The 72,089-nt window shown below is 41.1% G+C and overlaps 1 protein-coding gene across 1 annotated transcript; it reads left to right on the top strand.

Annotated features, from left to right (window-relative positions):
- Positions 1-51,954: 51,954 nt before the first annotated feature.
- On the top strand, positions 51,955-71,765 carry SLC34A2 (solute carrier family 34 member 2). Its single transcript, XM_065405317.1, has 12 exons — positions 51,955-52,060; positions 52,170-52,304; positions 52,913-53,041; positions 54,394-54,537; positions 55,194-55,305; positions 57,691-57,886; positions 58,535-58,630; positions 62,099-62,219; positions 62,921-63,088; positions 64,397-64,513; positions 64,598-64,722; positions 71,184-71,765. The coding sequence occupies exons 1-12, from the start codon at positions 51,955-51,957 to the stop codon at positions 71,763-71,765; spliced, it is 2,031 nt and encodes a 676-aa protein (XP_065261389.1).
- The last annotated feature ends 324 nt before the right edge of the window (positions 71,766-72,089 follow it).

Raw genomic sequence — 72,089 nt, 5'->3', positions numbered from 1 at the left:
TGAAATTTTCTTGTATATTTCCTGCCTCACTGCCTTTCTCCTGCATCAAGCACTGACAAGCATTTCCCCTGCAATGATTTCTCCTGGTCAGCAGGGCCTAATATGGTATGGGCACAGAAGGCAGGGGAGACTGTCTTTCCTCCTCTGCATGTCAATTCTGTCCCCTGCTGATGTCCCGCCAATGTCTGTCAAGACACGAAGAGCACAGAGGAGGTAGAAAAAGGAGGCAGAAAGAGGCGACAGCAGCTGGCCACAGGGTCTTGTCTGCAAGGAGGTGAGAATGGGAAGACCGACTGAACAAGGAACAGGTTGGGATGGGGCACAAGGGGCGACAGGCACAATGGATGAGGATGCTCCAGGATCCCCCAAATAATCCCTTTAGGCTCCAGGTTCCCATTGCACCTCAGGCTCACTCTCTCCTCTTGACCCCTTGCGCTCCCAGGTACCCCAGGTTCTCCCAATCCCACAGACATCTCTCCAGGTTGGAAAGAGGCAGGACTCTATTCCTTGCGGCAAGGGAGGCCAGGATACACGCCTGCCTCTCCCCACACCTGTCCCACTGCTTGGGAGCAACTTGTGAGGGGATAATCAGTGACTTTCTTTAACTGGTGAGAAACATCACACATAGAGCCATGGAACTAAATGTGCTGGGGGAAGAAATAAGTTCCTTTTACTGTTGGCTTTGTCAGGTTGGCAAACTGGATTAAACTGATTGTGCTGAATAGTATTTATACATGTTAATATTTTATTAATGGTTGGTACAACATATATGGATGTTGCCTGTTGCACACATGAAGGTGGGACCTGTTATAATTTGCTCTGATAAATGCAGGTGTGTCGGTGAAAAGTTTGAAGACTTACTGCATCATGGAACACAAGGGCTGCAATTGTACCAGTTTGCTGTATAAAAATGTGGTGAAGGGCACCCTTTAAAAATATTTGTCTTGCTCTTCCCCTGTTGCTCACTTATGGGGCAATTGAGCACAGTTTGGCTCTAAGTACTGTATAATTTTGAATTTCCTATCAATCTTCCAAAATGATATACAGTTTTCTTTACAGATTCCACAAGCTTTTACTTTGCAGATTCATAAACAATTTGTGTAAAGAAGAACAAAAATATTTAAAAAAATGAACATAGAGCTTAGTTGGGTTGACAATTGAGGATTTACTGAAGTCCTTTATTTATCCACTGAAGACAGAGACCATGGGCAGAGGCCGTACACATTTCCCAACACTACCTACTGCCAGTGTGCATCATCCCTGTTCTGGAGAGACTGTCCTGTAGGCTTAGAGATAATTCAACTTTCCAGTGTCTTCCTGGTGACGCTACCTTCAGGGATGGCAAATAGTTCCCAGTGTGAATGGGGTTCATGTGTTTTGAACACTTGTTCTTTCAGAAATGAAAAGAGATTATCAACCAATGGATAACTGAGCAGGTGTCCAGTGGTCCCAGTTTTCAATCATTACTGACTGGGTCGTGAATGTAAATATGTGACTGAGATGAATTAAAATTTTATCTAACATGGAAAAAAGTTGGTAGTATGAGAAGCTTACCAGAGGCAGTAGGTAATACAAAGAAAACATAGGACAATTCATATTTATCTAGTGTTTATGGGTCACCTTTAGAATGGTTAACACATTTTTCTTCCATTTTACGGATATGTCATATCTCATATCTCTGTAAACTTAATTCTATTTACATTTTAAAAATCCATTTCATTTTAACTCATTCTGTTCGTAATCATTCCAGACTCAGTACAGGAAAAAAACAAAATGTCAGAATAGAATCCTCTCTCACTTTTGTGCATAGATTCTCTTACAACTGTCAGGTCTGAAATAAAACGCTTGGTAGAATGATTTATTCTGGACTAAAATCTTTTTTTTTCTCCTTTACAGACTCTTCGGTTAACAGTTGTGGCTTGAAGTACTCTGCATTGGTGACTTGCCTAATATCTAATATTATTTAATTTTCATTACACCAAAGGAAATATTCTAAATCCAGTGGCTGGAAGCTGAAGTTGGACATAAATAAGGCACACTTTAACAGTGAAGGTAAGTAACCATTGGGACAATGTATCTAAGATGTGGTGGATTCTTCACCCCTTGAAGTTTTTAAATCAAGACTTGACTCTTTCTAAAAGGTAAAGCATAGAGGACAGTGGGCACTGGTTTGGAAATCAAAGGAGCTAGGTTCTTTTCCCCAGCTCTGCCAATGCCTCTCTCTGTGCACAAGTCACTTAAACTCTCTCTGCCTTATTTTTCCCATCTGTTAGATAGAAATAATAATGTTTGTGATAGATGTGGCAATTTCCTGCAAAATAGCCTTGACAAAACTTAAGTTTGAGTACCTTTGGATTACATTATATTAAATGCAAAGGTTATATATTATTATGAGCCTGGATGATCAATGGACCATATTGAATAATGTGGCAGACAAGAATGGTCTTTTGGACAATATGTGTGAAGAGGATTTCCTGGGAAATATTTAGGGAGAAGTTAATGAACATTCCTTCTTCTCTTCCCCCAGTTATGCAAAAAACCCAGCCTTTTGAAGCTCTGGCCTGAGAGGCCATTGTCTGCTGATTACCTGTTCCTGGAATCTGAAAATCAAAGGCCCAAGTTATATAAAGAAACAGGCTGATCTGCCCAGTCTGTATGCTTGTTCTGAGCTAAGCCTGTTGTGAACTTGTAACCACAGAAACACCTATTGTTGGGGTTTGAAGGACTGACTCTTAGCAGAGCCCCCACTGGAGTTGAGGGGGTGATCTCTGGTAGGGTTATTAGTATGTGTGTAGGTTTTTATTAATTCCTTATGTTTTCTCTGTAATACTTTCACTTTAAGAATAAATGTGGTTGCTTAGAAAGAGCTGTGTGGTAACATAACTATGGGCAATTATGCTGTTTATAGCCTCTGGAGAGAGAGTAAAGTGCAGATGCAGGTCTGTTCAGGCAGTCTGGCTTACTGGGAATAATACAGTGTAGACAGGGTCCAGGGAACTGTATTGTACCGGAAAAAACCCATTCATGAGGGAAAGATGTGGGTCTCTGCCCAGGAGAGGTGATGGCTGAGGAGCCAGGTGCTTAGAGTGGGTGTCCCTCAGGGACCAAGAAGGAGGGAATATAGGCGCAGTTGCCTGAACTGTAACAATGTTTACCATCTTTGTAAGTGATTTGAGATCCATGGATAGAAAGTAGTTTATAAGTACTAAGTAATTAATTTGTGCCAGATTATGATAACCTTATTCACACCGAATAATATCTTACACCGCAAGTAGTTCCAATGAAGTCAATGGGACTACTTGTTGAGAAAGTTTCCACTCAGCGTGAGTAAGGATATCACAATCCAGGCCTACATTTATTCATCTCTGTCACAATGCATCAATTTGAACCTGGATTGATGTCAGGCAAAGGCACAATTACATTTTTTAAATATGGGTGTCCAGACTTGGGCACCTAAATCCATATTTAGGCACCTAAATAAGACTTAATTTTCAGACATGGTGAGTACCCACAGATAAATTCAAGTTGGATGCCTGCAGTTCTGAAAACAATCAAGCAACCTACTTTAGGCACCCAAGTTTGAAAAGACAGTTTGTGTGAAGTTTTTTATCAGGAAGCTGTTTGCTTTCTTTCCCTGAGGTGTTAGATGGAAAGTTACTCCCGTTTAGTTGTAATTGTAAAGAGTTCAATTCTCCTCTCAGTTATCCAGGCAAAGTCAAGGGAGATGCACCTCTGTTAGAGGGGAGAAACAGATTTATGATCTGTGACCTGGGGATTAGGATTCCTGCATGCTAATATTCCAGGCCCTGCCACAGATTAACTATGTGACCTAGTATCAGAGGGGTAGCCGTGTTAGTCTGAATCTGTAAAAAGCAACAGAGGGTCCTGTGGCACCTTTAAGACTAACAGAAGTATTGGAGCATAAGCTTCCGTGGGTGAATGCCCACTTCATCAGACGCAAGGGTCTGTGTGACCTAGGTCAATCATAATATTTATCTACCTCACAGGTGTGTTATGACTCTTCATTATTTTACCTAGGCGTAGATCTTCTTATTGGCATTGTACTTAACACTATTGAGTATTACCACACATCTATTGGATTGGATCATTTTTTTCCAGTGTGCTCTGTCTTCTATATGTCTTTCTTTTAGAATATAAACATTTGGGGAAAAGATTGCCTTTATTTTATTTATTGTTGTACAGAGATAAGAACATAGTTGGTGTTAAAAATAGTAAATAATAGTAATGATTATTAGATTAAGGTCTACACTGGGGGGGGATTGAGCTAAGTTACGCAACTTCAGCTGCATGAATAATGTAGCTGATGTCAACGTACTTAGACCTACTCACTGTGGTGTCCTCTCTGTGGTGAGTCAACTGCTGCCGTTCCCCCGTTGACTCTGCCTGCGCCTCTCGCGGTGATGGAGTACAGGAGTCGACGGGAGAGTGCTCGGGGGTCGATTTATCACGTCTAGACTAGATGCGGTAAATCGATCCCTGCTGGATCGATCGCTGCCCGCCGATTTGGCGGGTAGTGCAGACATACCCTAAGAGGTAACTTGGGACCTGAGAGATTTGGATATATAGTTCTTAAGGTTTGCAAGTTACTTAACCATTTGTATTTTCCATTGTTTATTTTTATTTTGTAATAAAATGAACCCTGTATAGATTTCCACCGTAGGTGACTTCTTTTGAATTCCCCAAAACTCTGAAAGACTGTTTTATGATTCAGTGTAAACTGAAAACAAATAAAATAAAGGGAAACACTAGGTGTATTCATTGCTCACAAGGGGTCTATTTAGCAGAATGTTGCAACTTTTGATGCTGGAAATAATCTAGCTTTCTGTCAACAGATGATATCATAAAACATCTGAGTCTCTTTAACCCCATCTGCGGTTCATCTACTCCCCAGCTTGAGATCAGTTCGCCCCTCACAGGCTGAAAACTATAACAAAAATAATAAAATTCAAGTTCGAGATGTAAAATAAAAATGTAGTCCTGACTGACCTTATTCAGACTCTTACCCCATTATGTTGTAGAAAGACCATTTGGTACTGCATTGCTTTTGTCTGATTTATATATTTATTGCTAATACTAACTTCTGTAGCACCTACTGCTATGGCAGCTAGGAGCCTTAATTACGCAGGACAAAATCTAAATAAGAGCAAAACAAAAACTCTTAGTAAAAAACAAATGGATAAAGAACCCGTCTTAACTCATGTCCTGACACTCATTATACTTGGGTTTGATGGAAGGTATTACCTGAGTGTTGCAAAGTTATTCTATGGGACAGAGGAGGTTGGTCAGAATCATGGAAAAGGAAAGGGGTGATCCACAGAACTCTTGTTCAGGAATGAACACTTGATGCATTACTTTGAACGGAGGGGTGTATTAATTACAGACTAACGTGGGCTGAAAAGTAGACAAGAACATTTGTTTTCTCCACAGCTTTGGTTGGTGCAAAGCCAAGCTATTCAGACAGAACTGTCGATCCCTTGCTGCAGATTGTTGGTGTTAGGAGGGAGAAAGGAAAGGAATATAGAATACAGATGGAGGGATTCTAGATCCCAGTTACAAACATCAACCTTGCCCCAGAGTTCAAGCCTATCTCCATGGAAAACCACACGACTAAAAGCCTACTGAAAACCATGGCGGAAAGCCTCCTGTTGCAGACAAGCTGTATGACTGCCAGGTACAATTCCTGCATCCTTAATCAACCTCTGTCACTAGAGGAGGTCTTAGGCTATGGGGGGAAGGAGTACTGCCTTTGGCTATCCTTGGGAAGAAGCTGATGGGGCCTATTTGCAGTGTTGTGTCTCTCTTTTAGAATGTAAGCCCTTTGGTGATGGGATTGTCTTTATCTTGTTTACTGTACAAAGAAAGAAAATTGTTGGTGCTAAAGAAATAAATATTTATAAGATTAATGAATACTAATGATAGGTCTATGCTTGTGGTGGTGTATAGTGTACATACACTGAATACCAAGATAACTTGGGTATAAATAGCAGGGTAGATGGTGAGGCACAGCTTAGGCAAGTGGAATAAAGACATGCCATAACCTTTGGGTGTATACCCTGCATGGCTCTCTGCATGCCCAAGCAGTACCTCCCATGTCTATGCTGCTCTTTTTAGTAACGTTGGTCCTGCTGTCTCATCAAAAGACTCTGGCTGTAAGGGCACACAGGTCTCAAACCCAGGCTCATGGGTTCCTAGGAAGCCCTTACAACTGGCTGCCACTAGGCAGCTCACCTAGAACCTCTAGAAGTGAGGAGCTAGCAGAACTCTGACCTCCCTCCCTGAGGCACTGCCCATGAGGATCCTGTCTGGGGGACAATGATCAGTCCCTCTGGTTGGCCTGACCATACTATTTAAGCCAGAAGGAGGCACAGGAAGTTGTCTGAACTGAGAGACTTCCTGATTGGCTGCTGAACTGGACCTGACTGTTGTTGATCTCTGTCTCTGACCCCTGGCTTGGTTCCTGGATGCTGATTCTGGCTCTGACCATTATGCCTGACTGCCCCTGCTATGATCACTAGTTCAGACTGCTCACACCCTAGTCCTGACATTGGCAAAGGGGAAGCAGCAGGGAAAGGCTCCAGCAGCTCCCTCTGCCAGAGCCTTCCTCATAGTCTTCCTCCTGCTAGAGCCTTTCATTGCAGCCTGTAGCTACACACCACAGTGTGGACGCAGCCTGCCTTTCACTGCAACATGTAGCTACACGCTGCCGCCAGTATAGACAAGGACTAAGTAGTAGTCTGGGACTTGGGAACTTTGAACATGTAGCTCTTCAAGTGTATGTGTTACTTCTGTTTATATTTGCTAGCACAGGAGTGCTCATGGTAGTAGAGTTAAACACATGCGTAAGTATTTGCAGGATTGGAGCCGTAGGAGCCTAGGCCTCATTGAAAGTCACTGGGATTTAGGTGTAATTTAGGCATTAAGTGCTTAAGAATGTTAATCTGAATCTTGTGATTCTCCTTAGTTCCATATCCTGCTTGCTTTACTGACAGGAGTAATTCCAATGAAGTCAGTGGGCCTACTTACGTGAGTCAGGTGAGCAGGACTTGGCATCTAGTATTACACAGTCTGACCTAAATTAAAGAATTCCTGGTCACTTCTTAATATCACAATGCTAGACACATTATTGACACTTGCATATCTTTTCACATTTGTAGATACAATATCTGTCCTTAATGTTTATGCTGAATTCTTTGAATTTTGCAATAGCTATGTATGGCCCATGCATGGCATTTCTTTGGGTAGGTCCACACTACCCGCCTGATTCGGCGGGTAGAGATCGATCTTCTGGGATCGATTTATCGCGTCTCATCTGGACACGATAAATCGATCCCAGAAGCGCTCCTCCATCGACTGCGGAACTCCTGCTCGCCGAGAGGAGGAAGCGCTGTCGACGGGGGAGCTTGCCTGCGCCGCGTGGACCCACAGTAAGTAAACTTAGTTCGATCTAGGAAACGTCGACTTCAGCTACGCTATTCTCGTAGCTGAAGTTGCGTTTCCTAGATCGATCCCCCGCCCCAGTGTGGACCAGCCCTTTGTGTAATCACTGTCAACACCTCCAACTCATAATAACAACCATGACAAGATTTGATTGCACTGTTTGTTTATTTCAATGGACCGTATAAAGTATAAGTTCAACATACATATGACCCAGTATAAATAATATTGATGATGTTGTATGCAGTGTAGGTGAAGCTGTGTTGGTCCCAGGATATTAGAGAGACAAGGTGGGTGAAGTAATATTTTTATTGGATCAACTTCTCTTGGTGAGAGAGACAAATTTTCAAACCACACAGAGCTCTTCTTCTGGTCTGGGAAATGTACTCAGAGTATCAGAGCTAAATGCACAATGAAACAGATTGTTTAGCATAATATTCTAAGGGACCATTCAAGGTAGAGTGGCCTGTTAATAACGCTGCAGTCCAGATTGTTGTAATAAGTCATAAGACACTGGATTCAAAATGCCTGGACTCTAGGACCCTGTTAGCTAGGAGGGTCTCAGAGCCTGGGCTGCAGCCCAAGCCCAAATCCAAATATCTACACTACAATTAAACAGCCCCTTAGCCTGAGCCTGAGTCAGCTGGCATGGGCGAGCCAGAGGTATCTAATTGGAGTGTAGACATACCCACAGAGTACTAGTTACAAATGTGACAAACTGAAGGTAAAATAAGGATGACATATCTGCCATGGATGGAGTTTACCCACTACCAGGCTGCTGCTAATTCATCCCAGCTAGAGATGACTGGTCCCTTATGCTCATAAAAATATTTCTGAAGAGCAGTTGTTTGCCTTTGGAATGGATCAGGTTGCACCAGATGGCATGTATTTTTAAAAAAAAATCTGAAGGAAACTTACCCCTAAATCTCTCTACAAGGTCACTTCAAATTATACAAGATGAAACCAGTAACATGTTCATTAAAGTCATGAACAGATGTGTACCCCTGTGTCCAGCCCTTTCAGAGGATTATGATAAATTGTGTTTAAAGTATGCCTTGTTGAGGTATTGTTTGAAAACTCATAATTTGCTGATCACTACTGTCCTGGTAAAATGTGTGGCAACATTGTATGTGAAATTAGAAGATTCTTCTGTATTGTATTACTAAGACATGTTCCAAGTCTGGGGAGCAGCCACAAACCAATTCCCCAGAGACAAAAGGCATGCTGATACCTCAGCCAGGTGTCAACAAAATCAAATGGACCATCACAAGAGGTGTGAGGATACTTAACATGGGGAAATAGATTCAATATATGTAATGACCCAGCCATTCCCGGTCTCTATTCAAGCCTAAGTTAATGGTATCTAGTTTGCATATTAATTCAAGTTCAGCAGTTTCTTATTGAGTCTGTTTTTGAAGCTTTTCTGTTGCAAAATTGCCACCTTGTACACCATGTACATTGGCCAAACTGGACAGTCTCTACGCAAAAGAATAAATGGACACAAATCTGACATCAGGAATCATAACATTCAAAAACCAGTAGGGGAACACTTCAACCTCCCTGGTCACTCAGTAACAGACTTAAAGTGGCAATTGACACCTCTTGTCAACTGTCTGAAATGGGCCATCTTGATTATCACTACAAATGTTTTTTTTCTCCTGCTGATAATTGCTCATCTTAATTAATTAGCCTCTTAGAGTTGATATGGCTACTTCCACCTTTTCATGTTCTGTATGTGTATATATATATCCTTACTATATGTTCCATTCTATGCATCTGAAGAAGTGGGCTGTAGCCCATGAAAGCTTATGCTCCAATAAATTTGTTAGTCTCTAAGGTGCCACAAGTACTCCTGTTCTTTTTGCGGATACAGACTAACACGGCTGCTACTCTGAAACCCATCACTACTGAGAATCCGTAGAAGCAATGTTTGAGGAAAATGAAAGAAATTTAAAACTGGTTTTGTAATTTTTTTTTATCAGATTGTTGGTGTAGTCCTATCTGATGCATGTTTTCTCCAGGTGTTTTTTTCCTCCTTCTGTATGCATACTACACATTTTACCCTTCTCTGTTATTACTTTAACTTTTAAAAATAGGTTTGTTCTTCATTTATCATGACTTTTCTGTTTGAGTATAAACATTGTTGACTTTCTAAGCTCCCGGCATGTCTTTCCTTAAGTCATTAGGTTACAATGTTAGTTTGCCAGCCCTTACCCACATCCTCAGTCCTTTTTGTATGCAATGCGGTGTCAAGTGCTTTCAATGTGTCAAGTAAATGAGCAGACTGTAGTTTCTTATAAATTGATACATTCTATTCCAGACCTGAAGAAGAGCTCTGTATGGCTTAAAAGCTTGTCTCTTTCATCAACAGAAACTGGTGCAGTAAAAGATATTACCTCACCCACCTTGTCTTTCGAATATCCTGGGACCAACATGGCTACACCAACACTACAAACAACATTCATAGGTACAATTTCCTGAATGTCCAGTGAATGTGAAGTGAGAATTCTTAATCTGATTAGCAATTGCATTCATTGCAATTTCCTCCATAATCCTTCTTCTAATGCGAAAGAACAACTACATGATGCATGCTACCACTTACGGCACCTTGTAATATTATAATGCAACAAGACAATGAATTCTACCATGCCCTTTGTCTTCCCAGGCTTTTATGTAAGCTTTTAGAAAATTTGGTTTTTAAAAGATACATGCAATTAAAACGAAAAACAAACAAACAAATGAAAAAACCCTGATGGTGGCTCTAAAGCTGAATTTGCTTTTCTCACATAAGAGCTTTTTGCATTCTGTATTTCACAAATACATATAAAACAGTATTGATCTGCCGTATAACCGCTTGAAGGCTCTGGAGTTATACTAGGCATGTGTTTGGTGGGCCCATAAATCATAAGTCCATTCCAATGTTCTCCACAAAAATGTGGTTTCACTGGAAAGTCAGCAGGGCTCTCTCATTGTTCTAGAACAGGGGTTGGCAACATTCGGCACACGGTTCGCCAGGGTAAGCACCCTAGCGGGCCAGGCCAGTTTATTTACCTGCTGACGCGGCAGGTTCGGCTGATCGCGGCCCCCAGTCGCCGCGGTTCGCCGTCCCGGGCCAATGGGGGCGGCGGGAAGTGGCGCGGGCCGAGGGATGTGCTGGCCGCGGCTTCCCGCCGCCCCCATTGGCCTGGGACGGCGAACTGCGGCGAACCTGCCGCGTCAGCAGGTAAATAAACTGGCCCGGCCCGCTAGGGTGCTTACCCTGGCGAGCCGCGTGCCGAACATTGTATCTGAGCCTCTAGCTATTATCTTTGGAAAATCATGGGAGACGGGAGAGATTCCAGAAGACTGGAAAAGGGCAAATATAGTGCCCATCTATAAAAAGGGAAATAAAAACAACCCAGGAAACTACAGACCAGTTAGTTTAACTTCTGTGCCAGGGAAGATAATGGAGCAAGTAATTAAGGAAATCATCTGCAAACACTTGGAAGGTGGTAAGGTGATAGGGAACAGCCAGCATGGATTTGTAAAGAACAAATCATGTCAAACCAATCTGATAGCTTTCTTCGATAGGATAACGAGTCTTGTGGATAAGGGAGAAGCTGTGGATGTGGTATACCTAGACTTTAGTAAGGCATTTGATACGGTCTTGCATGACATTCTTATCGATAAACTAGGCAAATACAATTTAGATGGGGCTACTATAAGGTGGGTGCATAACTGGCTGGATAACTGTACTCAGAGAGTTGTTATTAATGGTTCCCAATCCTGCTGGAAAGGCATAATAAGTGGGGTTCCGCAGGGGTCTGTTTTGGGACCGGCTCTGTTCAATATCTTCATTAACGACTTAGATTTTGGCATAGAAAGTACGCTTATTAAGTTTGCGGATGATACCAAACTGGGAGGGATTGCAACTGCTTTGGAGGACAGGGTCATAATTCAAAATGATTTGGACAAATTAGAGAAATGGTCTGAGTTAAACAGGATGAAGTTTAACAAAGACAAATGCAAATTGCTCCACTTAGGAAGGAAAAATCAGTTTCACACATACAGAATGGGAAGAGACTGTCTAGGAAGGAGTACGGCAGAAAGGGATCTAGGGGTTATAGTGGACCACAAGCTAAATATGAGTGAACAGTGTGATGCTGTTGCAAAAAAAGCAAACATGATTCTGGGATGTATTAACAGGTGTGTTGTGAGCAAGACACGAGAAGTCATTCTTCCGCTCTACTCTGCTCTGGTTAGGCCTCAGCTGGAGAATTGTGTCCAGTTCTGGGCACCGCATTTCAAGAAAGATGTGGAGAAATTGGAGAGGGTCCAGAGAAGAGCAACAAGAATGATTAAAGGTCTTGAGAACATGACCTATGAAGGAAGGCTGAAAGAATTGGGTTTGTTTAGTTTGGAAAAGAGAAGACTGAGAGGGGACATGATAGCAGTTTTCAGGTATCTAAAAGGGTGTCATAAGGAGGAGGGAGAAAACTTGTTCACCTTAGCCTCTAAGGCTAGAACAAGAAGCAATGGGCTTAAACTGCAGCAAGGGAGGTCTAGGTTGGACATTAGGAAAAAGTTCCTAACTGTCAGGGTGGTTAAACACTGGAATAAATTGCCTAGGGAGGTTGTGGAATCTCCATCTCTGGAGATATTTAAGAGTAGGTTAGATAAATGTCTATCAGGGATGGTCTAGACAGTATTTGGTCCTGCCATGCGGGCAGGGGACTGGACTCGATGACCTCTCGAGGTCCCTTCCAGTCCTAGAATCTATGAATCTATTAATGTCTTTACCCACAGATCCTAACACTGACTACATGACAGTTCTTAAAGTGTGCTGCTACTCAAGCCACAATATCCAAGGATTTCCAGTAACACAGTATTTTCTTACCTCTCACCCACCCTTTGCTGTATAAGAGCAGCAGTTAAAATAACTCAATATCTCAGCTCTAATAGAACAGTGAAAGCTCTGCTATGTTTTGCTATCTATTCACTGTGGGCTGGTCTGCACACACATTTGTACTGAAATAGCTTTATTGGTTTTAATTCACTCCTTGTGTTACTTTGGTTTGGTACAAGTCTGTGAGGACACTTTATTTCAGAACAAGTCTATTTTATCTACTTAAAAAAAGAGGCACTTATTTTGAAAGAAGAGTGTCAATATAGATTTCTATTGAAATAACACAAGATATTAATTTAAACTTTTTTTTAGTTATTTTGGTGCAAGTCTGTGTGTGGACAAAGCTTTAAATGTAATGACATTAGAGGGGAAGCTTGGGGACATTGTGCCTGATTCGCCCCGTACCTGCTACACTGGTGTAAATAAGAAGTAACTCCATTGAGTTAACACCAGTGTAAAGTTAGCTTAGGTGGGAGAAGGATCAGGCACTTGGTGTTTGTGATCATTACATTTAGGCATGTGGCTTTTTAAAATGTATTCAGATGTGCTAAATCTGTGACCTGGGTGTGACCTGTAACCAGAATGTTAATGCAGCATCTAAGAGCCATTGAAGTGCCCTCTAAGGGTATGTCTACACAGGGACAGAAGACCCACAGTGAGGCCGTGGCTGTCCCAGATCAGCTGACTCAGACTCATGGAGCTCAGGCTTTAATAGGAAGAATACTTACCTACTTCAGGGAAGACTAGTTAATATTTGCAGCACTTTGAACATTAAAGTGCTATGTAAGTATTGTTAGTACTAAACCAAGTAAAATTTATCCTGGAACTGCATAAAACAGAGCTTCCCAGCCATGAGGCTATATCTTTCAAGTAGTTTGCAGGGAAAATGCATATCTTATGTTTATATAGCATTTCCATCCTGAAGGAACACATAGTTTTGTAACATGCTGAAGATGTTTGGTTGGCAGATGTACGGTCATTTTGTAATTGTGTGTAAAGAGCAGTCACACATCGGAGGGCAAGTTAAGTTTGTCTGGGTTACTATAAAAATGAATTTCCATATTTTACAACTTTTTTTTTTCCGGATTTCAGATGCTTATGATTTTTAAAAATACTTTTTCCAACAAAGACTTTATTATGGTGATAAATTAACATCCTTAATTCCTGTTTAAACAAAGGTTTTCTCTCTGGGAACTTCATTTGGTTTGGGACTCTTTTAAAAAATAAAAATAAAAAAATAAAAGAGTACCTCAATGTTAATTTGATTTATATTATTGACAGGGAAGCTCCCAGGTGGCCAGCCTATAGCTTTGAAACTTCACACTAGCTTTCTGGAGTTTGCCACCCTGGAATTTATTTAACCAGACATAAACTAAGTAAATTGCACCACACACCCTTCCCATGTAGTCACAGCCTTGTCTGGATTGAATCCATTGGGCTGTGTCCTCATTACTAATGCATGTGCAGTCACTGCTGCTAAAAGTACTTTCTTTTGTCTGGGGCTAGGCAGGAAGCTGGACCTCACAATGTTAGAAAAATGATCTGGCCCCAAGTGATCCATACTTCTGTAACCCCCACGATAGACTGCTGCAATTCATTATAATTTAGGAATAAGCATACAGACTTTAAAGAAATGTAATGTGAATGCAGCAGTCCATCTCCTCATCAATAATAGCTGCTGAGATCACATCACTCCAGATACTCTGGTACACTGCCTACTACTGATATACTTGCTCAAATTCATAGTCTCAGTTATAATCTAAAAGGCCCTCCATGACACTGACCAAGCGTCTCTTCCCACAATGCTGATCTACCACAGTTACAGTCCTCAGGAACTATGAAACTGTCAACTCTGTCAAGGGTGAAACTTACAAGAGCGTGAGACAGCGTTCTTGAAAGCTGGCCTGAGGCTAAGAAACTCACTGTGATGAAATAAAATACCTACAAATATCAGTACCTTCATCCATTTAATCTTCCCACAGACATATCATAATCATTCAGTGGTCCAAAATCTAACAGGAGATGGCCTGTTTGGTTGCAAGATTTTTTTTTTTATGGTCCTCAAGCATTAGACTGATGAGCACAGAATAAAAATCTGCACAGAGAGATGGGAGGAAAAAAATGTATAGTTGGAGCAAAGCAGAGACACAGGTCTCCAATTCTTCACCTCCCCAGGTCCCTCTTCTTAGGCAACAGGGTAAGAAGTGCTCAATGACAACTGAGTGGCAATATCTTCTCTTTGATACTCTTCTGAAAAACCTGGAGCAAGTCAGGCCCAAGAAGGGTTCAAGAGACCTTATAAAAAAAGAATAGGCAAACCATCAATACCAGGTGCCTTCCATGGAGCAAAACTATTTAAGGCAGAAGTCAATTCTGAATGTCAGGTCCTGTTCAAGTTTATCCACATCCAATGCTGAAATCCTAGGAAGATCCTCAAGGAGTTGCCAAGTCTCAGATGGACACACAGGCTCTGCGGCATACCGATCTGAGAAGAAATTCACAGCAAAGTTCCTAATCCCCACAGGATCTGAAAGCACATGGCCCGACGATGTCTTGAAGCGGCCAGTCATCCTTTCTGCATGTTTCTTTTCCAGGCTGAAGAAAAACTGAGAAGGTGCATCCATTTGAGAAGGGAGCCAATTTCAGGGCCTAACCAGTGCACCCTGAACTTTGCTATTCAATGAGTCTCTCAAGAGCTGTTTTTTACATTTCAAGCTCTCATGTGAACCAGCATCATTATTGCCATGAAAGATTCTTTCAGGTTCTACAATCCCCAACACTAACTCCTCCATACTTGGCAAAGGCCCAGGGATGTAAACATGTAATATTAAACTTTACCCACTTCCCATCTTTGCCTCAAGGAGGGGAAAACATCGATTGAGGCAACCCAAACGCCCTAAAAATAATTGAGAGAGTCCCAAAAGCGAGTATCTTGTAAAAGGCAAGTGTTAAAATGCCAATATGGATGACTGTTGTGAATAGAAGGAAGAAACAACACAAATAAGTCCAAACCATGATCTGAAATCCCAGTAGGGTAAAAACATAAAAACGGGCCAAACAAGCCATAGAGAAAGAGCTGGCACAAGCACTCAGCCAGGCATACTGCTGCACATAAGGGTGAAAATGTCGTCTTAAATCAGTCAGGGCAGAAGCCTGTAAAAAATTTGTAACTCACTGAGCAGACAGTGGATGTGGCTCCAAATGATTCCTATCCAATCTCTTATTAAGTTTACAATTAAAATCGCCCCAAAAATTAAAATATCACCTGTCAAACAATTTGTCAAAAGAGCACCCCAACCTCTGAACCCTCCTCAAAAAACAACCGGTCCTCAAACCCCCTACACCCTGTCTTTTCCTACAGTAGGAGCATAGACATTAAATCAAAAAGAGATGATATTGCTTGAGCCATCAATAAATCGCCTGGAACAACTTCATGTACAACCACCGAATCGAATCAGGCTTCACCCTATCCCCGCCCCCAAATTGGAACACCTGGGTTTGCAATGGAACCATGACTCATAAAAATCTTTCTTCACCAATCAGCAAGCCTATCGGTTTGGTTGCCTGCATCTTGTGTGCGGCTCTTGCAAAATGTAATGTCTACCTCAGGGGCCGGCAACGTTCGGCACGCGGCTCGCCAGAGTAAGCACCCTAGCGGGCCGGGCCAGTTTATTTAGCTGCTGACGCAGCAGGTTCAGTCGATCGCGGCCCCCACTCGCCGCGGTTCGCCGTCCCGGGCCAATGGGGGCGGCGGGAAGCGGCGCGGGCCGAGGGATGTGCTGGCCCCCATTGGCCCGGGACGGCGAACCGCGGCGAGTGGGGGCCGCGATCGGCCGAACCTGCCGCGTCAGCAGGTAAATAAACTGGCCCGGCCCGCTAGGGTGCTTACCCTGGCGAGCCGCGTGCTGAACGTTGCCGACCCCTGGTCTACCTTTTTCTGGAACAGGTACTCAAAAAGAGCCGTACGTTTTTTAATGTTCCTGCACCCATTCACATTCAGAGAACCATATATAAAATTATCCATCAGACCAGTACTCATCAGGAAAAATAAGAAAAAGAGAGACACACAAAACCCACCAAAAACCTCAAACAAAAACACCACATTCCCCTACATCCATTAAACCCCAACATTGCCATTGGCCACAGACACAAACTTTGGTCATCAGATTTCCCCCCCCAATCTGTACCACTTCTGTTTGTCAAACTCAGACACAGAGACATATTGCATAGTATACTAAGCAGATAACAAAAACAGATTAAGATCAGGAAACCCATCTGCCACCTCTACTCCACGTTTTCCGTTAGTCTCATCTGGAAGCCTACCAATAGCATCCGGGGTATATCCCCCCTCAGTGAGTTCAGGATCCAAAAGAATCTGCGAGTTCGTCATACCCCATACACTCAGACTCAGAGTCACTGTTGACCTTGAGAGGGGAGAGAGAGAGAGAGACAAGAGAGAGACCAGAGGTAGGGGGCTGTAGTGACCAAGGAGGCAAAACTAATACTTGAAAATTCTCTATGTCCCCAACCAAAGAACCACCCTCAGCAGCATCCTCAACAGTGTGCTTCCCTACGGCTCTGACCAAACTGGTCTGCTTTACAGCACCCTCAGAAACTGGAGCACCCTCTTGTCAGAGTTTATGCTCTTTTCTATTTTCTTCCAACTTCAACGGCCATTTTTTACTTTGCAGCTGTCACAGGGTATTTACTCTCTGTGGGTGGTGCCTCCTCCTGGCTGTGCTGGGGATTAGCTCTCATCCAGGTCCAATGCCTCCCCTTGTGGTCTCTCCCCATTGTCGTCTTTTTCGCTCTGCGGCCCCTCTCTCACTCTAGGAGCTGCAGCTTCCTCTTTGTGACTTGACCCTTTGGCCAGATTCCTATGTGATTTTCCCCTCCTGGGGTATAGAGTCTCACTGGACCCACTGTATGGGCAATGCCAGTCAATCAGTGGCTGGTAGGGGATCCCAGGCCCAGCACAGGAACCCTACAACACGCAGCTAAGGTCTCTCAGTCACCAATCTTGCTGTTCTCTTCCTAGGCTACTGCCTACCCACCACCCACAGGCTTTCTTCTTCACCATTCTCTCTTCTGGGTATGCCCTTCCTCAGAGCCAGGCTCCTACTCTCTCCCTGTGTTCCCTCCTCCTGTCTCTAAAGTAGAGGGTGGCTACAGACTTTGTCACTGCAGCCATTTCTGTTGCCAGCTTCCTGGTGAACACTCCTTCACAGGGGCTTTGCCAAAAAGTCAGAATCCTCAGCTAAGGCCACAGTTTCTATAGCAACAGGCTCAGCTTCCATTTTGCAATCAGGCGCAGGCCATGAGACCACTGAGTCAGGAGCCACAGAACCAGTAATACCATCTCTCCCAGGTTGTAAAGGGGGCACTGACCCCCCAGAACCAACATCCCCAGAGACAGCTGGAACCTGTTGAGACACAGTCTCTGTCACAGCCACCCCACCTTGTGCTTTACTCTCAAACCCCCACATTCCCAGGCACTGGGTCACCAAGCAGTCTTCTTAGGGCACTGATTAACCAAATGTTTCAGACTACCACAACAAAAACAGGTGCTGGCCTCAGAGGCAACAAACTCAACATAATCAAACACCCCAATCCTATACTTCAGGTAAACTTAAAACTTTGGAAGCATTGTTTAATAGCATATAAACTTCCCTATGAAAGGGCAAGACATGCCAAACCTCTAGAATCCTCCTAATAGGGCTGGTGATCTTACCATAACTCACCAGGTCTCTAGTCAGTTGCCCATTTTCTAAAAAAGGAGGAACATTAGTGATAGTGACTTTAACAGCAGGTTAAAGTTGCGAGGGGCCCTATAGGGACAAAAATACCCTGCACAAAATAGCCTCAACCACCGGCTTAACAAGGCTAATGAGGCAACAAACACAACAGCCTTGCTCATGCAGGAGGCATACCTCACATTCATAAACCCAATTTCCTTCCCCAAAACTGGAACACACTCCTCCGCAGAGGCAGTCTGGAGGCAAAACCTGCAGCCCATGGCTGCAGGTTAAACCCTCACAATCCACAATAAATGGAGGTCGCTGTCATCTTGGCCAGCCCCAAGGGCAGGCAGACAGACTGCTAAAAAAGTAAAATCCTGAAATTGAACCCATAACAACCACGAAAGTAAACAAACATACAATAAACCTCAAACTCCATTTCCCCAACAGAAAGAAACACAGAGAACAGCAAAACACACCCACTCTCAGTCTCACTCCCCCAGTCATCTGAGAGAGAGAGAGCAAGCAAGAGAGAGATCTACCCCAGAATGGGGGGGGGGGGGAGGAGATTGATATGTACCCACCCTAGAAGGCAGTGGGGTTAGTAAGAGGCAAGAGCTCAGGTGTTAAGATACTCACCTGGGATGTACGGTTACAAAGTAGCAGCCGTGTTAGTCTGTATCCGCAAAAAGAACAGGAGTACTTGTGGCATCTTAGGCTAGGTCTACACTACAGCGGGGGTCCGACCTAAGATACGCAACTTCAGCTACGTGAATACCGTAGCTGAAGTTGCGTATTTTAGGTCGGCTTACCTAGCGGTGAGGACGCGGGAAAGTCGACCGCTGCCGCGCTGCCGCCGACTCCGCTGCCGCCTCCTGCCGAGGTGGATTTCCGGAGTCGACGGCAGAGCGATCAGGGATCGATTTTACCGCGTCTTCACTAGACGCGGTAAGCCGATCCCCGATAAACCGATTGCTACCCGCCGGATCGGCGGGTAGTGAAGACAAAGCCTTAGAGACTAACAAATTTATTTCAGCATAAGCTTTCGTGGGCTACAGCTCACTTCTTCAGATGCATAGAGTGGACTCAAGTTCAAATCCCTTGTTTGAATCATGCAGAGTGCCCTAATCACTGGGCTGTTTCGTTTTTTTTTTTTCTGTCTCTCATTTTGACCAGAAATTCTACTCTGGACCCGAGAAACCCTCCCAATACCTTTCTGCAAAAAGTTTTGTTTTTGATGATTCAACATTTTCCGATAAAAGTGTTTCCTAGTTAACTTCCCAAGCAGCTCCTATAACATCTTCTTTAAACATTTAAAATTGTTAGACAGTGTATCAAAAAGCATCACAATGAAGCAGCCATTACTATTATCTTTCATATTACTCAAATTACAAGAAATAATAAAATGTCAAAAATGTCAGTATGTGCTGCTGAATTACATTCAGTGGCCTGACTTTTTGTCTAATTTAAATCTGAAGTTCCTGCTAATTTGTATCTGGAGTGTGGTTGAACATGAGCCATAGTTCACTTTGCTTCCCTTTTACAAAATTTAAATTAAGAAAAATACAGCATGTTTTGAGTCACTATTGAAGGAAATGAAAAAAGTGCCATTAACAAAAAGGGTGTGTGTGTGTGTGAGAAAGAGAGAGAGAGAGACAGGGAGGGTGAGGGGCAAATAGGTGGGGGAGGAGTCTTGGTGGCGGGGCGGGGTTTATCTAGGCATCAGGCAGCTTCCATTCCAGGAGGTCTCTTACTCCTCAAGCAGCCCCAGTCCCTTCCTAATCAGGGCCCCAGACACCTGTGATGCTAGGCAAATTGCACAGTGGCTCCCTCTGCTGGGAGGAGGCCCAAATTACAGCCAGCCGCTCTGTGAAATATCTGTCTATTTCTTCCCTATGTTGTTTTCTTCATCATCTTCAGCTGGAAATATTGAGCTTAATTGTCCCGGGTGTTTGTGTGGATACTTCAAGGGCAGAGGGATACATAGACACTCACCCTCCATTAGACCCCTGTTCATGGACAGAGGAGAATTGCAATCCCTGAACTACATTGCTCCCTGCTAGCACATCTGGAGTGCAAATTGTCATAAAGGGGCCAAGAAAGAAGTGGTCATTAGCTCTGTCTCTCCTCTGCACTGGTCAACAGAGCTGTCCTCCTGACCATGGAGAGTATGTTTTCACTGCGTTGTTAATTTGGATGATTGGCACCTGAGTCTAAGCACCTGGTGTGAGCCCAACCCAGGCGTGAGCATTCCTGCAGCAAAGCCATGCCAATGTTACTGTGTCCTTACTATTTCTGCACTTGCCCATGTGTGTCTGGGGCATATCCCATGGTTCTTTGTGCTGAGATGCTCTGGAATTCTTTCCCAGACACTTGTGTCAATTACAGGGTAACTTGTTTGTCCTTTGGGGAGAATTGTGGGAAGGGCATTGATTGGAGGACAGTCAGCATTCAAGTGATTTTGCCTGCATCATCGCTGTAGAGTAGATGGGTTCCAGCCCACGTGACAGCAGTATCCAGGTTCTAACCCATACCCTAGTCAAGTAAACTAGCCTGTGCATAAAGCACCTGCAAACCTGTGTTCAGGTGAGAGCCTGGGTTAACTGTGTAGTGAAGTCAGACGGTTATAGTGTTTCCTAGTTTACGTCTTATTTAGGGCCTTATCTAATGCCTGTAGAAGTCAGTAGAAAGACTCTCATTGACTTTAGTGGACTTTGGATCAGGCTCTAAGGGAACTATAAACAGTCATAATAGTTGATCATGCCAAGGTATTTATATGAAAAAAACAAAATACAAACAAAGGGTCAGCTAAATCTGTTTAAGGGCTTGTCTACACTGGAAAATTGACCAGACTAGCTATTCTAGAATAGCTCCCTGTGTGCATATTCTTATTCTACAATAGACAAGCCCTAACTAAGTTTGAAAATGCACATAATGATGCAATATAATGCTAGCCTGATGCGTGGAATATGAAAAACCTTGAAAAGATTAGCAGAAGAAGAGGCTGATAAAGGAAATTTTATTGTACTTGTTATTTAGAAACAATACAGGGCAGATTCTACACTAAACTGATAGAGGATTTATAAATAGCAGACCAATCAGATCAAGGTTTAGGGATCAAGGACAGTACAGAACATCTTTGTAAATGTGTTTTACGTAATTTGACATTAACCTAAAATGGTAAAGTTTTGCAGACTCTGTAGGTCCTTAGTTACACATCAGCTGTAACAGACACATCTAAATCTTAATATATGCCAAAACACACTTGTTGCCTTCGGGTAAAAACTGTCTCGCCAGTATAAGTTAACAAGTAATTATTGTTTGCTGAGCTGCATCAATTGATGGGTGATCCATTGCTGTGAAAGTAGTTAACTGACTTTTTTTAAGGAACAGTCTTTTTTTCTGTGGTCTTTCTAATGTTATGGCAACTCTGACAAAATCTTTCCAACAATAGATTCTTCTTAAGGTCATGATCCTGCAAACACTTATACAGGTATATAACTTTACTTGCATTAGGCTCGTTAGGATTTCTCCTGCAAGTAAGTTTATACTGATAGATAAGTGTTCGCAGAATCAGGCCCTAAGTTTGGCTTTTTAAAAGGTTTGGTGATTAGAAATCAGGGCAGATCTTTGTTTAGGAGGTTTGTTGGTTGCTATGTTTTAAGAATGTAAAGATATATTTTCCTGAGCATGGTAATTATTTTATAATCGTAAGTATGTTACACCTTACACATTTCACAATGGCAGAGTTGTGTGATGTTTCCCCACAAAAAGTTGTTCTAAGGCTATGTTTAAATTAAGATTTAGATAGATGTCTCCATTACTGCCTGCCAGCGGAAATACAAGCACGTATCTTTTAAAATCAGCTGCTGTTCATCGAGGCCCAATAACAATAGCTGATTTTCAACACCCAGGATATTATAAGCCTGTATATCTGTGGACAAGATTGTGGGCAGGATTGTGCCATAGCAAAATTTTAGTGCCAGATTCTGCCAACCTGTATGCTGAGTGGTAGGTAAGGTCCTGATCCTGCAAACATCTATGCACATGAGTAACTTCATTTGCATAGGTAGCATCAGTGTAACTACTAACGTGAGCAAATGTACTCATACATAAATGTTTGCAGGATTGAGCCCTTATTTTGGAAGGAAGTCCCATTGAAGTTAGTGCCATATTTGATTTTTATAATGGAAAAAGTATTCCACTGAAACATTAAGGGCCACATTCTGCTCTTAGGTACACACATGCAACTACTACAAAAGTTAATGGGAGCTCTACTCATGTGTCTGTCAGGGGCAGCATTTCACTTTAAATAGTTTTCAGGAAATTATTCCATTAACAGAGAGAGAGAGAGAAAGAGAGAGAGGCTTTAGAATAAGAACAAAACTATTATCCCAACGTTCCTTATTTGATATTAGAAGAGAAAACTCTTTCTGGGACTCTTGTCAAGTGACACTTCCTTCCTTCTTTATGGTAATGGAAAAAGTGTTTTTTGTTTCAATTGCTAAATAAGTGTATAGATTCACCAGTTCACCCTCTCAGTGAACATATGTACACTGATTTCACTGGATTTTTCACAGGCTAAGTCTGGAAAATATTGTTGTCATCTTGTGTCAAAATATTGACAGTACATTGGGGGATTACCTAAAGGGGAAGTCTTTTAATGCAGGTTCTCCAGAATGTTACCTTACCCTGTCCTGAATGCCATCTATCTAAATTAATCTTTAAAACAGAATATCCTCCCAAGTCTGTAATATGGACATGTAATTTAGGAATGGAAGTGGCTGGGTCGATGACTTCGAGCAGTATGTTGTCAGCACCCAAGGATAATTTGTCTTTTTTGTCTATTTGAGTACTGTGTAATGTTTGGGTGTTCACTAGTGGCAAATGTCAGGGGGTGAGAAACAATCAGGATATTGGTCAACTCTGCCCACATGAAACAACACCCCCTGAAGGCTGTTGGTTAGAAGACACATGCTAGGATCTTGGAACTTATGATAGTTTTCATAAAGTTCATGAATCTCTTACCAAAATGAAAATGTATCTGTGACGGCGGTTCATAGTGCAATCCAGACTGATAAGAGGTTGTGTCACCATGTGCCCTGCAATCCTGGGTGCCTTGCAATGCTCTACTGCTGGAGCTCCCAGCCTGAGATCTCACAGCCAGCTTTCAAGCATGCAGGTCACACCCAGAGTGTCTGTGTGGTAGACAGCCCTGGTTCAGCAGCTCTGCCCCAGCAACCTGTCTATTGCCCCAGTATGGCATACTTTTTGCTGACTGTGGACGTCCCAGGCAGAGAGGTACAATAGCAAGGCATTGGGAAGCACTCAGAGTTACAGTGTAAGAGGTGACACAACTCTTCACCAGTCTGGATTGCAACCCAGAATGTAACAACATCTAAGTGCCAAACATAAAATTCCAATTTACCCTGTCAAATGCTTTCTCTGCTTCTGTGGAGATGAAGAGAGTGGATGTGCTCGAAATTATCCTATTGATAAGGCTGATTAGTTGTCAGACATCATTGCCAGAAAACTGCTATTAACATAACTCCCTGGGCAGGAGCTGTTAAAGTGTGAATGACCTGTAGCTGAACAGCTAGGACCTTGGCCCAGATGCTTATACCTATGTAGATAAGTGATATGGGCTTACAGGAAGCACAAAGCTCAGGGTCTTTGCTTTTTTGTGTGTTAGAGAGTGAACGGATTTCAACCTTCAGTGTTCCCACAGGGAAGACTCTGCTCCCAATACTGTGGGAGGGGGAAAAGAGCAAAGCTGAGGTGATGACACATAAAATTTCACTTTAGATCATCCAGTTCTGGGGCTATATCCACTGCCATGATCTTGGTTGCTTGCTGAAGTTCTTCACCATCTAAGAAGATGTATTCCACTGCTTATAATTTAGGGAGTTCTGCAGCTACAATGAGATGGATCTACTCTATGTGATGAAAGTTGTGTCCTATGTGTATGGTTTAAAAGCTTCAGAATCTTTATTGATATCAAAATGGGTGAAAATATTGTGCCATTAGACGTGCTGGAAAAAAACAACACCACATAGAATCATAGATTATTAGGGTTGGACGAGACCTCACGAGGTCACCTAGTCCAATCCCCTGCTCAAAGCAGGACCAACACCAACTAAATCATTCCAGCCAGGGCTTTGTCAAGCCAGGCCTTAAAAACCTCTATGGATGGCGATTCCACCACCTCCCTAGGTAACCCATTCCAGTGCTTCGCCACCCTCCTAGTGAAATAGTGTTTCCTAATATCCAACCTAGACCTCCCTCACTGCAACTTGAGACCATTGCTTCTTGTTCTGTCATCTGCCACCACTGAGAACAGCTGAGCTCCATCCTCTTTGGAACCCCCTTTCAGGTAGTTGAAGGCTGCTATCAGATCCCCCCTCACTCTTCTCTTCTGCAGACTAAATAAGCCCAGTTCCCTCAGCCTCTCCTCATAAGTCATGTGTCCCAGCCCCCTAATTATTTTCATTGCCCTCCGCTGGACTCTCTCCAATTTGTCTACATCCCTTCTGTAGTGAGGGGACCAAAACTGGACACAATACTCCAGGTGTGGCCTCACCAGTGCCAAATAGAGGGGAATAATCACTTCCCTTGATCTGCTGGCAATGCTCCTACTGATACAGCCCAATATGCCGTTAGCCTTCTTGGCAACAAGGGCACATTGCTGACTCATATCCAGCTTCTCGTCCACTGTAATTCCCATGTCCTTTTCTGCAGAATTGCTGCTTAGCCAGTTGGTCCCCAGCCTATAGAAGTGCATGGGATTCTTCCTTCCTAAGTGCAGGACTCTGTACTTGTTCTTGTTGAACCTCATCAGATTGCTTTTGGCCCAATCCTCCAATTTGTCCAGGTCACTCTGGACCCTATCCCTACCCTCCAGCCTGGGAGCTCTCCTCCCAGCTTAGTATCATCTGCGAACTTGCTGAGGGTGCAATTCATCCCATCATCCAGATCATGGGATAAGTCAACGTAGTCTATTTTTTGTTTTAAGGTAAGGAGAAGGGTATTTTGGTTTTGCACAACCACATTAAATTTCAGAATATGGACCTGTCTGCTCTGGTTAAATGGTTGTAATATTAACTGGATATGGTGTTCAAAGTAATTCATCTCTTTCTCTAGATTCAATTGAATAAACAATTGGAATGTCAGTTTCCCTGCCAACTAGGCAATCAGAACCCCATAGGGCATGTCTGCACTTGAAACTTGTTGCAGGTTTTGTGTATCCACATTAAGCGATCCACAACAACTGTTGGGTGATGGTTTGTATTCACCATATTCAGAGGGGTAGCTGTGTAAGTCTGTATCCACAAAAACAACGAGGAGTCCGGTGGCACCGTAAAGACTAACAGATTTATTTGGTTTCAGAGTAGCAGCCGTGTTAGTCTGTATCCACAAAAAGAACAGGAGTACTTGTGGCACCTTAGAGACTAACAAATTTATTAGAGCATAAGCGAAGAAGTGGGTTGTAGCCCACGAAAGCTTATGCTCTAATAAATTTGTTAGTCTCTAAGGTGCCACAAGTACTCCTGTTCTTTTTGCAGATTTATTTGGGCTCGGGTGACCAGAGAGCAAATGTGAAAAATCGGGATGGGGGTGGGGGGGTAATAGGAGCCTATATAAGAAAAAGACCCAAAAATCGGGACTATCCCTATAAAATCGGGACATTTGGTCACCCTAATTTGGGCATAAGCTTTCGTGGGTAAAAAACCCACTTCTGAAGTGAGATCCCAGGCTGGGAACTCCAGCAGTAGAGCACTGCAAGGCACCCAGGATTGCAGGGCACATAGTGACACAACCTCTTATCAGTCTGGATTGCACCATGAACCGCCGTCACAGATGCATTTTCATTTTGGTAAGAGATTCATGAACTTTATGAAAACTATCATAAGTTGCAAGATCCTAGCATCTGAAGAAGTGGGTTTTTTACCCATGAAAGCTTATGCCCAAATAAATCTGTTAGTCTTTAAGGTGCCTCGTTATTCACCATATTGTTGTTCTCCAGTTACGGGACTTTTAGTTTGTATTGTTGCGGCCAGACAGCACTGCAAAGTTTTGAAATAAGCACTCAGCTTCTAAGTAGACATTCCATGGTGCATTGCTCCACTGCTGTACTGTGTGCATTCAGGGATTTTTTGCACTGTGCAATGTGAGAAACTACTGAAATTTGGGGGGTTGGGATCAAATTAAATAATTCCTATGATTCCTCTCCTTTCATCCCATCATCTGTTTGGTTTTTATGTGTGCAGCTATCAAGGAGGTGCTGTCATTCCAGGTCATCTGGCTGGGCAAAATACAGGAGTTTATTAATTGGTTTCCATGGTTGGGGTTCCCCAGTTGTGGGGACACATACCTATTTTGATGGGACACATACCTATTCTTTGCTCTCCCTTACCAGGTCTCAGAGTTCATCAACAGAAAGGCCATTTCACCCTGGTGCTGCAAGGTTTGCTTGATCACAGTGGAAAGGTCCATGGTCCAGGAACTTTAGAAAATTTGAACTGTTTTCTCCAATGAGAATAGAAACATTTACTCCGATGGTCATTGCAGACATTGATGTTGTTGCCATTCTTCCAGTCATCTGGGAGATGCTGCTTATGCCAGGGAAACAGAGCTTTTTACTTGGATGAGAAAAAGGAGCTGTTTAACTGTATCCTGAGTATTTGTAGAATGACATTGGAATGTGCATTTGGGAGATTAAGAGGTAGATGAAGGAGCCTGTTGTTGGGGTTCGGGGCGGATGAGATATCTGCCTCTTTATGATAGCTGCTTGCTGTGTTTTGCACAACCTTTTGTGAGAGCAAGGGAGAAAGCGTTGCGGCTGTATGGGAGGAGGAAGTGGACAGATTTGTTGAATGTTTTGAACTGCCAGAGAGGCGACCTCTATAGAAAGCTGTAACTACTCAGGGGCACACAGTCAGCGATACAGTTTGCTACTAACTTGAGTGTTGGGGCTGCATGTGAACTACGTATTGCTTTTGTATAAGGCTTTAATCATGATTACTGCACAGCTTCATGTGTATGTGCAGTGGTGCAAGGATTTTATCATGCTTCATATGTGCATTTTATCACACTTTATGTGAGGATTTAAGTATAGTAAATGTGTGGATTTTATGACAATGAAGCTAGGCATTTCAGTGAATTGTGTAAGACTCAAAACCATAAATGTAAAGATATTTTCAATGATTTCTTAATAAATAACAGTGAACACCACCAGACTCCTTGTTGTTTTAGTGAACACACCGTGTTCAAGGTTTAGAACAGTAAAAAATTGAGTTGAACACACATAATGCTGTGCAAAGTTAAGCCATTTAAAAGTAATAATAATTTTAAAAGTTGCATGCAGACAAGTTTGTGCTTTCAAAGCCCTGTGCTTAAGGCGGATTGTTTGTCTTTCCATCATCCCCAGTGGCTGTGATGTGCTAGCAATTTCCCTGTCCTTTAGGAACTCAGTTCAGCACCTCTGTCCATGGTTACCGCAACATGTCCGGTGCTTTGGGGAAAAGAGAGAAAAAGGACAGCTAGTTTTTGTCCAATGTATAGTCTCCATGTCAACAATGAAAAAATATTGCTTTTCCCTAGATTTTTGGAATTCCAGGAGAAGAGATGAAAAGGAAAGGAGGGAGAAAGAGAGGAGTGAGGAATCATGAAGAAGAGAGGAAATATGTTGGGATATTTTAGTCTTTTAAAATGCCCGTCTCCCCAAAGAATCTCATGGAAAACAGTAAGCTTTTATAGTTTTTATATAAGAAGTTTGGTTCGTACTTCTTAAATAGCCTGCTTAAGCATTTAAGCTAAAATATAAAAAATTAAAGTAGCCATGATTAAAAATTATTTAAAACATGTAGCTAGACCAGTTATTTTAACTTTCTGCTGACATTGCTGCTGTGAAAAATTAAGCTATTTTATGCTAGTGGATTTGGTGTTTTAAACATACACTGTACATATACCCCACTTCCATTCCTAGAGGGTAGGAAGCATGCCCAGCCACACTACAGAATTTATACAAAGTTCTTTCCACAGATCGTAGAGAAACTGGAAAAGATCCAGAGGTGAGTGACAAAGTGATCAAAGGGATGGAATAAAAGCCATATGACTAAAGGCTGAAGGAACTGGGTATGGTTAGTTTGGAAAAAGAGGAGATTAAGGGGTGACATGATAACAGTCTTCAGATACTTGAAAGGCTGCCATTAAAAAGATGGAGAAAAGTAGTTCTCTTTTGCTACAGAGGGCAGGATAAGAGGCAATGGGTTCAAACTACAGCACAGCAGATTTAGATTAAATCTCAGGAAAATATTCCTAACAGTAAGAACAGTAGGACAATGAAACAGACTGCCTCGCGAGGTTGTGGAAGCCCCTTCACTGGTGGTTTTCAAAAGGAGACTGGATAGCCATCTGTCTTAGATGGTTTAGACACAACAAATCCTGCATCTTGGCAGGGGTTAGACTAGAAGACTCTAGTAGTCCCTTCTAACCCTATGATTTTATCTGTCCAAATGTCTGTATTCTAGAATTAGTAAATGAATTATATGTTCCAGTGAACATCAAGAAATGGGTACTGACATGTCTATTGGTTGCAAAATATTTAATACTCAAAATGAAAATCAAATACACCTCTAGTTTATTCAGCATGGTAGAGAGAATTGTCAAACACAGCTTTGATGGAGAAAATAACTTTACATTGCAAATAGAAAAATTACACTAAAATTTGGAATCCCATAGATGCATTTGTGCAGTTGTGATATAACATGGATCATATATGATATAATTACTGAAACAACATTTGTAGATACCATTTTAAACCAGTGTAAACTGATCTTGAGGTCATGCACTGGGCTGATCCTGTGTAAAAATTAAAAAACGAACAAACCAAACCAACAAGAAAAAAGCACTAAAAGCATAAAGCAAAAGACTTTAATGTTTTATTCTTTCATTGATTCTAATAGCTATTGCATTAATTTAAATATCTTACTCATTGTATAGTATTTTCTTTATTTTTTTCTTAAATTACCAATGAGAGAATTTTGTAAAAGAGAAAAGTACTGGCCTTTTAAATGCTTACATTAAATAAGACACATTTAAAACTAATTTGATCCCCTCCCTCATTTAGAGTTCACGTGAAAAGATTTATGAACATTAGGAATGAAACTAATGTAGCCCTAATTATATCGTATTTAACTTGACAGTTTGGGTTTGGATGTTCTTAAATCACTTAGCTGTTTTTGAAGTCTCACCTTTAAAGGCTTACATTTTTCTAGTTTAGCTATTTTTATAGACATCACATCTTTATACCATATGGCAGAACTGTTCTTTTCCTACAATAGAGAGACAAGGTGGATGAGGTAATATTTTTATTGGACCAATTTCTGTTGGTGAGAAGGACAAGCTTTCAAGCTACACAGAGCTCTTCAGATCTGGGAAATGTACTCAGAGTGTCACAACTAAATACATGGTGGAACAGATTGTTTAGCATAAGTAGTTAACACACATTTCAAGGGACTATTCAAGGCAAAGTGGCTAGTTAACACCTCTCCAGTGACAGGAGGAGGAAAAAATGCACCACAAAACCAATGATATACTTGAGATACATTGGTGATATTTTCATCCTCTGGACAGATGACCTAAACTCCCTTATAAAATTCCACCATGACTTCAACAACCACCATCATCCATCAAACTCTCTCTAGAACACTCCCACAGCAGAGTTAACTTCCTGAACACCACAATCAGCTTCAACAACGGAACCCTATGGACAACTATATACAAGAAACCCATGGATCACCACACTTATCTTCACAGATCCAGTAGTCACCCTGTGAAGGGACACACTCTCACTCTGGTGGAGAGGAGACTAATGAACTCGTCTGGGCTGTTCAAAACTAATGGTGCACCCACAGGACTTCTTCTGCCTGGAGGGTGAGGAATTTAAAAAAGGGAAACCTGCCAAAGGAAGGGGTGGTGAGCAGGAAGAGGGCTGCTTCACTTCAGGGATTACAGACAACAAAGATAGGTCAGCTGAAAAGGAGACAGTTGCAGGCTATACCACTCTTGAAGCTGCACAGACCAGCTGTAAAGCAGTATGCCCCAAGCAGAGGGGCAGAAGGTAGGCCCCACTAAGGGGTAATAGACACTGATAGACCAAGCTCATAGACCTAAATCCAGAAAGACTTCCTGACAGACAGGCAATCTTTGCCCTTCTTTGTTTTCACCCAGGTTCCCCTCTCTCATAAGGGAAAGAGAGGGGAGAGGACTGTTTCTTTTGCCTGTTTGTGTAATTCAGTAACACCTCATGTACTATGAATTGGGGAGGGGTTCTGGACTAAGAAACACACCAAGAAATCTGTTATTTACAACCAGACACTTGGATAACACAGAAGATGCTCTGAGGAAAAGTCCGCGATACACACCTTAACACACTTAAAACCACCTTCAAACAAGGACACTCTGTACTGTACTCTATACTGGTTCACCAACGAGTTATCAAGTATAAACTTGTCAGGCACTGTAACAGCCTTAGCAGACAGTTCCATTGGGTACTCCGATCTATCTCACCTCCTAGGTGAACATACTTTTGTGATATACTGGACCCTTACACCAAGAATCAAAGCAGTATTCAGATTACTCTCTGTCCCAAAGAACCAGTCACTTACCTCAGGTCAATTGCACCTTAGATCTCACACCAATGATGATGCTTGTAGCCAATCAAATAATAAGTGATTTAAAGATTTATTAAATAGGAAAAGGAAATTAGAGTTATTTACAAGGTTAAAGCAGGTAAACATATATAACAAATGAGTTTATAATCTTAAATTTCAAAAGTTAATAAAAGCTTCTATAATAAGCAAGCTCTTATGTCCTTTAGGGCTAATCCAGGCTAAGTAGCTGTGGATGTCTTGCTTATGCCTAGAAAAAAACCTCAGAGTCCAAGCAGCATAGAGGAAAAACAGTTCCTTCTGTTTGGGGTTCTTATCCCCCTCCTGACATGTACTCCAAGCTGCAAATTCGGCTGATGGTAGGAATCCATTTGCATGATTCATCTTCACGGTGGAGAGAGCAGAACAACAAAGTCTTTTGTCCTCTTCAATGTCCCACAATAGTCCATTTGGTGTTGATCGGTCTTTCCTGTTAGGAAGGATGTAACATCTTCTGTTGAAGACCAGCATTTCACATTTCTTACTGTCTCTCTCCTGTCTGGTGATTTACATAGTCACAGAGGCTCACAATACAGCTGCTCAAATATTACCTTACAATATGGGATACAGATGTTCTGAGTGAGATTAATGCACGCAGGAACTCACTAGCATTCAATAAAGTCAAAACACTACACACATTCTTATAATGCTAGTATGTGTTTTAACAATACTAACACAGAGATAAGCCAGACATAGGGCAGGTCTACACTAACACTTAAGTTGATCTAACTTACATTGCTCAGGAGTGTGAAAAAGCCCCCTCCCCCCGAGTGATGCAAGTTTCGCACTGTCCACACTGGTGCTATGTCACTTCTTGCTGAGATGGAGTAATTATGCCGACGGGATAGCACATCTTCACCAGACGCACTACAGAGGTTCAGCTGTGTCATGGAACAGGCCACCCAAATACCCCAAGAGAATCTGCTTCAATACAGAAGTAAGACCCTTTCTGACCACACACCCCTACTTCTCACCTATTACTCCACACTGGAAACCATATGGGGTAGCATTAAACAATTGCAACACATACTTGATGGGGACTACATTTTGAAAGAAATCTTTCCCAAATCCCCTCTTCTGGCCTTCAAACAACCCCCCAATCTCTCCAAGTTTATCATCAGAAGCAAGCACAGTCCAGGACCCACCACCTCCAAGTCACACCAGACTGTGCCACAACAGGTGCAAAATCTGCAGACATATTTCCACTGCCATGATGATCAATAACCCCGAGAACACACCTTTCAAGATCCATGGGTCCTACCCATGCCTATCACAACATGTGGTATACCTCATCTGGTGCAGTAAATGCCCCAATAACAACTCTGTTGGTGAAATGAGACAATCACTATGCTCTCAGATGAACTCACATAGAAAAATGATATGACAGAAACACTGTATCATCCATAGCAGACACTTTTCATAAAACATTTACTCCATATCTGACCTCTCAGTTCTTGTCCTCAAAGGACACCTACAGAAAACTGTCAAGAAATGAGCCTGGGCTGGGACCTTAAATTCATAACTTTGCTAGACACTAAAAATCCTGGACTTAATAGAGACCTGGATTTATGGCTTATTACAGTGATCTATAACCTCCCCCGCCCCATTTTCCACTCTCTTATTATTGCAGAAGTCATAACTGGCCACACTGAATGGTCGGTCCCTTGAAATATGTGTTAACTACTTATGCTAAACAATCTGTTCCACTTTGTATTTACCTGTGACACTCTCAGTACATTTATTAGACCTGAAGAAGAGCTTTGTGTAAACTAAAAATCTTGTCTCACCAACAGAAGTTGGTCCAACAAAAGATTTTACCTCAGCCCCATTGTCTCTCTAACAAGCTGGGATCCATATGGCTACATTTTTTCCTAAATTGGTTTTATTTCTCATGAGTATTGTTCTGAATCATTGGATACTGTTTTTACTTCAGAAAAAAGTTAGAAATAAATTAATCTAATTATTGTTTTGATAGGAATCTTAATAAAAATGTGTAAGATACAAGTTTTCCAGGAGTTCAGCTCTTTTGTGGCTTCCATTATTTTCTCAGCCCGCTATGCTTTTTTCATATTCCTCATTACCATTTCAGTACCTTCAGCCTTTTTGTGAGCCTTTTCTAGAGAGAGAAGATCATAATCAAATGAACCTTATCTTTTCTAACTTCCTCCTTGACCCAGGCCTTCCATTTCTGAAATTAATATGCATGCTTTCCCTTTCCTCTTGCCTTGACTATTGCATGTCTCTGCCCGTTTGCCTCTCCAGAGCCCAGCACATGCAGACTGCCTCTATTCACTTTCTCATATATACAAAGAAATGCAATATCAACTCCATCCTCAAGCAACTTTATTTCTATTCTAACTCCCCATTTATTTTAGGATTCTGTTCAAATTTGTCCTCTCGTTATTAAAAGCTATCATGGACTTGCTAAAAGATGCTCTCTATTTCCCCCTAGTGCTCTGGTTGTCGAACACTGGCCTCCTTTCTGTCCAGTCAGAAAATCTTGTACCATTTGGTGTGAAAGCCTTCTTTCCTCTTATTATCTGGAAAAGCCTTCCTGTGGTTTTTCACTTCATTGACTCTCCCACTCATTTCATATCTCATCCTTTCCCCCTTGACTATACCTGTCAAATGCTCTCTCTTTCTGACATTATTGAGCACTGTATGTGTATTATTTACAATAACTCTGAAGAATTTTTGGGTACTGTTTATGTGATAAAAACATTAAACTACAATGCAATTACATTTTGCATAACATATAGGATTGCCAACATTGTATTTAAAAAACAAGAGACTGTTTTCTTAGCACCCCTGCCCTACCCATCCTCCCAATATTATTATTATTAATTATTATTATTATCATTGATAATAATAAGCAGTACTCACCTACATTCACCAGGGGTATTTCTTGCTGCTTTTTTGCAGCACTCAGCAACTCCCGATCTTGTTGTACAGAGATGAAACAATAAGGGACGTCCCTTGTAATAAGGGATGTCCCTTGTAATAAGGGACTGTTGGCAATCCTAGTAACACACTACTCTGTGTGATATGATGCAGACACTTTGTCCACTAGGTTATGTGGCCTTTACATAATTTATGTAGTCTTAAATTAGCCTCAGGAAGTCTCCCTTATTATTTTCTGAATACAATAGAAACATATTGGGCCAAATACTACTCTCAGTATATTTTTGCAATCTAACCCAGCTGACAGTAAAGTCATGTGGGAAACTAAAAGTAGAATATTGCCCTGTAAGAATGATAACATCAAAGACAAATTTGCACTTATTAAAGGAAAAAATAAATTGAATATTCAAGTACAAAGGCTACAGTATCAAGAATCTGCTCTCAGAGGCATATATGTACTGAAGTGGAAACCTCAGGTATACTACCAAGGATAGAATTTGGTCTAAATATTATTTCCCAGTGCATACTGAAGCGTATGTGAATGCAGAATTTCATACATATCAACTTTAATTCACTGTGCTTTCCTTTTTGAACAAAAAAATTTGTTTAAATATCACCCAAAAAGTATTCTGTATTTAAATGAAACAGATAATTCAGGGTTAAATTCTACCCTGAAAACTGCACCATGGATGTCAAGAAAGAGCACTATTTCAGGTTGTTTCAGGGCTGACAGTAGCTGGCTTTGCACCAAATAATGTTTATATCATTATCCATAATGCAATCAGCATGGGGCTCTTTTTTCGTAGAGCCAACAGTTTTGTTTACGATTGGGAGTGTGGGTGGCTGGAGGAAAGGAGGACATTTTAGGCCAAATATATGCACTTTCCAAACACAGATCAATGGCCGGAATTTGGCAGAACAAATTTCAGTGGACATTGTGTTCAGAAACTCTGATTCTTACAATCTCCTCAACAGCGAGCCACATGGCTATCTGTTAAAGAAAGTGACATCAGCCTTATCTCATTTATGTAATAAATGCATGGCAGTATATTGTTCTGATTAGTGGAACATTAAAATGTAATTGGCATATTGTACAAGAGGTAATTTTCTTCCTGGTGTGAGAGGGATATCTTGACGATGCATAATAATTCTATTGGGATTTATATCTAGTAATATGACCAGTGTGATCCCGTAATGTTATTAATGACAGATATAAGCCTTGTGCTGCTGTGATGTCTTTGTTAGGATACATGTTAGTCAATTTTTAGATTGATTTAAAAAGTTTTATTTTAACTGTATGTGATCCACATTTTTCTACTGGAATGTATGTGCACATGCTCAGGAATGAATATTGTCCCTTGGAGACAGATGGATTTATATTTGTCTTGCTCTCACTGCAAGTCCTGTGTATCGCCAGTTTGTTTGGGATGTTGTAAGAGAGCTTGTAGCATTTTGTAGTATGTATGCATGTCAGACATATTTCTCGACTGTTTATAGGCTCCTGATGACAAAAACAGTGCCTTGACAGAGTTCATAACTCACATAACTTACTGGCAGCCTGTAAATGAGTCATTGTTTGAGGTGGGTTTTCTACACAAACACGAAAGGACTTCAAATGGTGTTTGTTTCAAGTACCTTGAATTGTGAGTAACTACTTTCTGCAGAATAACTAACGGACAGGTCAAACAAAACAGAAAACCACATCCATGGAGTGAATTTGTTAGTTAACTCTTTCCTTGCCAGAGACTTCCCCCCCACTCCTTTCAAATAGGGTCATGGACTCATAGAAGATTAGGGCTGAAAGAGACGTCTGGAGGTCATCTAGTCCAACCCCCTGCTCAAAGAAGGACCAATCCCAACTAAATCATCCCAGCCAGGGCTTTGTCAAGCCAGCCCTTAACAACCTCTATGGATGGAGATTCCACCACCTCCCTAGGTAACCCATTCCAGTGCTTCACCACCCTCCTAGTGAAATAGTTTTTCCTAATATCCAACCTAGACCTCCATCACTGCAACTTGAGACCATTACTCCTCTTTCTGTCATCTGCCACAACTGAGAACAGTCTAGCTCCATCCTCTTTGGAACCCCCCTTCAGGTAGCTGAAGGCTGCTATCAAATCCCCCCTCACTCTTCTCTTCTGCAGACTAAATAAACCCAGTTCCCTCAGCCTCTCCTCGTGAGTCATGTGCCCCAGGCTCCTAATAATTTTCGTTGCCCTCCGCTGGACTCTCTCCAATTTGTCCACATCCTTTTGGTCAGTTGATCAAAAAAGGCATCTGCTTCAAAGTAAACCCTAGTTGATAAAAATTAAGAAAAATGTGTTACTTGCCCTCATTATTACCCGTAGCTTCCAGGTCTCTCTCTGTTCTTTATGTCCCATCTCCATTTCCCATCAGGCCTTGCTAGGACTCTGGACTCCAGTCCCAGCAGCCTTGGAACAATTCAGCCAGGTATGCTCTCCTGGTTCTCAGAGAGGGAGGTTGCTAGTACAATTAAGAGACACCTTGAGTCTTCACTACTGAGGGGGAAAGGTAATGCAACTGGGTCAGCCACCCAGTCATGACCAGAGGTCACTCTGCCACACCCTGCCTCCATTTCCTCCCATCAGGGCCCCTTAAGAACTGCACAGTCCAGTGTTTCAAACAAAATTACCCCTTTTGAGTGGGGGTCTAGTTTATTTAACTTTGGGCACAGTCTCCAATGGCCCTAAATCCTTCCCTCTTGACTAAGGGAACCCTGCAGCACTCCTTCTGGGCTGTTCTTCTCTCTGGTCCCTTTGATTCACCCTTCACTAGTTCCACTTAGGCTGGCAACGAATAGAACTCAGTGATCTCTTCACCTATTAGTCTAACACAAACACTGAGTCTTTACACCAGGTTTAAACTGGGCCCAGCCCCTCTTTTCCAACAAGAGGCCCGTCTTCCCTCAACTAATTCAACTACCTCTCCCAGGCTCACCTGGCTGGAGCTCAACATTGTGGCTCTGGCTTCAAAACTCCCCTGGTGTCAGGGTATTGCCTGCAAGAGTCTTTCTCACTCTACAATTTCCTGAGCTTCCCCAAAACCCCCATTCTCTTTTGGCTCTTTATATGGACCTCAGTCCTTCATCATGCCCCTCAAGGCTGCTAACACAGTGCAGATGGGCTGGAGCAGTTCCCTTTTAGGGTATGTCTACACAGCCACTGGAGCAGTTCCCTTTTAGGGTATGTCTACACAGCCGCTGGGAAAGAGTCTTGCAGACCTCGTTGACAGACTCATGCTAGCAGGGCTTGGGGAGCATACTAACTAGCTGTGTAGACATTGGTTTGACACGTGGGCTGGAGCTCGGGCTCTGAAGTCCACCCCTGTCCCTAGGCTTCAGAGCCAGAGCTCTAGCCCAAACTGGAATGTCTATATTGCTATTTTTAGCGAGCTAGCTTGAGCCCTGCTAACACAAGTCTGTTGTTCTGGGCTGTCAGACTTGCTCCCAGCAGCTGTGTAGACATACTCTTAAAGGCCCAGTTTACCCTGTGACAGAGAGTTACAGCCCTTCTGCTCATAAAGTATCATTCTTGGGCCCTAAACGCAGGCTGGAATAAGTGTTTTCCCAAGCCCCAGACTGCCTTCCTGAAACCACTTCCTCAATGACCAGCTCCTCTTCCTTAAGCTATTGTTTCTGGAACAGCAAAATACTGGTCCAGGAGGGGTCACCCTCCTAAAATCTGAAAAGGCTGGTATAGCCTGTTACAAGAATCATTCTGTGTTTGACAGCCAGAACAATGTATCTTGAATAAAAAACAACTGTTAAAAAGTTAGGCATCTACCTGGTTGAACACTGACCATGTGTTTGAATCTTGAATAAGTCTAATAACTTTCTCAATACCAGAGCTGGTGTTTTACACTTAATAAACCAAAGGAGGATATATGCATAGTTCACAGGACACAAGGGTCTTCCTATTTTAAGCTATTCTAATATGTATTTTTCTACAAGTGGGGGATCAATTAAAATTATTTTGTATGTAAAATTAAAGTGCAGTTCTAGTAGGAAAAGTGACTATAAAATGGCATTATGAGTTTCCAGGTTTATTTATTCCATTTCAAGTGTTTTCAGCTTTCACAAATAAAAAGATATTTTTAATAGTCAGCTCTGTCTGGGATCTGAGAATAAATCTGGGTACTTTGCTCCTAGTGCATCATCATGAGTAATAAGGGTAATTAGGCTTTTGGTTACACCTATACAGCTCCCTGAACTTCAAATTATGTCTTACTCATCCCTGTGCCACCCCAGTGCCTCCAGAGGGTGGCATGAGTTTAACAACTTAGAATTTAATAAATAATTCTGTTGATAATGTATAAAATCCAGCTCACACCTTGTCAGCTGTGTTGTCTCTGCAGCTAACTGGAGTGAAAAGCAACAATAACTTGTTTTGTCACCAAACTATTTTTGTCAGTAGATATGACCTGTATACACATAGGAAGCAGATCTCTTGGGTAAGATGCTGCTTCACTTAGTCACTTTTCCAAGTGAAGGTGCTCTTTAAGAGTGAGTAGGTCTGTAAAGCAAAAATTAATTGCAATATTTGATGTTGCCTGGTCAGTACCCAGATTCCTTACAAACCCAGTCCTGTATAGTGGCTCTTGGTCTAACTTGAGTCAATTATTTGTATAGTTCATGAATCTTTTATATCGTACGAAGCATCTTCATACCTGTCCTACTTTCTAGACTTCGGGATACAATTACCAGGAGCAGTCTCACATCTTTAAATCTCTGTAAGAATGAGAACCACACCAGCAATGGCCAAAATGCTAATGATCACTGTAGCTTCTCTTTAATTGGAAACACTGAACACTGATAAGAATGAAAATGACTCCTTTGTTCTGAAAGGGATTCTTACAGGTTTCCCAATGAGACTGTTTTTTATCTGATTCTCCTTCACTTCTCTTCTTAGACAGATCAATAGGCAGATGAAACAGATAGAAAGATGAACAGATAGATGAATAGACAGATAACAGTACCATATCCCTATCAGAACCCTTTTGTTAGACTTCTGATACCACAAAATATTTTTTGGAAAATTCTTATTAGAGAGATTACTGAATGATAAGGTGCCCAGCAATTTGTCAGAGTGGAACAAACAGCTCCACCGCATTCACAGGAACATATGAGTTACTCTTGTTTAATGCTGATGAGACATTTCCTAGAATATGATGAGCATGAAACAATTTGAAGTTTAGTACTGCTGGTTACTGCTGTGCTGGAAAGAGCTGATTGAGATCATTAAATTGCAGGTAGGCAGTGCCTCCAGAGTGTAAGGTAGGAATGTGAGTGTGTGGTGATGACAGTAGACTTTGCTCAATACCTACGTCTATATATATTGTAGGTTTCAGTGGATACCTGGTTGATCCCTTCACTCTATTGTCTGGGAAGAAAGAAGTGGTAAGTAAAAGCCACTCAGACAAACTCTCCTTTTTTAAAAACTTTACCTTAGTTTGCAAGTCAGAATCTCCACAGAATTCTTTTGCAGCTCACATGAGATAGCAGCAACTAGAGCTCATAAAGGGAAGTGGAATTGCACAATGCAGTATAATTCAGTTCTTAATTTTTTCAGCTTTTATTCTTTAATTTGTACTCATAATATTTTAAAACAGATGATAGAAATGTAGACATTGTAGCATAATAAATATTTTTTAGAAAGTAACTATATTTTTTATTGTCAAATCCTAAAAAGGAACTAAAAGTTATTTTAATAGTGGTAAAGAGTAAGAATTAACTCAGCCAGCTATAGCCTGAGGAAAGTATTGTCTTAACCTTTTATTTGGTGAGATTTTAAAATACAGCACAGTGAAGAGTAGTATCCAATAGTGGGGGGAAAAAGTCCGGAATGTAATCAATAAAACATTATTTAAAGATTTCCCTTTACATTTCACTTTGTTAGTATAAATAATAGTGCAATGTCTATGTGCAGCACTGTTGCAGTATCAGGCGATTTGTCAAGGATACATTGTCTTATGCTAATTCAGTTTGATACACTGAGGTAAAAGGAGTACATTAGTCTAATATAGTTAGCTGAACTAATGTGACAGGAAACAGAAGTCCATGGATATCAGAGGAACTTTTATTAGCGGCTCTTCTATTAGATCAACAAGCCTTTTAATATCATTACTTTTTCCTTTCTTGAGATTCTTTACTATGTGCTTCAGGTTAAGTACTGGTAGGTGCCTGTTTTATTTTCATTGTTTATTATTAAGAATTTTTTTCCTTTCAATTTTTAAGAATTGTAACTTGTTTTATTTAGGTATCTTTCTGCCAGGTAGTTCATTGAAGTCTTTTATACGATAGTTGGTGTGGTTATGGCCATTATAGAGCAGTATCTTTAGAACTGTTTGTTCATGAGTTGATGGGTTATTACTGGGGATTTGCTTTATTTTTGCACTGGCTTAGAAATTCATTTTATTTATTATTTCATGTTATCTATGGTTTAGTTTTGACATGCTTTAGATTCTATTTTCTGAGGCAACCAGGGGCCCAAGGGCTCAATAGAAATGAAAATATATATAATTATTTAGCATCCATCCACTGTATTTTCCCATCTGTGAAGAGATGTTTAGAGGTTTTACATCGTGGCTAGATTCTGATCTCTTTAGTCATGCCAATAGTCCCACTGAAGTCACTGTTGCTAAAGCAAAGAAGAAACTTGTTCCTAGTGAGTTTGAGTCATTGTTTACATGTATTTAAATTATTACCTGTTCTATCATGCTTATGGGAATGGGGCACAATGTAACAGAGTCTTGGACCAGATCCACAGCTAATATAAATGGGTATAGCTCCAATGAACTTAATGGAGCTACACCAATTTACACTGTCTGACAATCTGGCCCCCTCTTGCCTTTACAAGTCTTAAGTTTTATCTTTAGTTATACATTTTAAAGAAATATTCAATATTTATTCAAAGTGTATGCTGACAAGGGTTAAGAGTTAGCACTAAATATCAGACTAGCTGTAAAAAATGCCATTTTTAAAACAAAAAATCTCTACAGCATGGTGAATTACTATAAAGTATTGTGTATATGTAGAAAAGTAAAAAAAGAGGATACTTAGAAGAAAGTCTGAATAGCCTGCATGAAACGGATTTTCCATATCTTGCCTTGGAAACAGTATGAAAGATCTGGAAAGAATTTGCATGTATGATAGTCTAGCTGTTCATTGTTTTTAGTAATAATTGCATATGAAGGTAGCGGTACTTTCTCCACAGAAAAAAACCCTTCCCCCCCCCCAACCAGCATTTCATCTCAATTTTATTTCATCCAGTTCCCCTGTAATTTTGATTTCTCTAAACCTTACTGCTTCCCAGTACTTGTTTCAAGTACAACTTGCCCTTTCACTGAACTGTCATGGATGGAAAGGTACAAACAATGCTTTGTAGACACATGGCAATTGGTAGTTTATATCTCCGTGTGTTAAGTCCAGCAAAATAAATAGACTTGCGACTGCTTTTACTGTAGAATTGAAAACTACTGAAAGTTTAGCTCTAAAACACAGAAAATGTGGAAGAGATTTAATGAGACACTTGGGAGTATAATACAGGATAATTCCATGGTGCCTAGTGCTGCTCATGTTATTCACCAGAGAGTTGAATTTTTGTGATTGTGGCACTGTAAGTTTCCATGCAAACTGTGGGCTCACCTTTTGCTGGCATATGTCAATGGGCCACTCGTATTTCAGTGTTGGTTTAAAATATTCCACTTTTTGTCCTGATGCTCTATATTCTTTAAGGAAGGGACTTTGCCTTCATTTATATTTGGAAAGCAATTAGCACACAGTGGGCATGACCAGAAGCAAGAGTTACAACTATAGGATCACATGCTTATGACTTGTGAGGATATATTGCAAGATTCACTGAGACAGATTGGATCACAGCTTGCATGAGCATTAGATTTCATACCCTGGAAATAATACTTTCATATGGTGTGCAAAGAATCTTTTGATATGTTACTTTAAAAAAGAAATATTTTCCGTTTCAGTGCTTGCATCATTGTAGGTGGGAGCCTCTCAAAGAAGCATTGAAAATCATGCCTAAAGTAAATTATTATGTTAAGGACTGTGGAACTGATTCTCCATTCCCTTACACTATTTATAGGCATTTATATCTGTGCAAAACATATATAAACTGCGACTATTTTGATGTGGTAATGGAGGTGTTCACTGACTTTACACAGGTGTAAATAACGTAAGGGGCAAGGAAGTGGACTGTGAGGCCCTGTGACATTAGGTTTCAGTTTTTCTGCAGTGTCCACTTTTTCTTTGAAATATTGTTTCCAAAGTTTCAGTGCTTACCCTTGGGGAAGACAGTAAACTCGGAAGTGAATATTGCAGTGATAATATTTACATTCTGCATCAGAATGAGAAAAGACCTTTATTAAATCAACTTGTGGGTAGTTGTGGGCCAGAATTCTATTAATCAACCTGTCTGGTGGCTGAAAGTTACCTGCTCAGATGCTCACTGTTTCACTTAGCTAGGGGTTGGGGATGGGGGAAGTGGACATCTTTTGGTGACACTTAAGAAGTCCAACCTCTACATGGTTCTACTTTCAGAGACCCTTGATAACATCAGGCAGTCAGAGTTGGCTGCTACTGTGATATCCTCCCTGGAAACAGAGCTGCTGAGGGTAGTTACTTCTAGGAATTAGGGTATTCAGGTTATATTCCCCATCTTGGACATTGATCAGACATCAAATTTAATAATTGCATGTATATATTTAGCTATATAGCACCTCTCCTCTGCCACCTTCTCCCTCCTTCACTCCCCCACCCCAACTTGCTCAGTGTGCTTCAGGATAATGAAATAATAATATAAAAAAGCAATAATAAAAATAAATGACCTACCTGTGGAACTCCAGACACCTTAGTGTTATGAGGCATCCTCATTATGAAAATGTGTTCTGCCAAATTCTTGAGTTTAGAAGATTTCTTGTATAGCGGGATGAAAGAGGCTTTTTCATCAGGTGGAGTTTTCAAGCCCTCATGCCTCTGGAAATCACACCAGTCTCATTTTCATGCTGCCTTAGTAATAGGGGAGGCTGAATACTTGAGTTCCACCTTGAATTTGGATATAGCAAAACAGTTTTAAATGTAATTTGTAGGTGATAGGACCTGTGGTGGGTGGTGAAAACAAGCGGCCAGTCCAATCCTAAACCTGGATTTAGACACTTTTTTAATGTTTGCATTTAAATTTTAGAGAGCTGCTACTGCTAAGCAATTTTGTTGCAAGCCGTTTTAATGCTGAAGTTAACATATACTAATGCAACTTGTCTAACAGGACTGGGTTGTTCTGACATGCGTGGGACTACGAGAATGGCTTCAGGCAAATGGAAACACACTGTTGAAACAAGCAAGAGTGTTTTTTCCAACTGTGTAAAGATCATTCTCTGTGTGCCCTCCAAGTAGCTGTGTCTACACTACTGTTAAAACTCGACTAATAACAATTTGTGTAAAGGCACAGTTGTTGCTATCAGGATATTACCATAATTTTCCTGACCAGTGTGGAAGGAGGAGAATGTTTTCCTTATGAGTGTCATGATGCTATGCTATAGAAGGTGGTGATTGTCTGTGACTTTCTCCCTCAGCCATGGTTGAACACAAATAGCCATTGAAGGAGGGACTGGAACCTGATTCTCCTCCCTCCCACATGAATGCCCTAGCTACTGGGCTATCAAGACATTCTCACTCTCTCTCTGGCCCAATGACCATTTAATTATTTATATAAAGTGGAATAGCTTCAACAGGAGCAATTGCGTGACACCTACCCCTTATCCCTGTGGTTAGTGTACTCCTCAGGGAGACAGGGGAACTGGTTTAAGTTCCTGCTCCAGATCAGGCAGAGTCCAGACTTGAACATGGTTCTCCTGCATCCTCTATGAGTGCTTTAACAACTGGGATATTGGATAGAAGTGGGGAAGGAGCACCTCCTCTTCCTCCTTTTATGTGGGCCCTGATCTGGTCCTGATCTGGCCCTAGGCAAGATAGGCAGGGGAACACTTAGTTTCAGACTGCAGCCAGGGCTTATACATGAGCTAGGTGCTGGGCATCAGGGCAGAGGTGCCTTTACACGTGTCCACCAGCAAAAATTTAGGCACCCAGAGAACTTTACTGGCAGAAATTTAGACAGCTAAAGAATTTAGGCACCTACAGGGTGAGGGGGCAACTCTGCAGGGGTTTTGAGGATCAGATTTCTGGATTTAGGCAACTAAATCCCTTTGTATATCTATCCCTGAGTTGTGTAACTGCTCAGAGCAGGTCTATACAATACAGAACTTAAAATTCCAGTTACCTGCACAGCTTTGTCCATGTTAATAATCTCTTTAGTGTTACCACTGTGGAAGTTTCTCCGACACCACAGTTGGAGCTGAATTGGTGGTAGCAGCCAAGTAATATTTTAGCAAATATTTCCTACACACATAGCCTTTAGGGAACAACTTTCTGGAATATCCTTACTTTGTAAAGGGCCTGTTCAAAGGAAAGGCTCAAATGTTAGCAATATTTAGTCATGTTTTTTGCTAGAAGGGCTCTACCATGGTTCTTTTCTTATAACCGTGCTATAATTGTAACTGTCCAGTGCTTAATTTGTGTCAGGGCTTACCAGGGCTGAGCCCTAGCACCTCTGGGCTTGGCAGTTCATAGCCCAGGCACCTCTGGGCTTGCTGCATCAGTTCTTAATGAAAAAAATTGTTGAGTCCAGGCACCTAATTGCTTGAGCCCCGGCACCTCTTTCATTACGCATGGTGGTAACTAGCTATACGGAAGTTTATAACACTGAAGCTTTATCTACATGCTGTAATTTAGCCTTTGTCAGCAACAGATATGGCTGAACCAATGCTAAAAACAGTTAAACTGAAAGTGTAGACAAGACCCAACCCCGATCAGCACCCAGAGTATAGGAATGTGCCTGAATGGCACAAATGGGCCCTATGATTTGGCTTCTGAATTAAGTATCAGAGTTAAGTAGCCATCCTGCAGCAAAAAAACTTCAGGACCAGACTCCAAAGAGAAACTGCTGAACTCCAGTTCGTTTGCAAATTTGACACCATCAGCTCGGGATTAAACAAAGACTGTGAATGGCTAGCCAACTTCAAAAGCAGTTTCTCCTCCCTTGGTGTTCACACTTCAACTGCTAGAAGAGGGCCTCATCCTCCCTGATTGAACTAACCTCATTATCTCTAGACTGATTCTTGCCTGTATATTTATACCTGCCTCTGGAAATTTCCACCACATGCGTCTGACGAAGTGGGTATTCACCCACGAAAACTTATGCTCCAATACGTCTGTTAGTCTATAAGATGCCACAGAACTCTTTGTTGCTTCTGAATTAAGACATCCTGGAAAGATTAATGGAAATGGAGAAAGCAGGGTTGTAATTCTCATATATTCAGTCAACAATAAAAATAGCAGGTCCCTCTTCAGATCCATACACTGGAATACTATTTCAGGATTACAATTATACAGTTAAGCACCAGAAAATAGAAAAAAAGTTAAAGCAGTAATTTAAGTTGTTTTCTACCGGAGGCAAAATGAATGAAGAATTAAAACAACCTGTATACTTAAAGTTTTGAAAGCGTGACGTTCTTTGCTTCAGTAGCAGCCAAAACTAAACACATTTACAAACAGAGAGAGGAAATCATTTTGTTTGCTTCTTTTTCACCCCAAGCCGCCAGTCAAATTTCGGGGTCTTGGGGCCGTTCCAGTTGGACGTAGAAATCGATGGAGTCTGGTATTCTTGTTGTGCAATCTTGTTTATTTACAAGGAATGTACAAAGTCCTTCTCTGATTGCAGGAGGAACCAAGAACAAAAGAAGTTCCTTAGCGTACTGCCCCAAGCCTCTTTAGCCAACAAACCTGACGGTTTCTCTCTAGCTTTTCCCAGGTCACACTGTGCTCACAGGCTATTGCTTGGCTTTCTTGCTTTTTGCCTCTGCTTCTCTTTCTCTGTTCTTTTGTGTGTAACCCTTCTGCCCATCTAAGTTGGCAGCAACAAGGGCCGGGTTCTGTATCTAGGGGTTCCGTTTCAATAACGCAATGCAAAACCGGCTCGAGCCCCCACCCAGTGACCTGGGACAATTACATACCACCCCCTGGGTGCCTCTAAGAGGCAATACTTCCCCTCTCGCAAGCACGGAGTCTGAGTGTAGCAGAAAATGTTTAATAACATGAGGTAAACGACATCAGCATTAAATTGGAAAAAACACCACAAACAGGATTCATAACACAAACCATGAGCAAAAGACCCACCCCAGCAACTTGGGCTGTGTCCTTTCCCTTTGGTTCTTGAATCCAGCAACCCAAAAATCACCCAGAGTCCCCAAAGTCCAACACCCCCAAAGTCTCTTGGGTCCAGCAACCACCCAAAGTCCCAAAAGTCCAACAACCCCCAAAGTCTCTGTCCCTGGTCAGTGCAGCCCCAGAGTAAAAAGGGGGGACACGCAGGGTGTTAAGGGGCACCTTACGTGATCCAAGGCCGGCCGGCCGTCTCTCCGTAGGGTTCCGCCGCAGCCTTCACCACGAGCCAGTCCACTTCCTGCTGTCCCACAAACTGCTCCGCTCCGCTCACCGACCTGTGAGCCGCTCCAGCCGTCCCCGCAAACAGCTCCGCTCGCCGTTCCTTGGGCCGCTCCAACCGGGCTCCGCAAGGCTCTGCGCCGCTCCTCCAGTCATCCCCACAAATTGCTCCGCCAGCTGCTTAGCAATATAGCTTCAGGCTCCCCACTAGTTAACACAGCACTCAGTGATCTCAGCTCTTAATAACTTTAGCTCTTTTGTGATTTCAGCTCATAGTAGGGGAGCCCCAGTGCTGGTGCACCATTGGCCCAAAGTGAATTCAGCTCAGCAGCCTGTAACTAGACCTCTGATGGAATCAAAGTTAGCTCTGACATTCAACAGTGGAGAGAGGAGGTAGTGCAATTGGTGTTTCAAACCCTCAGAGGGGGCCCATACCATCCGGTACAAATACCTGTCCCCATCCTCTCTCTAGTCACTGGGTTTTGTAATCCATGCCCCTTGTCAAGCAAGTGCTACTTAGGTAATGGTGAAGGACTCACTCAGTCCTTCTGTCATACAACAGTTCCACTGGCCTTGATTCACAGAATCAGGGTAACAAAACTTTATTCTTCCTGCCCCAATAACAGAGAAACTGGGGATCCCACACCAGCCAAAGTAACCACTTTCAGTTGCTGTTGTTTCATGCCAGGCGAGTGGGTGTGCCTATGCAAACAAGATCAGCCCCTGGAGTTCTTTTCCACACTCGCCATAATTCACCACCAGATGTCAGGGTAGAGCTCATCCTGACTCTGCTTACATGTGTTCTCAGTTTCTATGTGTTGTGCCTTCCCTCACCCCCTGACCCTTTTGCACACACACACCTGGTTACAATACCCCGTGGAATCCCCCGGTCCACACGGTGCTAGTTTCTGGGCAGACTTTATTGGGCCTTGTTTTAGGAGTGGCCCCTTAAATGTCTCTACAACCCTCTTAAATCCTCAAATTTTCCCCAGCAAAAGTGTTAGCTTTTTCAGTTTGGGGTTCCATTCCCTTTGTTCCTTTTCAGGAACTTCATACTAGAGGTTTTCTGGGGTTGATAGCTCATGCTCAAACCTGGGGAACACTTTGTACTCTCATTGCTGTTTTATATGCCATCAAAATGAATGGAATATGCTGGGCTCAGTCCCTTTGGTGGTGCTCTACAAATGTAGCCAGCTGAACCTCCAAAGTCCTATTGACCTCTCCACCATCCCATCAGATTGTGAGTGTGCTTTTGTGGATGCCTAGAATCTCACAAACCTGTTGAAAACCTTTGGATTCCAAGTTTCTCCCTTGCTCTGTAACTCACTCGGGATCACAAATCTTGTGAATACCTTCACTAAGACCTCTGCTACTATCACAGCCTCTTGATTTCTTATTGGATATACCTCCGGTCATTTTTTGAAATTATCTATAGCTACCAGCAAATATTGATTGCCAGACTCTGCCTCAGGCAACAGCATAAGAGCATCAATGGCAATGCTCTGCACTGGTGCCTCCCACAAGATCCTGCTGCAAAGGGGCTGTCCCAGTTTTAGGGGGACCCTTCTTTGTAAAGCAAGCATCACATTTTCTGCACTGACTTTTTATGTCCTGCCTTCCTTTTACCCAATAGAAATTTTCTTTTAGCTTGGCTAAGGTTTTGCAAATCCAAAATGTCCAGCAGTATTAAGATCATGTTTGATGTTATATCTGGTACAAACAGCTGTGTCCATCACCTGCTGTTTTCTCCCACCTTCTAGACAATATTTCGTCTTTAAATTCCCTGTGACCAGGAAGCTTTAATTGTGGTACTGTGGGAGGAGACCATATTTCAGGGTGGCTGTGTTTGATAGTTGATTTTCTAATTACACACTATCATGAGATCAGAATCCTCTCTTTGGGAAGTTTTTAGTTTGTTCTGGGTTCCATTCCTGCAACCCTATCCCCATTGTTCCAGAGGATAAACCGGGAACACTGGGCACTTCTGCAAATTAGAGGAAGAGAGGCAGACCTGTTCCATTGAGCAACTAATTCCTTGCTCTCCCACTTGGGGCAGTGTTTTCAAATTAGCCTCCCAACAAGTCTGTCTGGACAAGGCAGGAACATTACTATGCCTATGGCCACATCTGCATGTTATTGTGAAATCTTAGCACTGCAGTTTTTCCAACCACCTGACAACCACCTGTCCCTTAGAATTCCTGGATCTAAAGAGCCATTGCAGGGAAGCATTGGTTGGTCCTGACCATCAACTTCCTCCCATACAAACAGTGAGGAAAACATTTTGTAGATTTAACCACTGCTGGAGTTCTTCTCTGGTGAACTTAGATTTTTGCTATAATAAGTTACCATCCGCTCAAGTCCATTGTGTTCTTGTGTTAATATTTTCCTCAAATCATAAGCACTAGTATCTGTGTCCAATATAAAGGGGGTTTTGAAACATGGATAGGCCAAGCAAGGCACCATCACAAGAGGATTTTCACCTCTGAAAATGCTACATCACACTTTGCTGACCATAGAAATGGTTTCCTTTTCTGACCCAATCTATGCAGTGGTTTTGCAATAGTTGGAAACCCACAAATGAACTTTCTGTAATAGGAGCAGTTCTCTAGAAAGTTCTATGCATCTGTTACTGTCTGGGGAGTTGGGTAGCCTTTTTAGCATGTCTGGTCTAACAACCATTATGTTTGAGTCTGTGTCAACTATCCCTATACACAACACAGATCGTAATATGCACTCGATAGCCAAACTCCTTTTACTGTTGTTTAGATCTGGGCTATTAAACCAAAACTCTGGGTCTGATCTTTGTACCTCCATAAGCTTTGCTCCTTCAACTTGGTGTCACCTGTTTCCCAGTCCAGGAGAGAGGCTTTCACTAGACACTCTGTCTTGACCTGCCTTAAATTTATAATAATCCTTCTTTTTGGGCCAATTTTGTCACAGTGCCAGAATTTAACTGACCTATTTTTGCATTATTGGCAAATTCCCCTTTTTATAAACCATGTTTATCATTTGTTCTAATCATTCAATATTGTCATGTACCAGATTTAAATTCCCTCTTTCATCATACATATTGGATACAGAGCTGTACTTACAGGGCTCATGACAATCAGTTTCCATCTTCCTCACTAGCAGCTGCTTTCTCTTCTGGTGCACTACTGAAAGAAAAGCTTCAAGTTCAACGGGAAAATTTCACAGCCTCTTGGAGGGTCTTTGGTCTCCTTTTGCTGATCTTGATTGGCAAGTCCAAGTCCAGCTGAACATCTATAAATTGGTCCAATGCCAGTGTATCCTGGAAGGTCTCTGTAGTATCTGGTATGCCAAGAACACAAGTCTCCACACGTACCCTGCCAGTTCAGGTGAGGATTCTTTCCCTCTCCTTCCAGCTCCTAGCTGTGCCTTGGCCAGCTCAGATGATGGCTAGAGCCAAACAACAGGTCAAAGTTCTGGGTAAGTTCTGCAGCACAATCAGAGCTGGGCCCCCCAAGCTTGCTGCTAGTAACCCTCCTTTCTATCCTTCCTCCCAGCCATTCAACTATAAGGTTGAACTGGGCCAAAAAAGCCTCCCCAGGAGTTTTTTTTTATCAAAGATTTTGCCTTATTTGAGCTGGGACAGCCTGACCTCTCCCCCTAGGCCTCTGTAGGTTACAAATGGGGTAGAAAACTGTTGTAAATGTCCAATCTTAACAAAGTGTGCTAGGTAGCTCAATTCCTCTCCACACTGCTGCCTTCCACTGGTCTGTGACCCTTTGATTTCCTTCCAGAGGTGAATTTTTAGCTCCATAAGTCCTTGCTGCAGCTTATCTTGGTTGGCAAATTGAAGCTTGGCTAAAGCTTGCTTAGCCTCCACTATTTCACAGAAGAACTGCTGATCTATGCCAGTTAGATTGCTGGTCACCTCATCACTATTCCAGCATGGACAAGTCCAGACCAATCTGTCCGGACACTTTGTAGTTGTTGCTCCCACAGAGATTTCATTTCTGTCTGCAAGTCATCTCTGAGCCCTTTCTGGCAAACCTCCAGGTGCTGCTTCAATTCCATTTGTGAAGCTTCCAGCTCCTGTTTCAGGTCTTGTTTTAAGTTCAGCTGGCCACTTCTGATTTCTGCAAGCAGCCCCATTATTTGTTCCATATTGCAGGGCCGTCCTTAGGATTTATGGGTCCCTATGCAGTATTATTAAACTGGTGCCCCTAAGCCCGACAGCTGCCTGGGTTCGCATGTGTATTTTAGATAAGGATGGTCTTTTGAAGGATTTATTTAGAAAACTATATGTCTGAAGATCCAAGCATTTAAGGCTAAAGATGAATACCCAGATTGTGCATCTAAAAATCTATGCAAGGATTTTTTAGCGATGTGATTTTATAATCTTCAGCAACACACTAATAAAATATTTTTAAAGCAAATTTTAAACTAATGTCCTGTAGACTAACATGTTCTGAGTAAATATTACAGTCATGCACAACTGTTTTTGTCAGTAAATTCAGAAACTGACAGTATATACCTGGGGGTTGGGAAATGCCTGTTAAATGGCTTCATCACCACTTGAATGGCTCTTTAACAGTTTCAATGTTGTGCTAATAGGTCTGGCAGGCTGGAGGCTTTTTCACTTTTAAGTACTAGATCCCCTCCGGAGGAAGACTCCCCAGGCTGCAGCAGCCAGCTGTGGTGGGAGCCTGCGGGAAGGGTCAGAACAGGGATAGGAAGAGGCGGAAGGGTGGACACTAAGACCCGGGATGCCCCAAATTTTCAGGTGCCCTATGCAGTCGCATATGCTGTGTATGCCTAAGGACGGCCCTTCCATCTTGGTTCAGCAGAAATACCAGCTCACACTCTTTCTCCTTGAAAACTGGATTCCAAGGCTGACACCAGCGTTGCCCCTTTTTGAGTCAAGTGGCTAGTCAAATTTTGGGGCCCTGGGGATTTTCCAGTTGGAAGTAGAAATTGATGGAGTCTGATAGTACATTACTTGTAAATAAACAAGATTGGGTAAAAGAGACTAAGTCCTGTTTCTCCAAACACAGGAGGAACCAAGAACAAAAGGGGCAGTTTTTTTAGATTACAGCCCCACGCCTCTTTAGCCAACAGATGCAAAAGCTCTCTCTCTAGTTTTACCCAGGGTCACACCATGCTCACAGGCTACTGCTTGGCTTTCTTGCTTTTTCCCTCTGTCTCTCTCTGTTCTTGTGTGTTCTCAGTTTCTGTATGTTCTACCTTCCCTCACTCTCTCATACTTCCCCAGTCACAATACTCAGTGGAACCCCTTGCCCCCATGGTGTTAGTTTCTGGGCAGACTCTGTTAGACCTAGTTTTAGGTGTGACTCCTTAACTGTCTCTTACAACCTCTTAAATGACAGGCATGTTCACACATCAGCTTGAACAAGTTTTTAGTTCAAATCATAACAAGCTTTTATGCAGCTCATAACAATATAGCTTGTATTGGCCTAAGTTTCACAAGTAAAGCTACAATATGGTTTCACAAATAAAATGTATTAATTCAATAAGGTTTCAGAGTAGCAGCCGTGTTAGTCTGTATCCGCAAAAATAACAGGAGTACTTGTGGCACCTAAGGTGCCACAAGTACTCCTGTTATTAATTCAATAAGGTTAATAAAGAACAGAGTTCAAGGATGAGTTGTTTTCTCTCTGTTGTTTTTAGAGGTAATCCTTTCTCTTGTCATACACCGAAGAGTGTTTTCATCAGACTCTAACATTAATCAATGTATTTTTTTAATGTCAGATCATGGCTCCTTGGCCTGAGTTGGAAAACTCTCAAACCAATAACTATACTGAAGACTCCTCCAAGCAAGACAAGGCGATGTCTGAAAAAGGTGGAGAAAATCACAAAGGTAAATATCTGCTCCCGTATAATTTACACGGCTATAAAAACCTTACAGTTGTGCTACGGGGAAAGATGGCAAGTAATCAATTTGGTTTGTTTGTGTTTTATTTCAACAGACCATGTGGGTTCACTTCGAAGTAAAGGTGGACTTCAGCCTGCACATTCCAACATTGCCTTGATAGATGAGCCAGGGCAAGAAGACGACCCTTGGAGTATGCCAGTGCTTCAGGACACTGGGGTCAAATGGTCAGGTACAACCTGTCAATACACAACTTATTTACATGTCTTTATTTCTTCTCATCTTCTGTGCTCTTTATCTTAGCCATTTCTTCTCAAATGTTAGTTTCTGGAGAAATGAATTTAAAATCCTCCTCTTAGGCACACAGGTTTTAAAATGTTGGTGTTAACCACTCTGCTTCAGTTTCCCCATTGGTAAAATGGGGCTATAATATTTCCTCAGATCCTGTGGGTGATGAGATTATAATACCATTTACCCACCATTTTAAAGCACTGTGAGAGCTGTGGATGAAAGCTGTCAAGCAGTATGTTAATATCAGCCTTTCATTAACCCCACTATATGTGGTAAAAACCTAAAAGTGAACAGTAAAAAAAAAAAGGATGAATTTCAAACTTCACTGAATCTTTAAAGTATATGAAAAGCTTTTATGTGCAGTGATGCTGTAGTTAAAATTTTATTAACAAAAGCATTCCTTTGGGTTTATCATCCACAGAGCTCACAACACTATCCTTGACTCCATGGACTATGGATGGGAGACTTGCTAGAAGTGCTAAACTGTTCAAAAAGAAGTGCCAAATACATAAATATTTGATACATAAAAACTCATCTTATGTTTTGCAGACATGGATAACAAAGGAAAAATCATCAGTGTGCTCAAAGGGATAGCAAAATTTATTGCCTTGCTTGGACTACTCTACTTCTTTGTGTGTTCCTTGGATATACTGAGCTCTGCCTTCCAGTTGGTAGGAGGTATGAAAACTCTTATGAAGTATCAGGTTAGGCTTTGGGTGGGCTGTTGAATCTAATTCAATTCAAAATAAAGTAACTAATCAAAGAATATTAACCTTGAGAACTCATTGCATTTAAATATACAGAGGGAGGCCTCTGTGATTGAATGTTGATCTCCCTTTGTTTGCAGGATGCCTTTGTTTCCAGAATTCCAGAGTGGTGTTGACATTAGAGATTAGTGATCCCAGTTTATTTTGGAAGTCCCTTTTATTTTAGTGACTGTTAAATACACAGGTGTAGTTATATTATCTTCAATATGTGAAAAGCTTTTTACTGTGGAGAGACTTAAAACCGGATGCTTATTGAAAGCTCTCATGATCCCAGGTTTCCTGTGCCCCAGGCTCAGGTAACTGCTGCCATCACCAAGCCTTGCAGATAGAAATGTTATATCATGTCACCCTTTGCTCTGCTCTCTTACTCCTAGGACCTAGTCTCCGGGAGCAGGGTTCTTGCTGATAAATACAGTAGGTGCTCTCTCAAGGCCAATGCAGGAAAATCCAATCACCACAGCTCCAGACTTGGTTAACAAACTCTTACTTTATTACTTACAAGTAAACCCATGAATGATCTCATTTCCACTTCATCTAGAGGTGCCCTTTACCCTCTCAAGCTTAGGAAAATCTTATTACAGATCCCAATTTTCAGGCTTCTTTCTCAGAAGCTGCTAGGTTCATATCCTCCTAACTTGGCCTCCGTGTTTGGGCTCCAACTTTCACATCATTTTATTGATGTCTGAATCAGTCATTTACTTGATCAAGCATAAAACCACTCAGGCAGGAAAATGCTTAAATAAGGGAATGCCCCATGTGGGATTAGACCACAGGGTCATGCTGAAAGTAAGGCAAAATATAGAGGGATTTGGACCTATCAATGCTCTACCCATATCTGTGCCTCAGACAGCTGCTTCCCTAAGACTAACTACATCTTTGTACGATGATCATGATGGTCCCTTCTGACCTTAGAGTCTATGAATCTATTAATCTTTTTTTCCCTCAGGGGTTTCTCCCCCAAACCTCAATCCCTTCCCCAATTTTGATGGCCTTCCCTAGACAAAGTAGGCTAGATACAGTTCTCTCTGGGGCCCATCACCTTTGCTGATTTTTCAGTCAACCAAAGGAAAGAGAAAAATGTAAGGTGTTCCCTGATCACTCAGAAGGCTAGAGACTATGTTCGGGAACTGAACTTGGATCCCTGGGTTATATCACTTTAGACTGGCCACATGCATATTGTTTTTATGCTCTTTCACAAAATGCTGTCTTATTTACTATTGACTATACAAGGCACTTTCTCACTAAAATAATTCCTTTACATAGGTAAAGCAGCAGGGGACATTTTTCGAGATGGTTCTGTGCTGTCAAATCCTGTTGCTGGTTTGGTGATTGGAGTTTTGGTGACAGTCATGGTGCAGAGCTCTAGCACTTCCTCATCCATTATAGTCAGCATGGTGTCTTCTACATGTAAGTCTGCTTACAATAAGCTAGTGCAGATCACCCTCAGACCCTTTACATTCACCACCTTTTATCTCCAGGTATAGAAACATTGGAAATGAGGAAAGGGACTGCAGGAAAACAACCTCACAGTTATTTCATCCTGATACAAAATAAGAAATGGACAGCGATTAAAAATGGGCACATAGCATAGAAAACCAGCCACCCCCTAACTGTGTAAAATTTGTTTGGTTCACTGACACTAGATTTGTTAACTTCAGCAGCACTTGCATACTTCATCCTACCAACAAAGTTATTGTAACTGGTTTGCTTCTGTGGTTTAGTTCTGTGAGAGTTGCATGCGGGATAATGCTTAGGGATAAGACAGAATTTCTACTACGTTCACATCTTGTGGCAGTGGCAGAAAACCAGTATGCTGCAGATGCAGAGCATGACCTTCGAATAATCAGATTAATCATGTTGCACGTTCTCAAGGTGCTTTGATAAAATAAACTTGTTTAGATTATAGTGCTTGATTACAGTTACTTACTTAACAGGACAAATCCTGATCCCATTGAAGTCAATGGCAAAGCACCCATTGATTTCGGTGGGAGGATGATTAGGTCCAATGTAAAATGTGTTCCAAGGATTTGATTTTCTCCTAATGCTCCTTTTTTACTTTATAGTGCTGAGTGTAAAGGCTGCTATTCCTATCATAATGGGGGCAAATATTGGTACCTCAGTCACAAACACAATTGTGGCGCTCATGCAAGCTGGAGACAGGAATGAATTTAGAAGGTATTGTGCTTTAATCTTAGCCCTTCAGAGCCTATTTTCAACTCCTCTAGCAGACTTTCTTTTGTGTTCTTATCATCACAGTAGCCACTTTACAGTTTAATTGTCCAAAGGGATGTTTTATAATTTGGAAAGGTGAAAGTACATTTCTAAAGCTACATTTAATGAGTTATTGTGCAGTTTCAGTTATATACTTGGATATAAACTAATTAAAATAAGTCAACATTTAGTCCACAATCATGAAAAAATATGTAATCCTGTCTCACTTAAATCAAGGGGAATTTTGTGATTGACTTCAATAGGCTCTGTCCTGCTTAGTCATCATACATAATTACATGGCAATTCTGTAGCTTTCTGCTTCATAAAGCAGTCAGCTTTGGTAGTACAGTAAGTACCATGTTGCCTTTGTTCATGAGCTATGTGCCACTATAAAGTACAGTACAACCTAGACTTAATGTAGTATAATTGAAAATACATCTGAAAAGAGGCATAGTGGTTCCATTGAAAAGTTCCACAGTTCTAAGAGATTCTACTCTTGCTTAATAGAATCCTCCTTTTTAAAGATCAGGAATGTCACAGGAGCTAGTAGAATCTTTCTAACCAGTGGAATTTGAAGAGTGCCTGCTTTTCTACCCACATTTCACCATATCTCTATAACAGGCAAAGAAAAACTTTGTCTGCACAGGAGAGGTTAATGTTACACTAGATAAAATGTTTTCTACCTGTTGTTTACTCTCCTTATGATTTTTTTTCATCGTCTGTCAATTCCAAAGTAGGTAAGATATGATAAAATGAGGAAAGTGAAACATTCTAACAACTGACTGTATCCATTACTGTATCCGTTACCAGTTTATGGATTACTAACTAGCTTGACACTACAAATGTAGTGTCCCTATAATGTATAGAAGGGAGAAACTTTAATTACGAAAGTAAAATGAAAAAGTTGCTTCATAACATAATTATTAATAATCATATCTATCTGTTAATAACCTGTACTGTTCACATCGCTCTTGTGGTGGATGAAATGGATCAATACATTCATATTTCAAACCTGTTGTTTACTCTCCTTATGATTTTTTTCAATGTCTGTCAATTCCAAAGTAGGTAAGATATGGTAAAATGAGGAAAGTGAAACATTCTAACAACTGACTGTATCCATTACCAGTTTATGGATTACTAACTAGCTTGACACTACAAAGGTACGCTGCTAGCTTACTGATAGAGAGCAGTAAAAATGGGATGGGAGTGAGACTTTGGCACCTTGTCATTCAGTACAAATAATAACGAATGTGTGCATATAACCAGATGCGTGAAATACATTTACCCAAAACATATTTCTGTGTTGTCCCTCTAAATCTTACCAGTCTTTGTCAATGACATACACATGACCTACTAAATAGTTTGTTAGAGCTAAATAATGTATAGAAGGGAGAAACTTTAATTACGAAAGTAAAATGAAAAAGTTGCTTCATAATATAATTATTAATAATCATATCTATCTGTTAATAACCTGTACTGTTCACATCGCTCTTGTGGTGGATGAAATGAATCAATACATTCATATTTCAAAGAAAGAATAAAAAATGACAAGTGCCTGCTAGCAGTCAAAATAATACGCACCATGTGACTGCATTGTCATTTCCATTGTCCAATTCTAATGTTCCAACTTCCACTAATATTCTACCCTCAAGCAATATTGCAAACCTAAGGAATCAAACAGATTAACATTTAGAAAACATGTTTCCTTGGCTCACAGCATTAGGTTTTTAGTTTTAGGAACTACAGTTTAAAACATATATAGACAAATTGGAGAGAATTAAAGGAGATTAATAAATGATTGAAGATTTGGAAAAGAAGACCTATGGGGAAACAACTGTGAATGTTCAGTCTGCAGAAAAGAAAGCTGGAAGGGAGATCTACAGTAATTGTTTGCAAATATGTACAGGATTGCTATAAAGAGGATAGGGATACATAATTCATGCTACTCGGTAAGGACGGGGAAAGGGGTTTTAGCTGCAGCAGGAAAAAGTCAGGCTAAGTATTAGGGGAAAACAGTATAATTACATTTGAGTGATGGAACAAGCTAATGGAGATTATGCAGTGGCTTTCACTGGAAATAGTTAAAGCAAGGCATGACACTCCTCTTTCAGGGAGAATTTGCTTCATTTGTCTGTTCTTGTTTGATGTTTTAATCCCTTAGGGTTCGTTTTGTCAATTGCATGTAAGATTCTGTGCACTGTGAGACAGGATAGCAGATTGTGGCCCTAACAATGAAATCATTCCTGCCTCAGTGCAGGCTCCTTTCCAACCCATATGATTACATCCTTTATCTATGTTATACATGTGTTATTCAAACAACAAATCATCTTTTTGAATCTCTTTTTGCAGGGCCTTTGCTGGAGCTACAGTCCATGATTTCTTTAACTGGCTCTCAGTGTTTGTGTTGTTGCCCCTTGAAGTAGCGTCTGGTTATCTTTATCGTCTTACTAATGTTATAGTTGATTCCTTTAATCTCGAGAGTGGCGAAGATGCCCCTGAGCTGCTAAAAGTCATCACAGATCCTTTTACAAAGCTTATCATCCAGGTAAGCTCTCACTTTAATGAGGCCACTTGCTTGATTCATCTTCAGTTAATCAAACTGCTCTTAGGCTGCCAGGCTGCATGTTAGTATTACTGTACTCATGACAAAAAAGCTCATTTTTTATTTTATATTCTTTTTTTGTTTCACATTTCCTGAAATCTTATGTATTAGATGCATGTTTCAAATATTTTTTTAAAAAAAGTCAATTTAATGCTGACACCCAAGGCAGGCACTTGTGGGAAGGTTGGTTGGGAGTTAGGCGATTGGTGAAAAATAGAGTGAACAGGGAAATTGATACATGAAGAAGTTGAGTTTATATGAAATCAACCATGTGTGTTTGTTTAAATGAGGGATAGCTGATGGCTGATTTGGTCTAGTACATGGGGCAAAGGATGCATGTTTCATGTTTTTATAGATATATGAAAATGAGAAAGGAAGATTATTTTTCCAGTAGATAAACCCCTTGTTTGTATTTCTTGTTGGGCAGGAGATCAGGCACTTCTAAGATCATGTTTGCTTTACTCGTGTTAGCAGACCTATTGATTTCAGTGGGACTACTTGGAGGAGTTAGATGAGCAGGCTTGGCTCTAATTTTACAGATCCAAACTACAGACTGGAATTACTGTGTTCTATTTGTTTCTTCTCTTTTAGCTTGATAAGTCAGTAATAAATGCAATTGCTACAAATGAGGAAGGAGCAAAAAACAAATCCCTGGTAAAGACTTGGTGCAAAACTAAAACAAATGTGGTGAGTATTGTGTTAAAATGGCTTTTGTGCTCTTAAGGAAAGATATTGCCGCTTAACTATCACTCCTTCATATAGAAGGAAATAGTTTGACAGTATTATAAATACATCCACAGCACAAAAAAGATATTTTTCTATTACTACTAATGTTATTTACAGTAGTTGGGCAAGGTGTTCTAATATATGCAGTTTGTGAGATTATTTTGAGATTAGTTTTATTTGTTGCATAAAATAAATGAACAAAGTGTAACACTCTTGTACCTCTACTGAAGTCAAAGGAGTTGTACCAAGTATGAATTTGGCCTAATTTGGTCTGACATTGAACGATGCTGTACACCTTTTGATTTGTCATTGTGATTGTCTTAAATCAAAAAGAAAAAGAAAAACCTCCTAAATCCACTATTATTTTAAATTTCTAGTGCTGCTGCAGACTTCCTGCATGTAGAAAATATCTGTAACACAGTGATAATAATACTATCTTCCCCCCACCCTTTTTCTGTCTTGTCCATTTATATTGTAAGCTCTTCAGGGCATGGTCTGTCTCTTACTATGTGTTTGTACAACGCCACGCACCGTGGGTCCCTATGACTGGGGACTTTTGGTGCTACTACAGTAAAAATAATTAACAAAAAGAGGTGAAAGTCATCTGCAATGAAGCATGAATTTCAGCAGAACAGAACAGTGCCCCTGACATTAAACGCTGAGTTGAAGATATAAATAGCAAAGCCAAATATTCAAGCAGGAGACCACTGCAGTATGGCAGCATTCCAGTGAGTTGATCTGACAAACCAATACAGAACTAGTTTATTCTGATGTGTATTAGTGCAGTCTTTTGCCTATTTTAGTATTCTTGGAAAACTGCTTTGTGATCAACCTGACTTGGAGCTTAACCTGAATTCATAACTCAGGCAAAACTCCCAATTAAAGGAATTTCTTTCAGAAGTTAACATTAATATTCATTTTGCTAGATTAAAGACTGCAGGATTTGGATCTTGTTCAGTGCTTCTTCTAAATAAAAACTGGGTTGTTAAAGATCCCTTGGTGCTCTTAATGAGAATGTTATCACTTCTCATATGTATTACAGTAATGCCCAAAGTCTCCAAGTCAGCGGCCCCAAATGCATAAGAAGACACAATTCCTGCTCTGAAGAATTTAAAATCTAGTGCTGGAATTTTCAGATGAGCCTAATGGAGTTAGGCACTCACCTCCCATTAATTTTCAATGAGATTTGGCCACCCAACTTTCAAACACGCCTTTGAAAATCCCAGTCTAAGAAGATAAGTGATTACATGGAATGTGTGGGAAGAGGGATATAATGAAATACATACAATTTGATGTGCATGTATACATTTGTTGTTCTAGAACTGCAACTCAAGGAAATACTTAAATTTAAAAACAACTAAACAAACAGTCTCAGCAGAGAGGCCAAATATTGAATAGCTATGGGGACAGATTTGGTAACTCCAGGTCAGGGTTGAGGTATATTGGCAGGGCAGTGTGGGAAGCTTGCACTGCCCCTGCCCATATAGTACCTTTTCTGTTGACAAATACAAAATGTCACTGAGCAGGACTATCATTCTACCATCTTTCACCAGTACAAAATGCGCTAAAAATAGTTCTTAAGATAGGAGTCATGTTAGATTCTCTGTAGTCCCTTCTGCACAGCAATGACCCCATAAAAACCAGTAGATCATGTTTCCCCTTTGATTTTTGCACTCAAGTCCCATTTATTTAATAGAATACAGCCCAATATCAGTTTATAATGGGCTAGATTCTGTTACCCTTACTTCCTTTGAGAACTACCTTACTAGATTTCAGTGAGACTACTTTCAGAGTAAGGTACTGCTCAGCATGAGTAAGAGGAGCAGGTTCTGGTCCATTAAAAATGTGACCATGCACACCTCTTTAAACATATATTCTAAAGGCTAGATTCTGATTACTCCTTGAGTAATCTCATTGAAACCAATGGGACGGATTGGGGAATAAGGTACTACTCAATGAAAGTATATTAGAATCAGGTCCTACAATAACAGCATATTGCTTGGCTCTAATACTAAATGGTTGGTTTTGCTGCTGCTAGTGGCTATTCAGAAGCTCTGCTGAGAGTGGTAATGTTGTAATAATACAGTAAGTAACATTTGGCAATAAATGGGCAGTAATTGCTGCTGAATTTGAAGGAGATTCATTTAACATTGTAAGATTTCATGCTTTACTTACAATAACCTCTGGTTTCAGAGACTACTATGAGTCCTAGACAATTAGTTCTCTTGTGTTTATTAAATTGCAAGCTTAGTCTGGTGTCTCTGATGAATAAAAATTCATATGAAAGAAAGGAAAGGAGAAGAGATGTGTAGAACCCCTACTGCGTTGTCATTCAAAAATATTGTTAAATTGGTACATTTAAACACACAATGTTAGAAAATTGTTTTAATAAACCCCTTACAAGCATAGGTACAGACAATTTGTCACTGGCTGTAAGGGCAACAAAGTGAGAGATAACAGAAAAGGAAAAACTTGTCTGTGGACTGGTGACAGTCACAATGTCAATGGCTCAGAGAGGCGGAGTTCAAAGTCTAACTGGCTGGTAACCACTTTCTTGGGCTGTACAGTTTAGCAAAAACAATCCATTCCATGGTTTCATAATCTGGCTAGGATTTGCAGACCTTGTATTATATAACACTGTTTCTCTGTGAACTGAAGAGTCAGGGTCTGTGTGTGCCTGCCACCCTGAATGAAGAATCCTGTTTGCATCCACTAGAGCTGAGTCTGATCTACTCAAGGCTACTGCTTTGAAATAGCAGAACATGACTGCCTTGGCAAATCACAGCCAGCACGGCTAGAGTCTGGACTGGTCACTTCCCTCCTCACGGGCGAGGTTGTGGTTGGTGAACAAGTGTGGGGTCCAGTACAGGTCCCCACTAATAGTAATTAGCTCTTCTATAGCACTTTTCATCAGTAGATCTCAAAGTGCTTTATAAAGGAGGTCAGTAGCATTATCTCCATTCTACAGATGGGGAAGCTGAGTCATAGAGAGGTGAAGTGACTTCCCCAAGGTCACCCAGCAAGAAGACCTGGCAGTAGAACCAGGTGTCCTGAGTCCTAGTCAAGTGCTCTATCCACTAGGCAGCACTGCCTCCACTACTTTCAATTAAGGACCCTGGCGGAGATAAGTTTATTTGATTCAAGGAAACAGTGAGATGGATAGGGATTGTCAAGGAGTTCCACAGCCTTCCCACCCCACCATATTACTTTAATTAACTCGAATGAAGTCTCAGCCTTTTTTCAAAATACAAGCAAGTCTGCCTCTTCATTGGTGGGATGCCATTAGTTATAGACTGAGCTTAGCCCTGTTCACCATTCTTCATTTATTATACGAATGCTTTGTTCCAGTTCTTGAAAACCCATGCATGTTAGTTTTTAATGCAAAGGATGTAGTTGATTAAATTGTCTGTTTTGCATGGCAATGTCTAGACAATGCAGAATGTCACCATTCCGGCCTCAGAAAACTGCACATCTCCTGACCTTTGCTGGACTGATGGAAACTTGACATGGACCATCAAAAATGTGTCTCTCACAGAAAATATTCAAAAATGTAAGTAGAAATACCACTTATTTGTAAGTTATGGGTTTTAGGTACACTTATTTTGTGTAAAGTCAACAACAGATCATTATAAAGGGATACAAGCAAAATGAAGTTTGACAGCTGCATACATTCAGACCAGCTCCTCTGGAGTTATTGACCAATTTCCTTTTGGTAGCATTGCATCATTCAGACCCCACATAGATCTCTTGCTAGGAGCCCTAAAATCAGCACAGAATGTATTCCATGTCATGTCACCCCTTACAAGTCCAGTGACAGGGTCCTACGGTTATGTTACAAGAGTAATTTCTTGGATATTTTGATTGATCATCTTCATTGGCATGTGAGTACCATTTGGCAGAGAAGGGGTGACACACTCATCCTGCCATGAAGAACACACTAAGATTTGCTCCTGCCTTTGCATACCGCTCCCGTGCGCAAAGTTGCATGGAGACACACTACCCATACATGGGCATGTTTCTATCTCTGTCTGCCCCTTTGTGTGGGGATGCTAGATATCTTATAGCCCTGGCCATAGGAGATCCACACACACACCCCTAAAACACCCATACTGGGCAGCCAATGAGGTAAGGATTTTTTGCTACCTTTGACATTGATGCCACCAGGCCTATTTATGGAAGAATAGCAGTATGGCCTAGTGACAGAAATAAAATTCTGGCTAGTCTGACTTTGACTTTCTTTTTCCTTTTTAGGCCAGCATCTCTTTGTAGGAACAAATCTTGCTGATCTTGCTGTCGGTCTCATCCTGCTTGCAGGGTCTTTGATAATTTTGTGCACCTGTTTGGTGCTGATAGTTAAGTTACTGAATTCTGTGCTTAAAGGACAAGTGGCCTCCGTTATCAAGAAGACGCTCAATACCGGTAACTATGTGTTGTTTCTATGTAACTATGAATAACTGTGGCAATAAGCACGTTTACTGACACTTTGCCCTGGCCGATCCGAAGCGATGGCATGAGTAAAGCAATATGAAGCTGAAATTCTAGAATAATATTTCATCTTGTCAGTGTGTTTCTTGCATTTCTTTTTATAAATCGGTGAGTGAATGTTTCACTTGTGAAGTGTGGCTGATTAAGCCGTAGAAACCAAAGTCCAGACTCTGTTTTTGATGTACTGTATAATCATTAGCTGTTAGAATCCTAGGGGTTACTCGATATATATCCTCAGTAAATACCACTGAAGTGCTGACGGCTTCCTCTGGCATGGGGCTTTCACCTCATGTTACTGCTAGAGCTAGTTGAAAAAAGGGACAAATATTTTGGTGCTTTCCCTTTCCCTCTCCTGACTGAGCAGCCAGCTTCAATCTCTATGACCACCTGTCTCATTAAAAAGCCACTTTGTGCTAGGACATTCGCCCAGGTGCAGCTTTTGCCACCATCCCTTTTGCTTCCTAGATTGAGGAGAGGGGTGGGCCCCACTAGCAGTGGGAGGCAGCCCTGACAGAGGTCTGGCTGAGGAAGAAGAGATGGTGCTCTGCATGGGGAGAAGGTTACACAAACAGGACTTGCTGCTGGCCCTTCCTTCCTCTGGGGTACAGGGCACCAGCAGCTCAGGAAAATATTAGTCAGTTCCCATGTTTACATCTAATTTGGAACTGGTCAGTTTCTTGGGTTTCTTATTTCACTTCTTCCCAACTGATTACCTCCTGATTTCATAGCTGACTGGCAAAGCTGCAGGCGTCAGGGAAACATGGTGCATTATCTCTCTAATTAGGGTCTTTAGGTTTATATTTTCAAAAGTTATTAGTGATTTTTAGGTGCCCAGCTTGAGACACATTAAAGAGACCCGATTTTTCACAGGATGGGTTCTCAGTGCTTTTTGAAAAACAGGCTCACTGAAGGCATCTGAAGCTGCCAAAATTGAGGCAACTGAAATTTGGAAACTGTAGGCCTTGTTATTTCAGTTTATAACTTGAAAGGCACCCATATGTTGTTGTGTTGATCTCCATGTAAATGCTTTTATTATTATTTGCACCTAGGAGCTCTACTCAAAGACCAGGGCCTCGCTGTCCTAGGTGCTGTACTAACATAGAACAAAAAATGGTCATTGCCCCAAGTAGCTTTAACATCTAATAAATAAGAAATAATAATAATATTTTCACAGCTGTATTACATATAGCACAAAATATTTTGTGACTCTAAAAATCGTGCCCTCCCTTTTTTATTTTTCAGATTTCCCATATCCTTTTTCTTGGGTAACCGGATATTTGGCGATGCTTGTTGGAGCTGGTATGACGTTCATTGTTCAAAGCAGTTCTGTTTTCACATCTGCTATTACGCCACTCGTTGGTAAGTTCTTTGGTATTTTATTTCTAAAGCCTCATATTTTATATTTTTCAGTCCAAAATATTCAGTCCTATTTTCTTCTTCTAGGTATTGGTGTTATAAGCATTGAGCGTGCTTACCCACTTACGTTAGGGTCTAACATTGGTACGACCACGACTGCTATACTTGCCGCTTTAGCAAGTCCAGGCAGTACATTAAGATATTCATTACAGGTCAGTATAAATCATGCTTATTATTACTTACAGATTGAAGTCAGTGAGAATTTTGCCAGAGTAAGGAGGATTAAGGCGTAAGGAGAATTTAGCTCTAATGATGCTGGTATACAAATATCCCACACTAGTACCAGACCATTGCCTTTCAAACCTGAGCTCTTCAGGTTATTAAGGGTCACGCATCAGTCTCAAATACTGAGACCAGAGCAAAAAGGTACATTAAATGTTCACAGAATTCTGTTAGATAATGACTTTCCTGAGATTGGCTTGATTCTGTTATAAACTTTCAGAAACGAGAGTCTGAAGTTAGGTTCCGAAGTCAGAATGTAGACATTTACACTGATGGCCTGTTTTCAAAAATGCTGAACACCAAGTAGCCCCCATTGACTTCATTATTGGCTCAGCCCTTGTGAAAAGCACACCGCTGATTTTAGGAGCCTAGGTTTGGGAACCTATTTTTTAAAATGGTAGATGACTTTCAAGGTATATGGTGATGTCTGAATTTACCTTTCTACATCAAGGGGGAAAATAGTAATGAATTCTTCTCTATAACCAGTATCAATGCATTTCAATAACTCTAATAAACTGAACGGGTTATTGACATACTTGGAAAACAGGGAAATAACAACAGTAGTCATTTTATTGCCTCCACACAAGATAAAGCAGCTGCAATCTCAAGCTGGGCTAAGTCCAGTTAAGTTGATCTCATGTTAAATAATCATTTTATGACATCTTTTAAAAAACAAAACCATGTGTTTGAATTAGTGCTGTCAAGCGATTAAAAAAATTAATCGCAATTAATCGCTCTGGTAAACAACAATAGAATACCATTTCTTTAAATATTTTTGGATGTTTTCTACATTTTCAAATATATTGATTTCAGTTACAACACAGAATACAAAGTGTACAGTGCTCACTTTATATTTATTATTGATTACAAGTATTTACACTGTAAAAAAACAAAAGAAATGGTATTTTTCAATTTACCTAATACAAGTACTGTAATGCAATCTCTTTATCATGAAAGTTGAACTTACAAATGTAGAATTATGTACAAAAAAACTGCATTCAAAAATAAAACAATATAAAATTTTAGAGCCTGCAAATCCACCCAGTCCTACTTCTTGTTCAGCCAATTGCTCAGACAAACAAGTTTGTTTACATTTGCAGAAGATAATGCTGCCCGCTTCTTGTTTACAATGTCACTTGAAAGTGAGAACAAGTGTTCTCATGGCACTGTTGTAGCTGGCATTGCAAGATATTTACATTCCAGATGCGCTAAAAATTCATATGTCCCTTCATGATTCAACCACCATTCCAGGGGACGTGCATCCATGCTGATGACAGGATCTGCTCAATAACAATCCAAAGCAGAGCGGACCGATGCATGTTCATTTTTATTATCTGAGTCAGATGCCACCAGCAGAAGGTTGATTTTCTTTTTTGGCGGTTCGGGTTCTGTAGTTTCTGCATCAGAGTGTTGCTCTTTTAAGGCTTCTGACAGCATGCTCCACACCTCGTCCCTCTCAGATTTTGGAAGGCACTTCAGATTCTTAAACCTTGGGTCAAGTGCTGTAGCTATCTTTAGAAATCTCATATTGGTACTGTACCTTCTTTGCATTTTGTCAGATCTGAAGTGAAAGTGTTCTTAAAATGAACGATGTGCTGGGTCATCATTCGAGACTGCTGTAACATGAACTATGTGGCAGAATGCAGGTAAAATAGAACAGGGGACATACAATTCTCCCCCAAGGAGTTCAGTCACAAATTTAATTAACGCATTTTTTTTTTTTTACGAGAGTCATCAGCATGGAAACATGTCCTCTGGAATGGTGGCCGAAACATGAAGGGGCCTACAAATGTTTAGCATATCTGGCATGTAAATATCTTGCGATGCCGGCTACAACAGTGCCATGAGAACGCCTGTTTTCACTTTCAGATGACATTGTAAACAAGAAGCGGGCAGCATTATCTTCTGCAAATGTAAATAAACTTGTTTGTCTGAGTGACAGGGTGAACAAGAAGTAGGACTGAGTGGACTTATAGGCTCTGAAATTTTACATTGTTTTGTTTTTGAGTGAAGTTATGTAACAAAAAAAACCCCCTACATTTGTAAGTTGCACTTTCAGGACAAAGAGATTGCACTACAGTACTTGTATGAGGTGAATTGAAAAATACTATTTCTTTTATCATTTTAAAGTGCAAATACTTGTAATAAACAATATACACTTTGATTTCAATTACAACACAGAATACTATATGAAAATGTAGAAAAACATCCAAAATATGTAATAAATTTCAATTGGTATTCTATTGTTTAACAGTGTGATTAAAACTGCGATTAATCGCGATTAATTTTTTTGAGTTAATCGCGTGAGTTAACTTTGATTAATCTACAGCCCTAGTTTTAAATGTTAGTTTTAATCAAATAACAGTTACAGAAGGGAAATGAGATAAGGGCAGGGGATCTACAGATTTGGTCAGCAGACACTGGGCTTGTTTTGCCCAAGCCCCTTCTTGAGGCTTTAGAAAGCAGGTCATAGAGTTTAAGGCCAGAAGAGACCACCAGATCATGTAGGTTATGTCACTCTTAAACCGCAGCATAGACACTTGCGGCTGCAATGGGAGGGTTTCTCCCATTGCTTTAGTTAATCTGCCTCCCTGAGGGGCATTAGTTAGGTTAACAGAAGAATTATTCTGTCAACCTAACACTGTCAACAGGGGGCGGTTAGGCTGACTTACTTGTGGCTTTTTCACACTCCTGAGTGACACAACTGGGTTCACTTAACTTGTTAGTGTAGACCTGGCCCTCATGTGACTTCCTGTATATCATAGGCCACCAACATCACCCAACACCCCCACACTAAACCCAACCATCAAAATTAGATGAAAGTTCTGTAGCCCACAAGAGACTAAATTATTATGTGGCACAGGCAGAGAAGGGGGGAGACTGAGGTGTACCAATGCCGGAAGCCCTCACCATGGCAGGGAATTGATTGAGCAAGATATATCTAGATGATACCAGCACGTTAACTGCACCCCACACTGCAAAAGAAGGTGAAACCCCCACAAAGTCACACTCTGACCTTGGGGAAAATTCCTTCCCAACCCCACATATTGCAATCAGCTAGAGCCTGAGCATATGAGCAAGCACACCTGAGTGAGAGAATGCTCAGTGCCACCTTAAAGCACTGTCTGTCCAGTGTCCCATCTCTGACGCTTCAGAGGAAGAAGAAAAAAACTCAGAATACGTTGGGGTCACCCCTTCAGGTGATCGACGGAAGACATAAACTGGAAGGGACCCCAGGGCTGTTGAGCCTTGCCCCCCACCATCACGAGCAATCCCATCATATAATCCTACTCATAAATTTATCCATCTCTCAAAACGAATTAACTGTTTTGCCCCATAACTCCTATTGCGAGGCTGTTCCAGAATCTCACCTCTGTGATGGTTAGAAACTTTCTTTAAATTTCCGGCCTTAATTTGTTCGTGGCCAGCTTATACTCATATGTTTTTGTGCCAGCTTTGTCCTTTAAATTTAATAGCTCTTCACCCTCCCTGGTGTTTACCCCCTCTTGGACTTCATTTTGCTAGGCCAAGCAAGCCAAGCACTTCCATTCTCCTCTCATAAAATAGGCCCTCCATATCCCAATCATCCTAGTAGCTCTTCTCTGCACCTGTTCCAGTTTGAATTAATTTTTCTTGAACATGAGTAACCAGAGTTTTACACAGTATTCCAGATGAGGTTTCACCTGTACTTTGTACAATGACATTAATACTTCTCTATCTCTACTGGAAATGTCTTGCCTAATACATCCTAGCATCGCATCTACCTTTTTCGCAGCCACATCATGGTGGTGGCTCATAATTATCCTGTGATCAAGTAATACACTTAATCTCTGTTGCTTCTAAATGATAAGCTCTGAATTTATAACAGAAATTCTTATTATTGAATCCTACCTTGCACTTTGTACTATTGAATTCCATCCCACTTCTATCACTCCAGTCTTCAAGGCCTTCCTGTATAATATTCAGATCCTCCTCTGTATTGCCAATACCTCCCACCTTTGTATCAACAGCAAATTTTATTAGCACTCTCCTACTTTTTGTGCCAGTCATTAATAAATTAATTAATAAAAATTAATAAAAATTAAATAAATTAATAACAATATTAAATAATATTAGCCCCAACACCAATCCTTGAGGAACTCCACTAGTAACCTCTCTGCAGTCTGATATTTCTCCTTTCAGCACAAACCATTGCCTTCTCCCCTTTAGCCAGTTCCTTGTACTAATCTTCATCGTCTCTAACTTAACTAATAATTTTCCATGTGGTACCATGTCAGATGCTTTACTGATGTCCAAGTGTATTAGATCTGCTGCATGTCCCTTATCTAAAAAATCAGTTCTCTTCTCAAAGAAATAAATCAGGTTAGTCTGGCACACTTTATTTTTAGTAAACCCATGTTGCGTTACATCCCTTTTCCATTTACCTCCATGAATTTAATTATTCTTTCCTTCATAATTTGTTCTAAAGCCTTGCATACCATTTAGGTCAGACTAATAGCCCTGTAATTGCCCGGATCAGTTATTTTCCCTTTCTTAAATATCGGAACAATGCTAGCTATTCTCCAGTCATATGGTATTACTGCCAAATATATAGATTTATTAAAAATCTTTGCTACTGGACTAGCAATTTCATGTGCCAGTTCTTTCAGTATTCTGGGATAGAAATTATCTGGTCTCCCTAATTTTAGATCATTAAACTCTAAGTTTTTCTTTCAACTACAATGTGACAGTCTCCCTTCCATATGCTCATTTGGAATGGAGACTGTCACATTGTAGGTTTTTCCTAAAGTCCAACCTAAACTGCCCTTGCTGCAATTTAAGCCCATTGCTTTTTTTCCTATCCTCAGAGGTTAAGAAGAACAATTTTTCTCCCTCCTCCTTGTAACAACCTTTTATGTACTTGAAAACTGTCATCATGTCCCCTCTCTCTTCTCCAGACTAAACAAATCCAATTTTTTCAATCTTCTCTCATAGGTCATGTTTTCTAGATCTTTAATCATTTTTGTTACTCTTCTCTGGACTTTTTCCAGTTTGTCCACATCTTTCCTGAAATGTGGCACCCAGAACTGGACACAATACTCCAGTTGAGTCCTAATCAGCGTGGAGTAGAGTGGAAGAATTACTTCTCGTGTCTTGCTTACAATACTCCTGCTAATATAACCCAGAATGATGTTTGCTTTTTTTGTAACAGTGTTACACTCTTGACTCATATTTAGCTTGTGGTCCACTATGACCCCCAGATCCCTTTCTGCAGTACTCCTTCCTAGGCAGTCATTTCCCATTTTGTATGTGTGCAACTGATTGTTCCTTCCTAAGTGGAGTACTTTGCATTTGTCCTTATTGACTTATTAGGCTGCCGGAGTCTAAAGGCAGCACCTTATTTCCTTATAAGCAACACATTTTTTACATTAAAAAATTAGGCTTGTGTGCCTTTCTCATTGATTTGTACTTGTATCTTTTTCAGTTGATGAACAGAAATTGCTTGTTGTTTGAGTTGGCTGACTTTGTCCCCAGCGCTGTGCGCTGCATGGTAGAACTACTCAGCAGAGCTGTGTGGAGGACAGGAGTTCTGTTTTGTGAAGGATTTTGAGATATTGAGCTTCGGCTTTGTTCCAAATCGGAGCAAACACCCAAAATTTCCAAATTCTTCACAAAGGGAAATTAAAAATAATATTTTGGGTCATTTGAAAAATGTTTCCTTTTGGTTTTAACTTTTTACATGTCTTTATTTAAGTAAAAAAAATTAGATATGAAAAGTAGTTTCAAAGCAAAAAATCAATTCCCCCCCCCCAAAAAAATGTCAAAATGGGACATTTGTTGAAACCTTCCCCCCCGCCCCATGATATTCCGGCAAAATGGACCCAGTTTCATTAAGCATTTTGATGCTGATGGAACCACATATTCCAACAGAATCTGGTCCTTTCAGAGCTTCTCTGTCCAGCTCTGTGTATCATTGTGCATGTGGATGTGCTGTCCATTGTACACTTTTAATGACCTTTTAATACTCTTGTTGTAGGCTCCTTGGTTTCACTGGGAATTTTGCTAGTGTGAGAGTAAGGAATCAGACCCTTAGGCCAAGTCAGATGTAACTTAGTTGTCTTATGTTGATGACTCATCAAAAACATACAGAAGTCTGGATCTTTTCCAAACATTATCCTGATTGTTGATCATTATTAATTATGTAGTACCCAAAGTGTGCATAGTGCTTCCCAGAACATAGACAAGACCGTATAACTTAAATCTAATCATAACTCTAAGTGTGATAATAGAGTAAGAGGGGAGTGAAGGAAGACAGAACACAGACTCTGAGGAAGATCATAGGTTTGTTGATATTTGGGTCACAGTATTTAAAGGCACTTTAACTAACTGCTCAAAATGTGCTTGCTTTCAGATTGCTTTGTGTCACTTTTTTTTCAATATTTCCGGGATTCTTCTGTGGTACCCAATACCTTTCACCCGGGTACCAATCCGCCTCGCAAAGAGCTTGGGGAACATAACAGCCAAGTACAGATGGTTTGCTATTTTTTATCTGATCCTCTGCTTCTTCCTGATCCCGTTGGCTGTGTTTGGTTTGTCGGTAGCTGGCTGGCAGGTCCTTCTGGGCGTTTGTGGTCCCATCCTACTTGCTTTGATTACAGTGGTTGTGATTAATGTTCTGCAGTCCAAACGGCCAAATATACTGCCTACAAAGCTCCAAAACTGGGATTTCCTTCCCAGGTGGATGCACTCCTTGAAGCCGTGGGATAATGTGATAACTTCTGCACTCTCCTTCTGTGGGAGATACTGCTTCTGCAACAAGTGCTGCAAATGCTGCAAAGGCAACACAGAAGATGAGCTGGCCAAAGACAAGCAGGAAAAGACTATGGCAGTTTATGATAACACGGTTGAATTGGCTGATGAAGAAAATTGTGTTACAAAGACACAACCAGCGGCTGGTGGTGAGAAAACCTACTCAGACAACACAGCCTTCTAGGAGGGGATCAATCTATAATAGCAAAGATACAGTATAAGACAATCAATCTCTTGAAAATCAGCTTGGGCAGTATACTGAGGAATGAAAGAAAACTCTGTTAGGTTCTTGTATCCAGTGGTATACTACTCATCAAGGAATGCAGTAGAACAAATTCTACATGGTTCCCAGAAAGTCTAAGATCAGGTAAAAAGCTAAGGATGGATTTTTATCTGGAGGATCTACTGTATGAAATGTTAATTCAAGGCCAGTAGTACCAAACAAATAAATGTTGATATGCAGTCCCATTAACAGAATGGCTCCAATGAGTTGAGACATATGAACTTA

The sequence above is a fragment of the Emys orbicularis genome, chromosome 5, assembly GCF_028017835.1.
Source record: "Emys orbicularis isolate rEmyOrb1 chromosome 5, rEmyOrb1.hap1, whole genome shotgun sequence".
Taxonomy (NCBI): domain Eukaryota; kingdom Metazoa; phylum Chordata; order Testudines; family Emydidae; genus Emys; species Emys orbicularis.
The sequence above is the reverse complement of the archived record's forward strand: the minus strand, read 5'-3'. Positions and strand labels throughout refer to the sequence as shown.

Bases quoted from the DNA above. Each gene is read 5' to 3' on its own strand.
- SLC34A2 (XM_065405317.1), top strand. From the start codon at position 51,955: ATGGCTCCTTGGCCTGAGTTGGAAAACTCTCAAACCAATAACTATACT. The intron at 53,042-54,393 runs GTATGAAAACTC...TCCTTTACATAG, and splicing joins TGCCTTCCAGTTGGTAGGAG to GTAAAGCAGCAGGGGACATT. The intron at 54,538-55,193 runs GTAAGTCTGCTT...TTTACTTTATAG, and splicing joins CAGCATGGTGTCTTCTACAT to TGCTGAGTGTAAAGGCTGCT.